Source organism: Girardinichthys multiradiatus, chromosome X (assembly GCF_021462225.1).
Source record: "Girardinichthys multiradiatus isolate DD_20200921_A chromosome X, DD_fGirMul_XY1, whole genome shotgun sequence".
In the NCBI taxonomy this organism is placed as follows: domain Eukaryota; kingdom Metazoa; phylum Chordata; class Actinopteri; order Cyprinodontiformes; family Goodeidae; genus Girardinichthys; species Girardinichthys multiradiatus.
Window position 1 is genome coordinate 29,032,303 of NC_061817.1, and position 60,948 is coordinate 29,093,250.

At 39.1% G+C, this 60,948-nt stretch overlaps 3 protein-coding genes across 9 annotated transcripts; all 3 read right to left on the reverse strand.

Moving 5' to 3' along the window:
* Positions 1-1,984: 1,984 nt before the first annotated feature.
* LOC124862336 (MICAL-like protein 2) lies at positions 1,985-14,802 on the reverse strand. Of its 4 annotated transcripts, none has more exons than XM_047356191.1 (18): positions 14,649-14,789; positions 14,331-14,518; positions 14,072-14,120; positions 12,877-13,018; positions 12,596-12,762; positions 12,397-12,524; positions 11,812-12,312; positions 11,552-11,736; positions 10,516-10,576; positions 9,906-10,018; positions 8,293-8,397; positions 8,063-8,127; positions 7,788-7,911; positions 4,029-4,131; positions 3,802-3,875; positions 3,310-3,424; positions 3,186-3,232; positions 1,985-3,105 (listed from the first exon to the last, which is right to left on the reverse strand). In XM_047356191.1, exons 2-18 carry the CDS (start codon positions 14,471-14,473, stop codon positions 3,026-3,028), a joined length of 2,202 nt encoding a protein of 733 aa, XP_047212147.1. In that variant the 5' UTR covers positions 14,474-14,518; positions 14,649-14,789; the 3' UTR covers positions 1,985-3,025. The 4 variants fall into 4 exon arrangements, with proteins under 4 accessions (XP_047212147.1, XP_047212145.1, XP_047212146.1 ...); XM_047356189.1 differs by having other exon boundaries at positions 9,906-10,105; XM_047356190.1 differs by lacking the exon at positions 14,649-14,789 and having other exon boundaries at positions 9,906-10,105; positions 14,331-14,640.
* Positions 14,803-19,284: 4,482 nt separating this feature from the next.
* LOC124863333 (visual system homeobox 2-like) lies at positions 19,285-21,386 on the reverse strand. Of its 3 annotated transcripts, none has more exons than XM_047357669.1 (4): positions 20,961-21,386; positions 20,516-20,673; positions 19,487-19,834; positions 19,285-19,393 (listed from the first exon to the last, which is right to left on the reverse strand). In XM_047357669.1, exons 1-4 carry the CDS (start codon positions 21,193-21,195, stop codon positions 19,355-19,357), a joined length of 780 nt encoding a protein of 259 aa, XP_047213625.1. In that variant the 5' UTR covers positions 21,196-21,386; the 3' UTR covers positions 19,285-19,354. The 3 variants fall into 3 exon arrangements, with proteins under 3 accessions (XP_047213625.1, XP_047213626.1, XP_047213624.1); XM_047357670.1 differs by having other exon boundaries at positions 19,479-19,834; positions 20,961-21,385; XM_047357668.1 differs by having other exon boundaries at positions 19,285-19,834; positions 20,961-21,384.
* A 6,347-nt stretch (positions 21,387-27,733) lies between these two features.
* Positions 27,734-55,276, reverse strand: LOC124863484 (integrator complex subunit 1-like). Of its 2 annotated transcripts, none has more exons than XM_047357871.1 (48): positions 55,155-55,276; positions 54,620-54,741; positions 54,251-54,541; positions 53,964-54,160; positions 53,523-53,660; positions 53,265-53,424; positions 53,068-53,173; positions 51,098-51,284; positions 50,565-50,710; positions 50,335-50,476; positions 49,727-49,903; positions 49,517-49,625; positions 49,322-49,442; positions 49,157-49,234; positions 48,921-49,078; positions 48,613-48,709; positions 48,436-48,527; positions 46,321-46,381; positions 46,051-46,248; positions 45,847-45,976; positions 45,481-45,660; positions 45,230-45,379; positions 44,958-45,137; positions 44,767-44,871; positions 44,502-44,669; positions 44,291-44,402; positions 44,058-44,216; positions 43,829-43,975; positions 43,642-43,740; positions 43,306-43,430; positions 42,930-43,184; positions 42,668-42,827; positions 42,454-42,585; positions 42,006-42,174; positions 40,473-40,599; positions 40,266-40,381; positions 40,086-40,173; positions 38,356-38,606; positions 32,135-32,264; positions 31,179-31,312; positions 29,675-29,867; positions 29,457-29,581; positions 29,252-29,361; positions 28,940-29,053; positions 28,766-28,836; positions 28,593-28,684; positions 28,373-28,482; positions 27,734-28,236 (listed from the first exon to the last, which is right to left on the reverse strand). In XM_047357871.1, the coding sequence occupies exons 2-48, from the start codon at positions 54,672-54,674 to the stop codon at positions 28,121-28,123; spliced, it is 6,561 nt and encodes a 2,186-aa protein (XP_047213827.1). In that variant the 5' UTR covers positions 54,675-54,741; positions 55,155-55,276; the 3' UTR covers positions 27,734-28,120. The 2 variants fall into 2 exon arrangements, with proteins under 2 accessions (XP_047213827.1, XP_047213826.1); XM_047357870.1 differs by having other exon boundaries at positions 55,076-55,205.
* Positions 55,277-60,948: the final 5,672 nt, after the last annotated feature.

Here is a 60,948-nt window from a genome sequence, read left to right on the forward strand (position 1 = left end):
ATCCCTTTACAGCCAACATAAATTCCAGACCACATTATACCGGCATGGAAGGGTCTGTCACTGAAATTTGAAATAGAGGACAAAGGGCCACTGAGCAAATAGGTTTTTTTAGCCACTATCCTCCAAGTTTCTGCCAGTGTGAATCAGAGGTAAAATACAGTGCATTAAGTCGACCTCTGAGGCAGCACAGAGGAGGGTAGAGTGAGACATTCCGCTACCTATTAAGAACTGCATTATGTATATATTGTGTTATGAAGGAATTTCACTGATCCACAAAACCAGCAGGGAGGGATAAGAGTGAGTCCCTAAGACCATGTGGTAAGAAACTGCAGAGCAGAATCTCTGGCAAGTTGAAAGTTGCTGTTCCGTTAAGGAGGAAAGTCTGGCAGGATCCTGCATGCCCGCTGATAACATGGTTGGATTAAGGATGTTTAAGGGAAGTGAAAATTATTCATTTGAGATGGATGAAAGCTGCACTTGTCAAGTCCTACCAGTCATGGACTTTATACATTTCATTTCCACTAGCCAGCATGCATAATTTCCCCTCAATGCAAATTTCTACACACACTGACTGAATTTTGTGGGCATATTTACCCCGCTCCCCTAACGGATTCTCCAACACAGTAAATGGATAATCTCCACTGAACAGGGAACCAAAGAAAAACAATGCAATTTTGTTTTCAGAGGTATGAGAAAACAATTTTTGTGCAGGAAGATAAACTAAAATAGAATTAAATACTGCCTGAGTCAAGAAGAGACTTGTTTTCAGGCTTGCTCATCACAATGACATCCATTAAAAAATAAAATGCACACATATTAACACAATATGACAATTATTCCAAGCCTTGATTTCAGTTTCGTCTAAGAGACGTGTAACTGACAGCTGTGTGCATCTCTTCCTCCCTTTCTCTCTATACAAATATTATGATCTCTCTGATGAGAATAAAACCTCCATCCTGAATGGCCAATAAATTAGGAGCACGCTTCTCGTTTACTCATCAGAACTAATGAGGCTGATAAAATTACCTCGAGGATCATAATTACAGGCTAGTGGCAGAGAATCTGGCAGGGGATGAAATAAGAGGAAACAAAATCTAGATCATATTGCGTTAGACGGTAAAATCATTACACTGACTAAATCTCAGTTTACACATCATTCAGAAAACCAAAGGCACTGTCAGTATATTAACATTCCTGAAAATGTACAGGATTTATATTATGAAAACAGTGCTGAATGGTTGCAGAGATTTCAGCTCAAACTGATTTTTACCACCTTTTCATAAAGATTAAGCACTTCATGGGTAATGGCATATTTTAATGAACAGTGGCAGCCTGGACACAAGAACTCACCTCAGAGGATTCCATTTCATCACACATTCACAGGATGAATTGTTTTACTTATGAATATTAATGTACCTCTAATTTGAGGCTGTTGTTAATGCTTGTCGCTAGGAGCTCGGCAAATCAGGTCCCCATTCCTGTTAAAACCGTGTATTAGACATCCCCACCACCCAAACCCCACCCGACACTAAGCCCTCGCCTTTGATTCTTAATTGCAGAAGTGCAAGCATTTGCAGTAGATGGGGCGCAAAGCTTTAATTAACTCTAATATCACACATTCAGTCTCGACTGTCACCCACATCATGCGTGGCGTTTTTGTACCAATATTCTCCCCAACTCTGCTCAGCTAGAAAGATTTTTGTTCCAAGTTTGTGATCACAGTTTCATGCATCTCAAAATGAGGGATGTGTTAAGAATTTCCCATCATTGGCATGTTGCATTCATTTTAACTATGTTTTCAAAAGGCTTTATTAAAAGCGTAATTTAATACAGTTTTTAAATCAGTGCTTAGCCTTGATGCATGGCATTTTGTTACCATAAGAGTGTCATCTTTGCAGTAAGACTCCAAACATTCCTGGAGGAAGGGATTGCCGCAATTTAATAATCTGGGTAAATTTGAAAAAAAAAAAAAAAAAGCTATGCATAGAAGTCTGTAAACGATTTTTATTCAATAAATTACAGGTTTTATTTTATATTAAATAGGAGAGTGTACACACAGTTTAAAAACACCTTTAGGATGTAAAATTAACATTCATCACAAATAGCAAAAAAGACATTTTCACAGATGAGTAACTTAACATGTCCTTTGAACATTTTAATAGCTCAGGTATGGAGCCATTCAGATGCAGATATCAGCAAAGAGTAATGTTTAATTAAACCTGGTTCTGAGATAAAATGCTTAATACAACCTATAGTTTGTAAGCCTTTCCTTAGCCATAAGCTAGAGCTCTGCCTAATCCTCTTTCACATAACGTTATTGCATCAGCACAGCTGAACATTCTTTGCAGCATTTATAAAATTAGCAAAGAAATTAACTGTCTGTACTGTGGCAAATTGGATTTCCCCAAGTTCTTGCCTTGTGATACAGCATACCCAGGCTGCCACCTACAGTATAGCAGAAGAGGAGCCACAGCCTGCAGCAGCTCAACATGTGGGGCTCCAAACACAAAGTTAATGAAGAATACCTTTAATATAATTTAGGCAAATTGTAAAATCCATTGCTAAACATTTACATTTTGGATCAAGACTGTTGAAGGATCATACAAATACAGCCAGACTTTTTCTGCACTTCAGATAGTAAATATTGGTCAAAACCTAAAATACAGGATATTGTTTGACTAAATACATTTAATATTGCTGAAACATTTCAAAAAAGAAATATCTAATTCTTGTTACAACAAGGGATATTATTAAATTCTGAAAGCTTTGGGTACAGCAGTGTTCTGGTAGATTTAAAGTTATAAAATTAGAAACCAAGAAACATTGTGAGAACACAAGAAAAAGGACAAAAAAAACAAACAAATCCATACCACTGAGTAACAAGAACTGAATGTGAAGTTTTACCAATATTTAACAACATTTTGTCAACCTCTTTGATTTTTTTAGCTTTTGTTTCAATTTTATAAACAGTTTAGACATTGGTTTAAAATAATGCAAGTTATTTTTTAAAACATTTCCTTTAGCATCATTCAACTCGCCTTTTACTTCTCCGTTTGAACATTTTTGAGATGGAGGATTTCCGCTTATTTTTGCTTTTCTTCACTCCTGTTCTCCCCCAGATAAACAAATAGCCATTATTAAAATGTCTTTAAGTTTTTTTTGTTTGTTTTTTTTTAAGTGCTTACCAAGATCTTGCATCATTTTATTCAACTGCTTGTCCTCTTCCACTTCCCTGAAACAAAATTAAACACTTCATGTGAATATGCAAGACACATTTGACACAGTACTCCTAAATATGGATTATGTTACCTCAGCCTGTCTCCATCAAGCACCTCCACAATTGCATTTCTGCCATCCACAATTTCCATCAGTTGCTGCAGCAGATTCTTTTCCCTGTGTTGCTCATCTCTGGACTTTAAGTGATCTGTGATTAGATTATATAAAAACAGTTGTGATTCTCATCTTTGAGACTACACACACACGCTCCAAGCCTTCAGTCTGTAGTGTTGCAAACTAAAAATATTTTCCTGAATCCAAACAGTTATCCACACTATGATAAGTTTCTCGTCTCTTAAGTCTGCAGTTATTGTACTCCTAATATCTGAAAATCCTCAGCCAGCTCATTCAAAATATATTGTATGGTAGATATTTAGTTCTGAACCAACACTTTCAAAAGCCAATTAAAATATCTGAGGAGTGTGCACAGAGCTTATAGAGGATGGCAATTAAAACCTCACACCAGTATAGACATTTCCATTAATCATGAGAAGTTAGGTTGAAAGTCTTAGATTGTGGCTCTACCTGGCTTTTCCAGCAGCCTGCGAAGTTCTTCTTCCACTCCTGGCTGCTGTTGCTCCAGCTCCTGAGTCTTTGCTCTGAAATAAACATTCTTTATACCATCAGAAGGGCAAAGCTAATCAAACTACAGTTTCTTTATGTTACCAAAAAGTGACGTATTTTTAGCTTTAAAGCAAGTTCACTCAACCAGACAAAAACATTGCAGTATGTCTCTTTAAAGTATTTCTTACAGATAAACGAGCTCCGATTCTTTCCTTATGTACATCTGCTTTTTGCGAATGAGGTTAAACCAGTCAACCATCAGTGGATCCATCAATATGTCCCCTTCTCCCTCTGCAAACAGGTCATTGACACAAGTATCCTATTAAATGAGATAATGTACATCAATATTCTGGAATTGGAAGTTGTGCAATTTACAGTCATGAATATGCACACATCAATTAGCAGCAATTCATTGAAAAGTACTGAAAGATATTTTAGTGGAGGCTTCCAGTGATTTTCTCTTTTTATTATGATTCATCTGTTCTAGGTGGCTGATACAAGTCAACAGATCTCATTTAAATGTGTCCAAGTGGAGTAAATGGAATCCTGTAGGGATAAATTAATCTCAACATGTTCAAACAGCAGCGTTTACGTGCATCTTCCGATCTGTGCTCTTCAGATGAACAATGACAGCGTGGAAGATGCACATGAATAAATTCAAAAATTAGCACTCAAAGCTCATTTCAATATTTATAAAGACAATCAGTTTGTTTTCTGTGAATTTCAGGTTTAGGACAGAAGTGCCTCTCCTTTTAGGAAATGGTCAACCAAGCTCCAATTTTAATTAACAGTTGGCAATTCTAGTATTAAACTTGATATGTTTTGTTCGCAATACAGAATAGAACACCAAATATTCCTATAAAGTTTATAACAAATAAGTGTTTAAAACATTCAGTTCTGGAAAACTGCAATTTTTCAAATAGTATAAAAAGTTATGCATCGTTTTATTCAAGCAGGAATACATGGAGATCAAGGGAGAAAGTTTCAAAACAAAGCTCAGATTTGACCATGGTCATCAACTTAGAATAAAAACTAAATATGAAACTGGTATGTTCAAATGACTGGGAGACAAAAGATTACAAGGGACATATGAATATCAACACAAGTTAAAGACTAAAACAGATCTCTCTATGAGGATTTTGAGAGGTAAACTACCTTTCAATAATAGCTTAATTTGGTCATGTACAGGTCCTTCTCAAAATATTAGCATATTGTGATAAAGTTCATTATTTTCCATAATGTCATGATGAAAATTTAACATTCATATATTTTAGATTCATTGCACACGAACTGAAATATTTTAGGTCTTTTATTGTCTTAATACGGATGATTGTGGCATACAGCTCATGAAAACCCAAAATTCCTATCTCACAAAATTAGCATATTTCATCCGACCAATAAAAGAAGTGTTTTTAATACAAAAAACGTCAACCTTCAAATAATCATGTACAGTTATGCACTCAATACTTGGTCGGGAATCCTTTTGCAGAAATGACTGCTTCAATGCGGCGTGGCATGGAGGCAATCAGCCTGTGGCACTGCTGAGGTCTTATGGAGGCCCAGGATGCTTCGATAGCAGCCTTTAGTTCATCCAGAGTGTTGGGTCTTGAGTCTCTCAACGTTCTCTTCACAATATCCCACAGATTCTCTATGGGGTTCAGGTCAGGAGAGTTGGCAGGCCAATTGAGCACAGTGATACCATGGTCAGTAAACCATTTACCAGTGGTTTTGGCACTGTGAGCAGGTGCCAGGTCGTGCTGAAAAATGAAATCTTCATCTCCATAAAGCTTTTCAGCAGATGGAAGCATGAAGTGCTCCAAAATCTCCTGATAGCTAGCTGCATTGACCCTGCCCTTGATAAAACACAGTGGACCAACACCAGCAGCTGACACGGCACCCCAGACCATCACTGACTGTGGGTACTTGACACTGGACTTCTGGCATTTTGGCATTTCCTTCTCACCAGTCTTCCTCCAGAATCTGGCACCTTGATTTCTGAATGACATGCAGAATTTGCTTTCATCCAAAAAAAGTACTTTGGACCACTGAGCAACAGTCCAGTGCTGCTTCTCTGTAGCCCAGGTCAGGCGCTTCTGCCACTGTTTCTGGTTCAAAAGTGGCTTGACCTGGGGAATGCGGCACCTGTAGCCCATTTCCTGCACACGCCTGTGCACGGTGGCTCTGGATGTTTCTACTCCAGACTCAGTCCACTGCTTCCGCAGGTCCCCCAAGGTCTGGAATCAGCCCTTCTCCACAATTTTCCTCAGGGTCCGGTCACCTCTTCTCGTTGTGCAGCGTTTTCTGCCACACTTTTTCCTTCCCACAGACTTCCCACTGAGGTGCCTTGATACAGCACTCTGGGAACAGCCTATTCGTTCAGAAATTTCTTTCTTTGTCTTACCCTCTTGCTTGAGGTTGTCAATAGTGGCCTTCTGGACAGCAGTCAGGTCGGCAGTCTTACCCATGATTGGGGTTTTGAGTGATGAACCAGGCTGGGAGTTTTAAAGGCCTCAGGAATCTTTTGCAGGTGTTTAGAGTTAACTCGTTGATTCAGATGATTAGGTTCATAGCTCGTTTAGAGACCCTTTTAATGATATGCTAATTTTGTGAGATAGGAATTTTGGGTTTTCATGAGCTGTATGCCAAAATCATCCTTATTAAGACAATAAAAGTCCTGAAATATTTCAGTTAGTGTGCAATGAATCTAAAATATATGAATGTTAAATTTTCATCATGACATTATGGAAAATAATGAACTTTATCACAATATGCTAATATTTTGAGAAGGACCTGTAGATAATGCAGTCATGGTCCATCTTTGGTCAGTGAAGAATGACATGGTAAAACCTGTGCTTTACACACCTGAGAAACTGTTTAACCGTTTTAAAATCTGTTCATATAGCCATATATTGCATTTACTTCAGTTGTTAGACTCTTGCTTTTTAGAGCAAGTTTTGAAAGTTACAATTAATTTCGATCCAAACAGTAATTAACGTACATATCTAAAGCTAAGCAGTGAACTGGTCAAAGATGAAAAAAATAATTAGCTTCCACTGTGCCATAATTAGAGCATACATGATTTTATTTTCCACTACTCAAAACTCACAATACAGTATAAATGATAAAGTGCTGTAACTAATGGTTATTTACACATTCTCTGCAAGTGCATGCATTTTGTAGCTTCCTGTGTAGTACACCAAAACAAAGTATGCAATTTTTGGTATTAAATACCAATATACATTATTAAGAGTTTATAGAACTAGAAAGTCTAAAATTTTAGCTTTTAATGTCACTACAACCCAGTCAGGTTGACCTTGAGGAAAGCAATCAGGTCCCCCACTCCCACCACCACAAAGGAGAGGCTATATCCCTGTGGGCTGGCTGTGCCTCTCACCTCATTTGACAGCAATAACTGTAATAGAAATGGCAGGTAATTTACCCTGCAGACAGTGAGTGAATGTGTGAGGCAGTCAGGTACCCCACAGGGATTCAGAAGTTTATACAAATATAGTAAAAATACATTTGGGTGTACATCTTCTGCTGCAAAGGAGCAAGTGGTGGCCATTGGGTGGATTGCATTTACTATAGATTTTTAACCTTCAGGACCAGTGCAGGGAACAGCAAACCCATGTCTGACCAGAAGGGGGCTTGAAAAGTAAAGCCAAACCTAAATGCCGTTTAAGAGGCAGCATAAAAATAAAAGATTGTGGGAAAACAATACACACACTAAAGAAAGAACAAATACAGACCCAACACTTTATCTCTTCTGTAATTATTGGATGCAATTTAATGTTTAAGTTTATGCACTTTTCTAAAAATCACAACCCTAAAACCCATCCTATGAAAGCAGCCAACACTGAAAAGGTCTGACAACATTAAGCTGGAATTATTCTTTTGTGAAAACAATGAAGTGCAAAACTGTTCATTTTTGGGAAAGACTAGCCAACCTTCTTCATAGCTGCGGAGCAGCTTTTCCAGCTCAACGCCTTCCTTCTCCAGCTGAACCAGGTTCATCTCAATATCATCCAGCTCCTTCTCAATCTGCTCCACCGGAATATGATGACACATCCACTGATTTGAAAAAACAAAAAAATTAAAATGTTTTAACAAAATTTTTACTCTTAACCTAAAGAACCCCACCATTTTTCACCAAGAATATAATGAAAGCATATTTGTGGAAGTGTTAATTAATCTCTTAAGAGACTTAATGGAGGGAACTTACAGAGGGTGACCTCATTTCAGTCCTGAAGGCGGCGGTGGGTGACAAATACTTTCCCATTTTAGCAGCTAAGAGGTAGATAAAACAGGATTAGATGGTCCTTTCATGGCAGCTTTTCAGAAAAAAAAAAAAAGCATTGTCAAAATTGACTTGTTTTTACAGATTTTCAGTTACAAAAAGTCAAGATCTACACATCTAGCTGTGATCATTTTTAAAAGCAGGTGGAAACCAACCTGAAGGATTTTTGAGAATGTCTAAAGCAGTCGTTGAATTAACAGATTCCACAGCTGGAGGTCTGAGTGGGGATTTCACAGGTGAGCAACTACCATGTTTTAAGCCTAAGAGGAGGAGATTTTACATATTTTTAGATCGGCAGTTTAGAAGTTCAACCTGTAAGATATGCAAGTAAGCAATCACAACATTTATATCTGCCTACATTCATTAACTCAATTATGCAACAAATTTTATGTTTTTATGCACCTCTGACATGGCTTATAACACACACTTTAATTCTATTATGAGGAGCTATGCAAGACACATATGCACTTATTTATGGTTTATACGACACTGTAATGCAATTTAAACAAATGTTGCGATTTTCTTTTTATTTGCATGTGATAACAGGATAAAATCCCTTAGATTGTGCACACAAGTTTATCCGACCTAAGACTTCTGGTGCTACATGGGATATTGAGTTGTATAAGATAACAGGATCCTGCACAGGATTTCAGGTTAAATCCATATTGTTATTTTATTAAAAAAAGGTTTTTCCTTCAAATTCCCTTTAAAAGACTAGAGGCCAATTGCATAAACTTTCCATTGGCTGCACAAAGTTCTCCCACTAGAGTAGCATGGACTCAAAGCAAATGACTGCATTAAATCAATTAAATCTGACTAATTTATTACAATTTGAACTGGACTGCATGTAAATAAATCTGACTGATTGCATCAGATTGGACAGATTTAATTTTGGCAGACAGACAGACATATCCATCTACCCATCCATCTTCATTGTGAATTGGTCCCATATTAACAAATTGAAATGAAATGTTGACAGCTGCCAGGCAGCTCAGGTTTTTGGACCTATTAATTTCATCTTCCAATGCATTCCAAACTCTAGAGCTGTAGGGAAATCTAGGTCTCTAAAATGCATGTATACTCAGGTGTTCTTATCTACTTACTGCATTTTGGATACCAGAATGTTTCAGTGTGGTGACCGAGAATGCACACATTTGAACATCGGCCATGGTTAGGAGTCATTTTGATAGCACTGAAGGAATTTACATGACTGAATGGAGCTAGGTCCGCCCTACTGTACACATGGGAAACTGATGATATTTAGGGTTGTTGTGCATTATTATGCACAGAACAGTTGGGTTAATTTCATTCTCTACAGTGTCTAACCAAAAAGACTCCAATGGCTGTTGGATGGCGACAGGTTCTTATGCAGCACTTCTAAAACTTGGAAGTGAAATGCGTTTTTTTTCCCCTTGTAAAATTCTTTACTCTCCCAGCAGAAATCACAAGACATGACAGAATTTTTTTAAGAAACGATACTACTTGCATCCACACTCTATTCATGTTGCAAATTGTGTGGGCAATGCCATTGAAACTAATAAGGGGAATGGTAGATAGACAAGTTTTGTCTAAGGATCAGTTTTTGATGATTGTCCCCCGGATTGCCAACTGGCAAGTATGTTTAATAAACCTTGCAGGTACTAATTCTTATTTCAATGCAACTTTCTGATTAAATCCCAAAGTATAAAAGGGTTCATTTTTCAACATTAAAAACACTCAAGATGTTATAACTGCTGGTTGTGATCATATTGCAAACAAAACATCTTACCAAGGCTTTCACAGCTAGGCAGGGGTTTCTGGGGATTGACTTCCTTAAAGCACGTGGATGCAGACGGACCAAAGCCAAATGCAGGTACAGCAGATGTTTGAGCCGAGGGAAGCCTTGTTGCACAAATGGAAACATTAAATGAAGTCGTGGGCGTGCAACAAGGTGAAGGCTGGTCAGTGAAGGCTTCAGGTTGACAGGCTCTACAGAAGAGAAACATTTTTAAAATGCAATGCAAAAACATTACCAAAGTGCTTTTAAATAGAAAACATTAGAAACTGTCTCACCTTGTACTTTGTAATGTTAAATTGATGTAAAAGGTGATTAAAGATTGAATAGAAAGAAAATTTAGCGTTAGACTAGAAAGTCAGGCCAGGCACTCCTTGGGACTTGTTAAGATGGGAGAGAGAACATGCTGCGGCATTCTGAGCCAGTCAACAACAAGAGGAATAGGAGAAACTCTGCGAGTCTGCATTCTGGAGAGTGGAAAAGCTGAGAGGTCAGACAGGTACATTCTTTCAAGTCTTTTAGTTCACCAACATGACCCCTCCACCTTAAGCAATGTATGAACTACTTAGCATTAGTAAATTTGTATTCATTTGCACAGACTTACTTTAATCCTTGCTCAGCTTTCACATGTTTGAGTTTAGTTTGCCACTCCTGGTAGATAGGAGCTGTAGAGGAGAAAAAAAAAAAAAAAAAACCACAAGCAAACTTTGCTTTAGAAAGTATTATCTGTATGATTAGGCAAAAGTAATTGCTTTTTAAATTAACGGTGTAACATTTAGAGTTCCACAGGTGGGGCTTACAACTAAGGGTATCTGCCACATATGCTGCCAAAAATGTGGAATAAACTACCAAAACAAAAAAATATATATTCTGGAGCCATTTTTGGGTCCTTCAACTCTAGGCTTCATAAAATAAAGAAATTCAACATGACTGCAAACAAATAGGATATCTTCTGCACCACCAGATCCCAAGTCTCACATGATGAAAAAAAGTGAAAATAGAATACAAATCTTGTTCTAGTGCATCATTTCACATATAGCTTTGTGTTTTAAACCAATTTAAAGTCTGAACATGACATTGTGATCAAAACATGAGAATTAATTGAGAACCCCATCATACTTGCAATGATTTCTTTTTCCAGTATCTAGTGTCTGCAAAATTAACTCAAGACACCAAAAACTTATCTTTGTGTATGCAACAAGTCCCAGTAAGGGATCCAAACCAAGGTTTGTAATTTGTGGGGTTTTCAAGGTGAATATAACTAAAGAAACAAAAAGGTCATTTTCTAGTGTGTAACACTCGCCGGTGCAAATATAAAAAATAAATACAGCAGCTCTGATAGCACTTACAATTAAATCCAATTATTATGTGCCCGTCTTCAAACCCACTGACAACCATTCAAATACAACCAGTCCAGCAGAATGACAGTTCAATAAAAGTTCATTAGTTTGAGACAGAAATGTCAGCCAAGAGCCTGCCAAATGCTCTGGCTGTGTAAAATGGGACAGAAATGACAAAAGAGCTTTGTTTTCTATAAATGTCTGAGGCAGACAAAAAGAATGGAGGTTGAGGTGGGGGGTGTTGGCAACATGTCAAATACTGGATAAAGAACAAGTATACTGAAATTGCATGGAACATACTTTTGGCCATTTTGTGTACCACTGTTGGCCTGGTGTTGTCCTTGTTGATAGTCTTCAGACATTGTGATTCCTCATTGTTTGTTTGGCTGGTACTGGCTCGTCCTTCCCAGTTTCCTGCTGTGTCTTGGCTGCCATTATTCTTCCTCAAACCAGGGACGTCTATAGAAACTGGGTCAATGCAAAATCTACAGGAGAAAGAGTCCTCACTATTAATTAAAGGGAATATCCGTACCAATACACCGTATAGCAATGATACTTACCGCTTTTCTGCTGATCTGATAGTAAACAGGTTCTTGTTGTTATTGTTACAGTTTTCCCCTCCTAGTTTGTTTCCAGTCATCTGCCTAACTCTGTTTGCATCACCTGAACTCAGAGGGACCTTTGGATCACCTGAGGGTACGATAGACTTCCCATTTCCAATTGAAGATTCTGAAACTTTTGGCACAGCCTGGAAAAACTTTTGCCGGGCTGCCTGGGTCTTCTGTGCTGAGGCTGTCCAGGACTGGGAATGTTGAGCAGGACTTAATGACTTTGGTGCAGCATTAATTGGGGCTGATAGCACAGAAGATAAAGTTGGCGGTGCCAGAACAGTCTTTGCAGCACAGTTTAGTGGCACAGCTGAATCACTGAATCCAGTTTTGACCTCTGCATTCAAGGGGTAGGTTTCAGAACTGCTCTGATGGGTGTTACAAACTAATGTGCCTGGATTCTTCCCAGGTTTGTAACTTCCTGTATGAAGTATGCAAGAGCACTCACTGCACCTGGGGAAAGTTTACATTTATGCAACTACTAATGGTAAGAGCTCATTGCAAAAAAAGTTCTTCCCAGTAATGAACATATCTTACTTGAAACAGCTTCTGTGGTAGAGTTTTCCTTCTACAAAGTGCCTCTGAACCAGATGGACATGGCTTCTACATGCGACACATTTGCTGTTAAGGGTCCCAGTCTTGTTTGCATCAGCCAAAACCACCCTCTGTGAAAGACACTAAATGAGGCAAAACTTAATAGTCTAATAATGCATAGTTGGATATCAACAATACTGACCTGAGCAGCAGCTTTATCCAGCTTTGGTGATTTGCGAGCAGTGACAGTGGAAGGTAAACTGTTCTCAATGCCAGATTTAGACTCCAAGATTTTGGCAAGCACTGGTTGATTTTTCTTTTCTGATGGCTCTTCTTTGGAGCCCTCTGCTGGCCTTTTCACTCCACCCACTAAAGGCAAAGTTACACTTTTATAAAGTAATTTACTCCACACTGAATGGTATATAGGACCAACGTTTGACATTTTTCCTATGGAACAAAAAATTTCCAAGGCAAAACACTCACTTGGAGGTCGTCCTTTGAAGTAGTTGTAGTACTGGGACACATAGGTTAGAATGCTCAGCCTGTCGGGGATCTTTAAAGCCACCATGTCTTCAGCATCTAACAAAGCTGGAATGCCCAACTTATCTTCTGCAACTTGAAAAGCCTTAAGAAAATTGTTGCTAATTAAAAAAGGGATAGTAGAACCAAAACCATGCAACAATACTAAAAAAGGCAGTGTAAGACTTTATCCTGGCAATGAAAACTATTTCAGAATGTGTAAAAATAGCAATGTGACATTAAATATGTTGGCAGTATTTAGTACTGAAGATCAGAAAGGTCAAGAAAAGGGTGAATAATAACAAAAAAAGGACTTCCTGCCAGCTTATGGGGGAATAATATTAGGGCATTGTTCAGCATCAATCTAGACAGACCCCTTCAATAAATGGCATTTAAAAAATGTCAGAATATGTGCTGCGCTAAAAGGAGGGAAGGCTAGCTAGATCACAGGCGACAATTTTTTTACTCAAAAAAAAAAAAAAGAAAAAGCACCAGTGAACAATGCGATACTGTTCATGAAATATAGAAGGGTGTGAATTACTACGCTCATGTTTCAGCACAGGGGGCATTAACAGAAGTTCAAAACTTAAACCTGATCAAACATGCAACTCCCTGGCCTCAAGGCTGTTTGTCTTGCAAGCACTGAGTAAGTGTACATCAGATAGATCCATCATGATGTGGATCGAATATCAGATGACAGCAAGCTTCATTCAAAATGAATAGGCTGGACAGCCATTCCCCTGAGATCAGGTTTTTTGCAGACATCACCAGGATCATTCAGACAACAAGGAAGTAATAAATAGAGTAGGACTCTGCAGGAGCCCCAACTCACACAGGAAGAGGATATGATGGCAGAGAACTAAATAAATAACCGTTATCCTTTTATCACCCAAAGGTTAGCCAAATAAATGAGTTTAAGTGGATAAAAGCAAGAGATTAAAGTGAGAAAGTAGACTTTGCTATTAAATTGTGCCAACAACTAAAAATTAAACTAGCAACATGAATACCAGGTACACAATAGATATTGCACAATGCTGCCAGTGCAGTCAGGTTAATAAAAAATAATAAAAAAATAAAAACAATTATGGAAAACATCTCAGGTTTGCAGTTTAAAAATCTACTCCTCCTTGTAAACTAAACGTTGTATAACTTTTCTTACCAGTCTATTGTTCTCAAACACATCCTCTTTTTTGAGCGAGTCATAATCTCTGAGAAAAAAAATCAAATCAAATTAATACAAAAAGAGGTCAGATATAGGTGTGAAAACTTCATCAAAACCAGTAATAAATGAATAAAGCTGTTTTTAATCAAAGTTTCATCAGCTAACCAGACAATCTAACCTAGGCAAAACATCCGTATAATTATTCAAGACTAAATAAATAAAATAATCCACAGTGGGACAGGAGTTAAATACTTACATGAGATCCGGTCTGTATTTGTGTAAAAGAGCACAAAACGCCAGTCCGTTCCTGAATGAAGTCGTCATGTTGGTGATGGAAACATCCCTGTAACCATCACACTGCATTTTACACCACTGCTCCAGCGCCTTGATGGCCGCCATGCTTCCACCGACTCAGAGCAGAAAACTGTGCGAAACAGAGGAGCTCTGTGCGGTCGTGGAGGAGGCAGAGGAAAGAGGAGTTACAAACAAAGTTTCCCTACTCGGGGGTTTTGACTGCGAACTGTGTCGCTGCAGCTGCGTCCTGTTTCCTTCTCTTTCTTTTTTTTTTTTTTACCTGACTGGCCACTGACTCTCCGGGAAGAGTTTCTATTGCTGCTGCAGCTGCTACTGTTTCTGCTGGTTGTGGTGTGGGTTTCTCAGCTCATTACACTAATTGGCACCGACTGATTGTCCGTCATTCACAACAGCTGATTAAAACTCGCCCTTAAATGGGCTTTAAAAAACAATGTGCTGTTCATGATTCATGTACTTTGCTGCCTAACTGTGGCCGAATGTTTTAATTTATTTGATTGACTATGTTCGAACTAAACCCAACACAGAGTGGAGTTACATACATTAATTGATGAAAATTTGCGCGGCATAGTTCATTGTCTTGGAATTACAACAATTAGGGGCTGATTACTGTTTCTGACAGCCTTATGTATGGTTAGAAACGTATTTTGTCTTCTGAGGCAAGACGATACGTTTATTTGTATATATTTAAGATAATTTAGAGTACTTTATAGGAAGGTAAAGGAACAACTGTAAAAAATACATTTAAAACAAAAAAAATCATTAAAAGAATCAGAACATTTTACCAACTCATAAAAGGAAAAAATGTTTAAACAAGTTGATAGCTTAAATATTATAAAATTGATTCATCTGTAATGTTTTCAGTCCTGTTTTAAAGAAGCCAGCAGTTTCTATACTCCAGAGTTTAGGAGAATATAACTCAATGCTGCCACCCTGGGACCACTGAGTGAGCATGTCTCTTATGACCTGAACAGAGGTTAGACAATGAAACTGAAACACCTGTCATTTTAGTGTGGGAGGTTTCATGGCTAAATTGGACCAGCCTGGTAGCCAGTCTTCATTGATTGCACGTTGCACCAGTAAGAGCAGAGTGTGAAGGTTCAATTAGCAGGGTAAGAGCACAGTTTTGCTCAAAATATTGAAACGCACACAACATTATGGGTGACATACCAGAGTTCAAAAGAGGACAAATTGTTGGTGCACGTCTTGCTGGCGCATCTGTGACCAAGACAGCAAGTCTTTGTGATGTATCAAGAGCCACGGTATCCAGGGTAATGTCAGCATACCACCAAGAAGGATGAACCACATCCAACAGGATTAACTGTGGACGCAAGAGGAAGTTGTCTAAAAGGGATGTTCGGGTGCTAACCCGGATTGTATCCAAAAAACATAAAACCATGGCTGCCCAAATCACGGCAGAATTAAATGTGCACCTCAACTCTCCTGTTTCCACCAGAACTGTCCGTCAGGAGCTCCACAGGGTCAATATACACGGCCGGGCTGCTATAGCCAAACCTTTGGTCACTCGTGCCAATGCCAAACGTCTGTTTCAATCGTGCAAGGAGCACAAATCTTGGGCTGTGGACAATGTGAAACATGTATTGTTCTCTGATGAGTCCACCTTTACTGTTTTCCCCACATCCGGGAGAGTTACGGTGTGGAGAAGCCCCAAAGAAGCGTACCACCCAGACTGTTTCATGCCCAGAGTGAAGCATGGGGGTGGATCAGTGATGGTTTGGGCTGCCATATCATGGCATTCTCTTGGCCCAATACTTGTGCTAGATGGGCGCGTCACTGCAATTGATGCTGTATTGGCCGCAAAAGGAGGCCCTACACCATACTAATAAATTATTGTGGTCTAAAACCAGGTGTTTCAGTTTCATTGTCCAACCCCTGTAGATGGCTCATATCTAACAAGCAACTCTGAAAGGTATTTAGGACTACATACCAATAGGTGGTCTTAATCCATACAATTTTTTCCAACATCCAAAAAGTCTAAGAATAAGATATGTTTAGGTTTAGAATCATTAACAAGATTTTAAAAACTATGGTTGGACAAACTGGTAGCCAGTGAAGCAAATTAAGGAGTTGTGGGATATGATCTCTTTTTCTAATGACCTATATTTAGTAATAGCTATTGTGTTGATGTTAAAATTTAGCTCTGGGTCTATAACTGCACCTAGGTTTCTTGCATGCATTGTGATCTTTAGCCTCATTAAGTCTAGTTTAATGCCGATTTCTAACCTTGGATTTATTCATTGTTTCACTAGGCTTATTATAATTCTGACCAATTCAGTATTTGATATTGTGGACACAATCAGTAAAGGAGTGTGTTCATGTGGTGTGGTGTGGTGTGTCATCAGCACATGTATCCTAAAAGATGTTGAAAAAACTTAGCTTGGGAAAACACATAAATATCCAATAAAAGTGATCCCCAGAATGGAGCCTTGAGGAACCCCAGATGTGATCTATGTTTTCACAATTTATAATTACCAAACGGCACAAAGCAGTTACAACCAAATTAGCATAAGTGGATTATATAAATCAAACATGAGGTAATCTAGATTTGTCTGACCACATATTGTATGGTCAATGACAATTTAGATTTAGTTGCAACCGGATCAGTCAATTAATGATTCTTATGACAGAGTGATCTGTTTGATTATCATCCTCAGAACAAAGGACATCGTTTTCAAAATGAATAAACCGTTTTTTGGGGGGGTTACATTTGCCGTTAATGTACAAAACAAATTGTTGTCAAGTAACATTTTACAGCTATCCCAGCAGTTTTTACACTCCACTTCTTCACATGTTATCATATCCTTAACAGCATAAATAAGAAGAAACTGTTATAATAATGGTTATGTTACATGTGTGACATACTACATAAAAGTTGTAGGAGGTATAAAAGATTCCAGAATAGCTTCAGATTCTTTCTACATTAACATAAAATGAAAATGCTGGGTTTGACCCATTTAGAAAAGTAGAATTTGAACAGTGAGAGTTCAAACCTCTGATTCATGGAATGTAATTTAACTAGAGCCTAATCTGAGTCTATGAAATGTGAGCAACCCACACTGACCTCATTCATTCAAACTGTCACAACTACTCTTGTTTTATCATTTATTGTCTACTGTCACAAGTTCAGACAATGGCTGCTCAAGGAAATAGTCTTAAATTACACATAAAAATGTTTGATTTAATAAGTTTACTTAAATAAATGTAGATTGCCCAGATTGACTCTCCAAACCATCCTTTTCTGTCTGTGGCAGCATTTTCATGCCCAGAAGGGGGCAGTGTCTCACTGAGAATTTTGCTTATAGACTCTTTAAGGGGAATTTGTACTGGAGTCAGTTGAGTAAATTTTTTATAGTGGCCAATTTTTTGTTTATACTATTATCCTATGTAGAGTACAATTTTCTAAAAGAGGTTTAATATTTTGTTGTACTTCTAATAATACAGGTGCAATCTGTGATTCTTAAAGACAGATAGGATGTAATTCTGGGTTTATTTGTGGCTAAAATCAGAATTATCCTCTGTGGATTTATATCTGTGTTTACTACTAAGTACCTAATCGCTTTGATGCTCCTGAAAATATCAACAGTTTTCCATGCAATGAATCTATACAGTAGGACCAGAATTTGTGATTTAATATTTTTAGCTGTTTCCACCATTTCCTGAGAGGAATGTGTTCATACATGCAGACATCCTGGCGGTGTGTTACTGTAACCTAAGAGGTTGTGGGTGTCATTAGTGAACTCATTTAGAAATTACTTGACTGTATCCCATTTTAGCTGTGCCCTGATGTCAACATTTGTCATTGTTATCTGATAGAGCCTCAGCATAGTGGAGCACTCCATGAACACACCATCAATCACATTTAGGATGTGCTGAAAACTGCATTCAGACACATAGGTGCGAATAAAATCACAGAATCTTAATTAAAGCTGAGAATTCTTAACCTCATCTTTATACAAACAAGAGGTGATGAATAACACAAGAAAGAACAAACTGATCAAATCAGTGGTCCCATAAAGGGGTGGCCGGTGGTGAGGCAGTGGCCACTCTTGTTACTGGCATGTTTACTCGACGCCAGTAACTTCCTAAAACTGAGAAGTTAAATTTTTTGAATTCTGTTAAGGCTTTTGGTTTTTCCTAGAGTTGCCCTCTTTAAAACTGAACAAATAAAATTTGGGCAACAATTTGCACTTTTTGTACTTGGTTGATTTTAGGTCATTTTACTGATTTTTAGCAGGCAGAACAAAAAACGACTTCTCAAAGATTAAGTGCTCAATACATGTAACAAATGAAAACAACCAAATCAGATCATCTTACCTGATATACTTCTTTTACTACATAATTATAATGTTAGTATTTAATTTTATTTATTTATTTGTCATGAGCAAACAGAAAATAGAGAGAATATTTTATCCTATATGCAGACCCCTTCACACTAATTGTAAGAGTAAAAGCTACACAATTAATTTCTATTATACTGGATTGCTTTGTTTTTAATGAAGGCTGGAAAACTAATCAGAACCTCCCACCTTAGCTGTTAAATGGAAAACAATTGAAAACTATCTGATCTGACACCTCATTTTAGGGAATTATAATTTACTTTTCATTTAGTATTATTTAATGTTTTTAGATTATGGGTGTAAAGGAAATAATTTTTACAAAAAAGAAACAATATTTATATTCAAATATGTTCAAGCATAAATGTGCTTATTTTAACCCTTTAAAGTTAAAAAGAAGTTATTTTTTAGCAGAAATGTATACAAAAAGTTAAAAGAGGTTAAAAGTGTTTAGTGTGAATTGAGAGAAAATCAACATTAAACATAATTTTGTATATGTAAAATATCTGATAAGTAATAATTTGGTAGAAATTATACAGTAAATATATTTATAGATTTATTTAGTCATTTGTCAGTTATTTAAAGCTAAGTGATGAAATGTTTCCCCCGAAGTTCAAACAGTGCCTGTACATTGAAGGTGTCCAGAGTTTATCTGTATAAACAGGAAGAAGGAACATGATTAGTCGCTGAGAATGGCGTCGGTTTCCTGCGTTTGTGCCCGTAAGTCGCTGCCTGACATGTTTACAGTGCTGTGGATCTCAGCTTCGTGCTCTCTGGCTTTGGCCCGCAGCTTGGCAATGCTGCAGGAGCGGAGCTCCTCGGAGCTGGGCCCCTCCTGCCTCTCCCACTTCCCCAACCTCAGGGTCGCAGGCTGCTTCCGCACACTTGGCACAGACGCCGGAGCTTTTGTCCATGGGTAGATCTCTCCTTCCTGTTGTCTCTCCCAGGCCTCGCTGTTGGAACTTTCTGTTTGTGTGAAATTTGTGCTCCTCTGCTCACATATTACATTGTCTCTTTTTATGAGTGGCTGAGCGAGCTGGCCCTGGATTTTCAACTGCCGCCTCATCTTGGCTCGACGGTTTTGAAACCAAACCTTAAAACAAATGAAAGAAAAATTAAAAAATAGGCAGTTGTAAATTGTGAGAAAAGACACTAAAATACAAAGTTTCACTGATTTAAAAAGAAATGCATAACCTCTAAAGTTCTCTACTTGAGTATTACTGTCATTAAAGAAATTTTATATAATTCTAAAAGTTAATTGTCTCGTTAATGATGTAGTAATTTGTTAAAAAGGACAAAGAATAATATATTAAAATCTGAAATGTAAATTTGAAAGAACATTTTTCACTAATATACAAGATGACAAGGTTCACAAGAAAAAAATTCGCAAATTCTATGAATCCAAGTTACACACGAATGAGCTTTGATTTTTACCTGAATTGCTTCATGTTACTAAGTTTTATTTTTAGAGAAAAATAAATGTTTAATGACCGATATGGGGATGCAGGACAAATGAAGTTGAGCATCATAGTGGTGAGTTTAGCTTGGAGAAAATGTGTCTCTGTTACATTATGTTTTGTCCCAGATACTCATTTGCAGGACTATTATGTCACACAAAACACATGTTTAAATGTTAAAAATCCAGAAAAATGCTTAAATAAAATCTGAAATAAGTTGACTGAATGAGGAGATTGAGGGGATAAAAGGTTTTCTTTGCAGCCTGACTGACAAATGTCCAGCAGCTATTTGACTGTAAAACAGGCCCTCAGGGTACCTGGACTCGGGCTTCGATCAGATCCAGTCTGAGGGCCAGGGCCTCCCTCATAAAGACATCAGGGTAGTGGGTCGTTTTGAAAGCCTTCTCCAACTCCTCCAGCTGCCAGCTGCTGTAGTTGGCTCGTGCACGCCGTTGCTTCACTGGCCTCTGTTCATCTGGAAAGCATAGGAGAAGCACCAATTAGACAACTGCCAACGGGTGACGGGGAACTAATGGCCCTATATTGGATAATTAGTGCAGCAATCACTAGACCCACATTAACACTGCTTGATAATTGATTGTTAGTTACGAGCTGTTAGACACTTTTTTGTAAACATTTACACTGATGCTCACACACTGTCTTAAAAGCTGTGGGTACCAGTTTGGCTGCACTCTGTTCCAGCAAGTCCAAAACCATAGCAGCAGAATTATTTTGGCCAAATTAGCTGGGATAAGAACTCACCTTCGCTCTCAGTTAGTGGCCCTATCCCAACTGCCTGTGTGGCCAGCAGCAAAGACTCTTTGAAAGGCTCTGGCTGAAGATAATTCCTCAGGGATTCGTAGCTAAAAAATGGCCCAGGAATCAGGAACTGAGGTGGAGCACTCAGTCTGGTTGGGAATCCAGGAAAAAAGTGAGCTGCAGAAGAATGAAAAACTGCAGGAAGGAGTGTGGACACCATTTGGCCAGGGCTAAACATGTCCTCTTGATTAAGAATCCAATATGTGGGGATGGTCCGCAGATAACGGCCAGGTTGGCTTCTAATGGGATACTATTTGAATGGCAACATGCATTCCAGCATCCACAGTAAAAAAGTGTATCCACTTTGCTGCAGGCGCTGCTGCTAAATGTGACTGAGGAACTGAGTGCAGGTAGAAGGTGTTGCTTAAAAAGTGAAGGTAGTACTAGAGTAGGAGGTGGTCTCACCTTGCCTTCCTCCTCCTACCTGGTCACATTAAGCCAAACACAAAGCAAGACTTAGTTAATGAGAACGGGGAAAAAAAGCCTTTATTTCATCTCTCAAATAACATTACTCCATCTGCATGTACTTTATCTGTCATATCCCTTTCAATAACATACATCCTACAGTCTTTTTCTGACATAAAACATATGCTCAGAACATCTCTCCTTTCTCAGACTTCATCTGGGACAAGTTGAAACGTCTTTGGCTTCTGAAATGTCGGTGAGTAAGACCAAAGGCAGCTTTATCAAGTGAGAAGCTATCTGAGCCATTACCTGACCAGTTTAAGGGTTCCCAAGAACCATAAAAACAAACGACTGCAGCAGAGAAGTCATGAAAACGGTTGCTCAGTTCTCTAGGATGAAAGCAAGCAGAAAAGCAGCAGACCCTGAAAAACAGGTCCCAAGATAAACAAACCAAGTAACAAACCTTTGGGTTTATTAGCTGTTTTCAATTCTTGCTGTTGTCCTGCATGTTTTGGACCTTTTCATATGGATCTGCATATATTTCTGGCACTATAGGCGATGTCCTCTTTTAAAATGATCAATTTATATATTAACTGTAAATATTAAAATTCTTGACACCACAGATTTATCATGCAAAGATGCAGGGGTGCTTCTTGCACAAATGAGGCCGTGGGGAAGCCCCACACAAAAATAAACAAACACTAACTCAAATAACAAAAATCATTCTTCAAAATGTAACATACCAGAAATATTGAGAACTAAAACACATTGATATGATATTAGAATATAAGATAGAATTCCATTAATATCACCTTTTCACATGTAGAGATTTAATGAATAACAAACTGCTTCAAAGCATCCATAATCAATGTAGAATAATTCACACCTGGTTTGATCAGTCTATATATTGTGCTTTTCACACTAGTCTCAATTTGTGGTAGTCCTAATGCCAATAAAAATGATCGTTTTGGTGTATTTTCACATTCAGAATAAAGGTTTCACTAATATAAAATCTATAAAATAGAATTTAGCCTAAATAAGCAAGGTTTTGAACTTGATGCTCTTATGCAGAAATGTTATCCAGGCTCCTTAGAAACAGAGACATGTCCCCCATATCAAAACACTATATGAAATACATATATCCTTAAAATTCCTCTAAGTGGTAGGTCATGATGATGTCCGGAAAACTCAGTGTTCCCCATGAAATGTTCATGTTATGGAATTTCCTTTGAAAGAAATGAAAATATTTGCAAAGAAAAACATGATTGTCAGTAAAAGATACATGCAAGCGGTTAAAATTCAAGCATGCAAAAATTGAAGCATGCAGAATTAACACGTGTGAAGAATGAATTTTCAAGATCTTGATAACAAAAAAAAAAAAAAAGTAAAACAGCGTCCATCCATCGTAGCAGCCATTGGGCGAGATGAGGGGTACACCCTCCACAGGTTGCCAGCCTATTGCAGGACAACACAAAGACAACACAACCATACTCATACCTAAGGACAATTTAGAGTGACCAGTTGACCTTTCATCATGTTTCTAGACTGTGAAGGGAACCCCCACATTTTTACGGGGAGAACATGCAATCACCTAGAAGGACCTTAGGCACGGATTCAAACCCTTGGCTTTCTTGCTGCAAGGCAATGTAAACAGCTGTGCAGCCGCAATAGAAAACAAAGAGTGGAAAATAACTTTTTCTTGTCAGTGTGCTTGTCATGATATTGGTCGCCTCTTATCGCATAAAAGTATTACATACTTTGTTACGAATATAAGCAATACAACATGTTTACAAAAGCCTTTTTACCTGCCTGAGTAGTTGTCGACACTCAGAGCTGGCGTACAAAAGCTTAAATTGATCAAAATCAGTGAAAGGAACAAAGCTGAGTTTTTATAATCACACAACAGTCATAAAGAAGTGATTTTTTGTAATACAGTGTTGCCTAACTCTTGAAGCATTCTTTCCATGTCAACATACACCTCAGCACAGTACCAATCAGGACAGGAAGATTATTAACACTTTTTTCATCTTTGAGCGAGACAGCTGCAGTTTAGCACTGACGGATCTCTGATGAGATGATGAGCTCTGTCGGTGTGAATTAAACCCAGGTGTGTCAATTAATCCAGAGACATAAATGGGCCAACAACACACCTCGCTGACCTCTCATCGGCTCAGATGATGGTGGAAACATCCAGCTGTCTGTGTTGTCACCAATAAAACAGGCAACTTAAGGTGGCTTTGATCAGAAAGGCAGCTGGTCAGAGCTCAGGTGAGTCACAGGATGGCCATTCCTCTGTGTGCAGCAACAGGCTTGAAACTCCATCACCTGTGTGGCCCTTTCATCTGCACCTGTTTAAACACTAAACGGATGCCTTTGTGGAGGAAATAAGCTGCAGAGCAATTTGCTATTTTTTGTCAGGTCTTCAGGTAAAGCTAAACGCTGAGCTGGGTGGAACTGAGAGGTCAATGGCTGACTGTGCTGGTATTTCTGCTCTCTGAAATGGCAATCATGAAGACACTTACAGTTACATGCAGAATGTGCATTATCCAGGTTTGGCCAGACCCAAATGGGATGCCCCTCGATCATTTCTACCTTAAAATGGACTGTGCTAAACTTATTGTCATGCATTTCAAACTTGAAAGAAGGTCTAAAATCTCATAATGTGTAATAGTTTGTCATTAGCACTACGGCATCATTTTCTGATTTGATTTGCATTAATGTATTACAATTATGCATTACAGGTAAGGAGGGGAGCAGCAAAATTTAAACTCGTAGCACATTAAGAGCCAAGAACCAATCACATAAACTTATAAATGAATTAAATGTTCTGTTGTATTTTAAGTCCTTATTTTAAGCAGCCTCTACTTTCTGTACATTTCAGGCCTGTCGGGGACTTTGTATTGCTTTGTTTACTGTTTATTCCTGACCAGAAAGTTTAGAAAGTATTTCTAGAACCATTTCACCGAGAACTGTTGTCAGCTGTATAAAAGTCCACCTCCTGGGTGTTAAGTGGAAACCAAAACAAAACCAATCATTTAAAGGTCTATAAAGTCAGGAGGTGCTGCATTTCACTGCAATAACATCATGTAGCTTAATTCTTGCAAGACAACCTCCATGTTGGCACTGAATATAAGAACACAAGAAAACAAGCAAAAGTTATTTTGCAAAAATTGTTCTATCTTTAAAAATGAAGGCAAAAATGAATTTTTAATTAAATTATGTGGGCTATTTGTTCTTTTTTTCCACACTGACAGGCATGGCTGAAGTGGATTAACTATCTGCCCTCAGTGTGATAAGATCTGATATAATAGTGATCGTGAACAATGCAGATTATTATTCTTTCTCATCTACAACTATGGCACTTCAGCTCATAAAACAAGCGTTCTGCCAAATGTCATGCAAAGATGGATGATTATCGTCAGCGCCGCTGTCATGGGAATTTATCTGTGTGGTGTAATTTTCAGGCTGGAGCAGCAATGAGCACATACTCAATATTTAATGAAAGTGTAAGTGAGGCTTGAGGGTTGTCACTTATGCCTCTGCTGTTAATGATGTGTCACATTATACTTAGCGGATTGGGTCAATCTCAACTGCAATCACTGCTATCGTTTCTTTTTTAATTTATTATAAATATTGGATCATTTTGTCCAACTCTCTGCAAACACATCTGCATTCCACTCTCTAGTTTCCTGAATCTGTTTTTGTGTTAAATGCTTGCACAAAGGAATCTATTAGTAGAAGCGTGAATTGGTATAATTCAATCAACACATCTCAAATGTGTTTGTAACTTGGACAAAAAGTGTATTTCATGGCTGAGAAGGCCCCTATGGCTGGTGCCTCACTCTCCCTGGTAATAGTATCCCAGAGTGAGCAGGTTGATTGTTTTAGTCCTGGATCACTGACCATGGGATAAACCTGAGAGCCCAGCCAGCTTTTCATGTCAAAACCTTCAAGGGAAAGCGGCCACAATCCAAGGGCAATCACACTTGAAACATCAAAGTGCCAGAGAGACGAGAGGCGAGAGCCGGTCTGCATTTTTTTCTCCATGTGATCCAACGCAACTCAAGCGTGGAGGAAGAGGAGATGATCTAAGGCGAGGGTGCCATTGAGAGGAAGACTGAGAGCAGACAGATGTGCATGGGCAGGTAGCAGCACATCAGGGCCCCTTCTGGAGAGGCAGAGAAGCCTCCGCTGGCCGCATTCCTGCTTGCTGCTTATTCACTGTCCATTCCTGCGGTTCAGGAAAATAGAGCAATGTAACCTAAGCTATGAAGCAGAAAAATCTCTTCCTGGAAAATTCAGGTTTTAGATGGTCCAAGAGGCTCAATTCCCTAAAAAGCTTTAAACTTTTGGAGTTTGGTAAAACCGCAAAAGCCTTGACATTAAACCTAAAACATTAGTATTTACTGCTGTAACATTTGCTTTTTGTGAGGAGTCCTTCCCTCAAGATGAAACTTTCATTGAAGACTTAAAATGTTGACCAACAGCCAGTTTAAACCCACTATCTCCCCTGCCTTCTAGTTGCTCGTTAATTGCTCTCACATTGAAATAATTTGTAATAGATTTTTGCAAAACAAAAAATAAAAAGAAATTGTAAGTATACTTTTTGGGGTCATAATTTTAATATTTCCTACTGTTTTACAGATTTAATAATTTCATAACACTAATCAACATGAAAACATGCAAGTCTGCCAATGAACACATTCAGTGTAGACAAATAAGCTGTTGCGTTTGAGGGCATTCGCCATATTGAGATAAATAAAGGCAGAGGTTGTTAACTTGTCAGTAGTCTGGACCCCCTGAACTCCCTCCCCACCACTTCCTTGTTAACTGTCACTCGTCTCTGTTCCGCCTCACTGCTGTCCAGCCAATGGGATGCTGGCGCCCCACCAAGGCCCCAAGTTGCTACGACTTGTGTAAGTTGGTTGATTGATAACCATAAACAGAGCTTTTGGCTGGTCACAGGACACCATACAGGTGCAATTGACACATCAAACAAAAGGGGCACTAACAGATGAGCAGATATGGCCGTGAAGGAAATGATTGGGTTTTTTATACACAGAGGTTAATTATAGGAAAGAATCTGAAAATGCATTTTTATTCAAATAAGATTTTGACATCATTCAGTTGGTGGAGAGTGTGTGTTTGCATCTTAAATGCTCATTTTAGAAGAAACTGCTTTAAAAGCATCCTAGTTTCAATCATCTGATACATGTACCAATCGTATATTTCTGAATGACATTTGGCACTGACCCACTAGTTTGGACAGGTCTTTTTCAACACTCAGGATCTTTTTGTTTCGTGCTTTAGCTTCATCTCCACGTTCTGCTACGGAACAAAACACCAGGATCACAGTGCTGGGAAACGATTCACTCTCCAAAAGCCATTTTGGTCTGTGTGATTGTCAGTAGTTATCACCATGGTTAGTTAACAGTCAGCGGAAAGAGATCCATTAGTTAGATTAGTCGATTAGGTAACTCATTCTTCTGACTCTTAACAAGTTTTCAGATGGAGTCACAGGGACTTGGAAAAGCAGCCCATACTTTCATGGCAAAGCGGTTTCCATCACAGTATGTGCATCTAGCCTTTAATTGTCAGGTTCTATCTGAAAAGTCGGGTCTACGTATGTGACAGCGGTCTCCCTTTTATCAGAATCAGAATGAAATTAAACCTTTACTCATTTCCTTCTTTTCTGCAGTCGCACGTGAGGGGCTGAATTATTATTCTGAAAAATTAATGGGTTTTTGTGAAATGTTTGTTTTTGCCGTTTCAATATTGAACTAATAGAAGTCTACCGAGTTTTCAAACAAAAAAGTACCTTCTGAAATGTAACAAATTCCCTGTCAGACAGTTAAAATGAGAAAAATCACATATAGTTGTTCAGATTGAGGCTAATTCACAATATTATTTTGAAAGATAACACCTTCCTATTTTGGCCTCTTAGTTTAATTGATGTCAAAGTTGTTTGGAAATGTGATGATTAATTATGGCAATGAAAAGTTTTCGTGCGACACATTCACATTATTCTTTTTATAATTCCACATTTTAAACACAAAAAAATAAAGTCATATTGCTTCATCATCCTGTATTCGTATAAAGAATACTGTAATGACAACAAAACAAACAAAAAAAACCAAGTCTTGACACTTTTACTGTGCAGTACAAGCAATATTTTATTTTCCACCTTTAAAAAAATATGAAGCTAAAACAGAGTTAACAGGTTTGGTGTGATGAAGAGTGGAAGTAACATAAAACTGTTTCTGCTTTTAATTTAATAAACTTCACAAATGCAAAAAAAATCCCTGTAAATGTACGCTTACAAAACCTGTTTTATTTACCTTTCACATGTAATTCTGAGGTACTTTTTCACAGATTATTAAATGGAAAGTCTTAAGCAACTAACTAATGAACCAAATTATACTTTCTATTTATTATAATTACATTAGAAATCAAATGCAATATATTGCCTAAAATATGCAACATGAAATGAATGTTTAGTGGTTACATTCGACACTTAAATTTCAAGATTTTCACTTCTTTAAAAGGGGCTTTTAATGCATTATGCAAAAAGTTATTAATTTATCCAGGAATTATTACTCTGCTTGCTTTAATGTTTTAGGGGAGAATCTTTCATCTGCAAGAGACTCTGGAATACTGAGAAAGAATGACATTATTTTAAGTCAGACAGGAAGATGCAGTTAAGTTGTTGCTTCCATATGAAGCACCTTCATGGATTCAGAGATTACTGAGCTGGTGTCAATTTGTCCATAGATGCCAACCAAAAAAGCCTTGTGGAGCAAAATATCTGCATGCTCTGTGAAGAAAACAGACAACATAGTTTATTGCAGTCACAATTTGCTTCAACGACTGGCTGCTTTGGGTTTTACCCCTTACATACAGAGAGGGGCGATCAGCAATACTTTACTGTAATATGACTTTTAACCTATTACCTTGACAGAGAAGAACGTATTCTGGAAGATTCCTTAGAGCAGTCTGTACCACGTCAAAGTTACCGCTCCCGATACAGTACATGAAAGTTGGCAGGAAGTCCGTCGCCAAGCTACAGTACAAAAAACAAACAAAAAAAAATTTACTCAAAGTAAACCTAAAAAACAGCAGCAATTGTGTTTTTATTTCATGCAATGCAAAACATTTATTGTTCAAACTGACCTGGGATTATTCTGAATGCAGCGCAGGGCCAGGCTGAAGGCCATGTTCCGACTCAAATCCTCAGACGAGGTCATGAGTCTCTGCAGGTCATTCTGCAAGCAGCCACACAAAGTTGTGATTGACAGGTTATATACAATGACATGTAATAAACTTGACTTTTTCTTGTGACTCACAGTGAAATACTGTATGATTTCTGGACTCCTCCTTGACTTCTCATCCACTTCTGTCAACACTTCCAGCACATCTGAGGCAGATGGTTAAAAAAAAAAAAAAAATCACCTTGTTAGTCATTACAGATGAAAACAGTTCATGTGCAGGTGAACCCGCTGCAGCAGTACGTTACCTACCCTCCACTGCTTCTCCTTTTGACATCTTTTTCAAGTACATTGTCATGTCTGCAGCGCTCAGTGTAAATGGAGCAGATATGTTGACCAGAGGCAGAGAGCCGGTAGATAAGTCATCTGCAATATAAGTAGAAAAAGATCATTCAGGAAAATGTACGAGCTTCTTTAAAAACTGCAGGCAAGTGGGAACAAAAAGAGCAGGAAAATCACTGTAAAGATGCTTAGAATGTTTAAAAATGTATAAATATTTAACTCTTTAGGGTTAAAAAATAAACTATCTGCACCGAGAAGGCTTACAAATCCAAAGGTACTCACCATCTCTATCTTCTGTTGTGACATCTGCAGAGGAGCTTTTCACTGGCAAAGTGAGTCCAGCTAGCAGAGATTTTAGCTGGACCAGATCTGGATTTTCTGCACACAGACTCCTAAAAAAGACAAGAAGCGGAACCTGTTTTCCTAAAGATCTCCAGCAGTTTGTGCAACAATCAACTTATATCTGTAAGAGACTCTTCGGACTTACTGTAAGATGTCAGAGTGCTTTTGTAAATAAGGAATGGCAGCTGCAGCATCATGTGTTATGTACTTCTGTGTAAACTGCAGAAACTTATTGATGAAGATCAGCGGAGAACGACTCCTCTGAAAGTTCTACAAAATAAAAAGGTAACATAAAATGTTCCCTTGTGCTTCATTGAAATAAGTTGTGTTTAAATTAATTTAAGAGGAAAATCCTTTGAGCACCTGAAGAACTTTCATAAAGGACAGAAGGCAGTCTTGAAGCGCCCTCTGGTGGTCACTGTGGAAAACAAGTGGTTGCAGGAGCTCCAGGATGGCCAGCACATTGCTAAAGAAGGTCATGTGGTTTTGCTGCCGGAACTCCTGCATGTTTAAGTGAATGCGACCATGTAGGAGTCCTGCAATCATGGGGAGGTGTCTGTAAGAAAAAGGGGACAGAAGTGATCAGTCACCATTTACAAAAGCTGCAACAGCAGTAAAAAAATCAAGAAGATTGCAAAACAAATAAAACAAAGACTAATTACCGTATTTTCCGCACTATAAGGCGCACTTAAAAACCTTTAATTTTTTCAAAAAATGACAGTGCGCCTTGTAATCCGGAGCACCTTATATATGGATCAATTGGTTAATTGGTTGATCCATACTGGTTGTACACGGCGCGCTGTCAAAATGTTTCAGTACGACTGGTAAACTACAAAGCCGCACCGCTTGCAGCATTACGGCTACCGTAGTCAGGGGTGTCGCCGAAGTAATAGCGGTAAACACCTGTACTGTGCTTACTCCTAGTACAACACCACTTGTGTGTGTATTTGAATGTACTGTTGCAGGAATTGCCTGAACTATATGTGATTAGAAGCTCAGTGTATGGGGTGTATGTTTCGTGTGTGTGTATGGAAGATGTTGACATTACTCCTCCGGACAGAGGTGGCGCTGTGTGCTGCCGTAGCTGAGAATCAAGAGTGAAGGAGTGACGTCGGTATTATTGTGTGTGTGGGGTGGGTAGAGACGGCGACCGGAGCAGCGGTGTATGAGTCTGTAAGCCCTGTGTTTTTACGTGCTGCAAAGTCATTAAAAAGAACCCCGAATCTCGTCAACAACTCAGTGTTTTGATGCTGTTTCTTCATGCTCAACTCAGCAACGTATGAGTGAGGGAGTTAACCCCGAGGAAACTAGTAACTTCGGCCCTGGAGAAAGCGTCTTCCCTGTGTCATCAGACTACGGTCAGGGGACAGAAACAGGAAAGGTTAACAGTACTAACGTTTGATTTAGTGCATCAAACTGTTTCTTTTACATGTTTACTGAATCAGGGAAAAGTTCCCTTTCACATTTAAACTAACGTTTGATTTCAACTTCAACTTCATAGACTCCAATGCATTCCTAACGTGCGGTTGGCTCTATTCAATAGAATTCTATGTAGAGGAGACCTTACCATGAGAGTGAATGGAGTTATCAGAACGCTGGTTTGTAGTGTATTAATAAAGTTTGACTGACTGACTTATCTGACTGTTTTGTTGACATTCTCTTTAGCACAGCTCCATCTAGTGGATGCATAACGCAACCCCAGTCAAACGTTTGACTGCAGTAGCTTCTATTCTATGCGCCTTATAATCCGGTGCGCCCTATATATGAAAAAAGTTCTAAAATAGGCCATTCATTGAAGGTGCGCCTTATAATCTGGTGCGCCTTATAGTGCGGAAAATACGGTACTGTTTTTTTTTTTTTTACTTACCTGAGTAAAAGAACAGGATGCGACACAGCCAGTCTCCTACAGGCTAGGTTGGCATCAGAGACACGACCCTCAACAGACTTTGAGTCTCCGACATCAGCGAGCAGTGTGACAAGGCGATGAACCAGTACATCCAGCTGAGAAACATAACATTGCAAAGCATTTCTGGTGCAGTACTGTGGTTAAAAATGGACACAAGAAGCATTCAACAAACAGAAGAACATAGAGTTACACCAACCAGTATTGTATATATTTTTAGAAGTACATATCTTGCCTTCTGCAGTGTATATTAGACTTAATGTATCATATCTCTATTTTAAGAGAAAACCTTAAAAGCCTTATTTTTTTTTTATCCTACTGTGGAGTATGGTAGCCCAGCACGAGCACCCTCAATTTCGTTGTACCCTCAGACTATTCTATTCTAACCAGGCTTCGACTGGTTGATTAAGATTCCTGATTTTCTTTAATGTCTGACCTGCTGATTCAGATGTTCTTTGTACCGACCACAACACATAATTCATTCCATTATTAGGGTTGTAATCTCGAATCAAGCAGAAGTTGAAGGGTTCTAAAAGTAATTGATGATGTTGACTATAATAACCCCATTGATGTGTATATTTGTAGGTAAAAACAAATTTTTATGATTTTTTCTATTTAGCGTGACTATTAAGCTGGTGAAAAAACAAACTAAAGTAAAATATCTTTCCAGGAAATGATGTTTAGGTTAATTGACCCATTAATAGCGGTTAAATTTAGGGGATTACCATAAGTATTTTTTTCACAAACCCTCTCTGATTTGCTCTATTCTCAACTGAGCAGAGGTGGAGGTTATGACTTCCAAGTTTTTGTGTCACAATGCATAATGCAAAGTCTTTTCTACTTAGGAAAACAAACATAGAACAAAACGGCCGAGAAAACTGTTGAATCTGTGGCATATGAGGCAGGAGTGATGTTTTTACCTTGCAGCTGCTACCGTCTGCAGCCCCGCCACTGCTGAACGTGTCTCCAGGCAGGGTTACGTGCTGGATGACCTCAGGGAAGTGTAGATAGATTTGCAGCAGCAGGTTCTGGCACCACTTACTCATTGCACTTCAAGAAAAAAAACAAAAAAATGTAGCTAAATACAGAAACCTGTCTGCTACATTTAAAAGACAAAAACAAACAACTTAGTACAAAAGTAACCAAAAATTGTAACCTTGACGTGGTTTAGTTTCGATGAACTGAAGTTGACAAACTATCAACGCCAAAGCTAGAAAATCTAAGTCAGATTTATGCTATTGATGTACTGACATCTCAAAACAGTAAAAAAAAAAAAAACATGTTCAATTTTCCTAAAGTTTTATTCAGGTTTAACTTTAAAATTAACTTTCATCAGATCTAAAGTCCCAGAGGTCAGGAAGCACTGCAAAGCTAACGTTTCGTTTCTGTCCGCTAACGATAATAATAAAAGCAACATTAATACAAGCTATGATCATAAATAGCATAATGTAATTCAAAGGTATTTACATTTAAGTCACTGCAGCGCCACCAAATCCTCTTACTGGATAAGGCTCTTCTCAGACTCGCACGATGCGGTCTCTGCTAACTGAGGAGTTTATTACGGTCGTGCTTTAAAGCAAACCACAGCGACCTTGAACAAGAGTAAAGGGTTTGCTGGTTGTCAACTGTTTGGGTGTAATTGGAATAAACACCAGCTTATCTGACAGAAAGCTCTCCCAATAAGAATGCCTTACATACCCTCAAATGCTGAGGCAACACAAGGCCAAAACCTCTTTACTTTCGGTGTATTTATACTGCCATGTTTTCACTCGCAAGTATTTTACCAAAAAGCTTAGTGCTACTTAAAATACTGTAATTCTGAAGCAAATTTTGCCTGACCTTGGCCAAAGTTTCCTCATTAAAGGGGTTTAATAAGCAGAGACATATTCATGAAAGAAGGGTTTGCCTCCACAAAGAGTTGCACCCTGATCTCTGACAGCTAAGTCAGAGCAGGAATTCACAACACAGGCAAGTTTAGAGCTTCAGCCTTAATCCTCTTGCCTTCATTATAATACACTGAGCTTTTAAAGAGATCACACTACAGACGACTTCTGCTGGTTTTAATTTCACACCAATAGACCTAATTATCGAGTTCTCCCTGGTCCAAAGCATTGTGCGTGACAGGGGGAGTCTAAGAAGTTCATCTCCACAGAAAAGGAAAATCGGGTGCAATTTAGCAAAAGTCTATCAGTGCAACATAGGAAAATAAAACATTCAGGGGCTGATCTATTAAAGGTTTGCATGTTTAAAAACACGTGCAAACTTGACAGCACGTGTACAAAGCTGATCTAGCCACCAGGTGCACCGAGCATTGCGTCTGTCAAATTTCCATTTAGTGTGTTTGCCCTCATGAACATGCAGAACATATGCCAATTATCAGAATGTGCTAAATACTAAATACTATGTCATCATTTACTCATCATGTGATTTATCAATCATGAAACTTATTGCGGTCAGTTTTTTTTTCTTTGTTTTTTGCGGATCTGAAAGGCAGGTGCGAACTGGCACAGCGTTTCGAACACATGTCTGCAGAAATAAAAATGAGTAGAGACATATCATCTATCCAGTGATTTGGAGCAAGTTGCAACTCTGCATGTTGTTGCGTCTGGATCATTCTAGCGCACCATCACTTTATGGCACAACACCGTTGTCTGGATTGCACTGCAGGAGCGCTTCTACAGGTCCTTCTCAAAATATTAGCATATTGTGATAAAGTTCATTATTTTCCATAATGTCATGATGAAAATTTAACATTCATATATTTTAGATTCATTGCACACTAACTGAAATATTTCAGGTCTTTTATTGTCTTAATACGGATGATTTTGGCATACAGCTCATGAAAACCCAAAATTCCTATCTCACAAAATTAGCATATTTCATCCGACCAATAAAAGAAAAGTGTTTTTAATACAAAAAACGTCAACCTTCAAATAATCATGTACAGTTATGCACTCAATACTTGGTCGGGAATCCTTTGGCAGAAATGACTGCTTCAATGCGGCGTGGCATGGAGGCAATCAGCCTGTGGCACTGCTGAGGTCTTATGGAGGCCCAGGATGCTTCGATAGCGGCCTTTAGCTCATCCAGAGTGTTGGGTCTTGAGTCTCTCAACGTTCTCTTCACAATATCCCACAGATTCTCTATGGGGTTCAGGTCAGGAGAGTTGGCAGGCCAATTGAGCACAGTGATACCATGGTCAGTAAACCATTTACCAGTGGTTTTGGCACTGTGAGCAGGTGCCAGGTCGTGCTGAAAAATGAAATCTTCATCTCCATAAAGCTTTTCAGCAGATGGAAGCATGAAGTGCTCCAAAATCTCCTGATAGCTAGCTGCATTGACCCTGCCCTTGATAAAACACAGTGGACCAACACCAGCAGCTGACACGGCACCCCAGACCATCACTGACTGTGGGTACTTGACACTGGACTTCTGGCATTTTGGCATTTCCTTCTCCCCAGTCTTCCTCCAGAATCTGGCACCTTGATTTCTGAATGACATGCAGAATTTGCTTTCATCCGAAAAAAGTACTTTGGACCACTGAGCAACAGTCCAGTGCTGCTTCTCTGTAGCCCAGGTCTGGCGCTTCTGCCGCTGTTTCTGGTTCAAAAGTGGCTTGACCTGGGGAATGCGGCACCTGTAGCCCATTTCCTGCACACGCCTGTGCACGGTGGCTCTGGATGTTTCTACTCCAGACTCAGTCCACTGCTTCCGCAGGTCCCCCAAGGTCTGGAATCGGCCCTTCTCCACAATCTTCCTCAGGGTCCGGTCACCTCTTCTCGTTGTGCAGCGTTTTCTGCCACACTTTTTCCTTCCCACAGACTTCCCACTGAGGTGCCTTGATACAGCACTCTGGGAACAGCCTATTCGTTCAGAAATGTCTTTCTGTGTCTTACCCTCTTGCTTGAGGGTGTCAATAGTGGCCTTCTGGACAGCAGTCAGGTCGGCAGTCTTACCCATGATTGGGGTTTTGAGTGATGAACCAGGCTGGGAGTTTTAAAGGCCTCAGGAATCTTTTGCAGGTGTTTAGAGTTAACTCGTTGATTCAGATGATTAGGTTCATAGCTCGTTTAGAGACCCTTTTAATGATATGCTAATTTTGTGAGATAGGAATTTTGGGTTTTCATGAGCTGTATGCCAAAATCATCCGTATTAAGACAATAAAAGACCTGAAATATTTCAGTTAGTGTGCAATGAATCTAAAATATATGAATGTTAAATTTTCATCATGACATTATGGAAAATAATGAACTTTATCACAATATGCTAATATTTTGAGAAGGACCTGTATATAGCCCAGAAAAGGTGTCCCAGATTATAGTGGTCTGCAGCATGTTCCACAACATATTCACATTAAAAAACGGTCTCACACACACCTGAAAGAATCGGGTGCGTGCCTGAGAGATTTTTTTTATGTTTTATTTCCTTCAGTCTCCCTTCTGGGATTCCAGAAACACTGATCCTGTCTGTCTCATGCTAGTCAGAGGAGAAGCGTGGCAGCTGCAGTCGTTCGGTCCTGCGCTCAACACTGGGGCCAGTTCAGGCCCAGTGCACTCAAAGAAATGCCCAATAAATGTCAAAACACTTTTAGCTGGAATTGATGGCAAAGAGGACCATTTTCTCATCCAGGGCAAAAGGGCAGGTGCTTGAACACCATTAGGGGTATATCTGTACACATGCCTAAATGTGTCCAAACTCTCCACGGTGACAGCCAGTAGCACACCCAAAATCCTAATTTAAATAGGACTGTCCACACTACTTTTCATCTGTTATCTACTGTGCACGGAATCTTAGATCCCCCACAACACGTCCATTAATGGCACATGCATTTTTTTGTTTGCGCAATAAATTAAGAGCTCCTTATTTGGGATCTTCGTAGATTAGGCCCTTAGTATTTTTTGTGGATATTTTGAGGAAATGATATGACGTGAATGAATGATCAAGCACTGATAAACATAATCAGTGAAGCAAAGCCACTATTCTGTAAACAGTCTAACAATCTTCACCACTACACCAGTATGCAAGGCATGAGTTTGTATGCATGGTTGTCCTGTGTCTCTGTGTTGCCCTGTGATGGACAGGAGATCTGTCCAGGGTGTACCCCGCCTCCCGCCCAGTGTCTGCTGGAGATCGGCACCAGCTCCCCGCGACCCTGCAAGGACATTCGGGTATAGATAATGGATGGATGGACTGTTTATTGGAGCTAAAGCAACTGGATTATTAAGATAAAATGAAAAAAAACATTCCAAACTGAATTACATTTAACCATAAAGCGTTTGAGCTGGTATGGGACTGCAGTAGAGCTGCATATCTTGGTCAATCTCATGATTCCCCTTCAATTCTGTTCAATTGAAGCATTTAGACGTGGTAAAGACAACTTGATGTTCAAACTGTGCATTAGGTGACTTAAGTGACTGAGGTGGTATGGTAGTTGATACAGACAGGCTGGTCTGTGTATTTCAGAAACTCTATTCCTCTGGTATTTTCACGCACAACCCTCTCTCAGAATTACAGAGATTGGTCTGAAAAAATAAAAAATATTCAGTGAGCAGATGCTGAGGACGTTAATGCCTGGTTGATGTCAGGCTGGTTCGTGATGACACAAAAGTAGCAGTATCTCAAATAATCACTTGTTAAAACTCAAGAGTAGTAAATTCCATCTCTGTACGTACAACATGGTACACTTTGAAGCAGATGCGCTACAGGATCAGAAAACCCCACCTTGGACAACTCCTTTCAGCTAAGAATGAAGAACAGAGGCTACAACTAGCGCAGGCTCAGTGAAATTGGACGACTATACTTTAGAAACATTTCCTGGTTCGTTGAAAATTGATTTCAGCTACAACATTGCGGTGGTAGGATCAGATTTTAGAGTAAACATTAAAGCATTGATCCATCCCGCCTTGTATCAGTGGTTTAGCGTGGGTGGTGTAATGTGTGGGGGATGTTTTCTTGGCCCACTCTAGGCTCCTCAACACCACAGTCCATCCTTTTATCACCAAGTGTACCCACTTTTAAAGACTACATCCAGCAGGATGATGCACCATGTCACAAAACTCAAATAATTTCAAACTGATTGCTTAAACATGACAATGAGTTCACTGAACTCCAAGGGCCTCCACAGTCACCAGATCTGAATCCGTTAGAGAACTTTCGGGATGTGGTGGATGTTGCGTCATGGATCGGAACTATGTGATGCTACTATGTCCATATGGACCAAAACATTGTGAAATTACCTTACAGCTGTGCTTCTCCAGGCCATATTACCCTCCATTTACATTTTTAATCAATGTTAAATTATTTAGTGAATATTAGTAAGTAATTACTTTTTCAGTTTATTTTTGACACCAAATCACCTTCTTCTTTCATTATTTAATGGCAGTTGGATACTATGTTGCTGAGCTAGTCGTGCAGCTTCATTTTTGCGATTGAAAAGACCAATTGATGATGCACATTAAGAATGTTTAACATTCACATTGCGATGTATTTAAGAATTGGGAAAATGCCATAGGTTTTGTCTTCAACCTCAATTGCAGAAATGATTTGCAATGGAGCTCCCAGTGGATGTAAACACCCCAGAAATCGGAGTACGGCCATCGTCTTTAAATCCTTTAACTGTAATCATCAAACCCAAAGTGAATAAACTCTGGAGCAGTTTGTGGTGTGAATGTGAGCCGCCATCAGTCCGACACAGCTAACAGGTGGACGCTGCAAGCTTGAGTTAAATGTCTTCCTGTAACCATGTATGCAATGCATTGTGGGATGCGGTAGAATCAAAACAAACTAATAAAAAAGGCTCTGCATCTTTTTCTTAAAGCATAAAGCCTATGCAACTTTTCAAGATCTATTCTCACACTAATGAGTACATTAAATTCTCAGTGGCTCAGAACACAGCATCTGCTTCCTGTATTTACATTCGGTACTCCCACCCCAGACACATCTGACCAATAAACAACCTGAATATTTTCACATGGTTTTTAGTGAAAGGTTTTGGATTTCTCTGTGTATAAAGGAACTGAACCACAACAAAAGGTTACAAGGTAACAAACTCATCAACTGATTCGGACCAAAGTAAATTAAAGTAAAGTAAAAACTGGAGTGAAAACGCCTTTAATAAACAGGTAAGGAAATAAAAATCTACCTGTCATCCCACTTCATTGTGCAGTTAATGAGGTATTCTGATACTTTCTTGATGTTTTCAAGGGATCCATCACAGTAGGAGTGAAGGAGGGGGAGTCTGGATTGGATAAGGGAACAGGAGGCCTGGTCCAGGACACTTTTATCATCACTGGGTGAGTTGACACTACTGAGCTTTGACTCTGACAAGATGAGGTCCACTAGGCTGATGAGCTCCTCAGAGCTCAGTCGCAGTACAAACTTCTCGGTTTTCTTCTGTAAAAGCAAATAGAAAAGCATTAGAGTTGTCAACCTCACAAGATCTAAATTTATCTCAGAATCGGAATCAGCTTTATTGCCAAGTTTGTACAGACAAACAAGGAATTTGACTCCAGTACACGTTGCTTTCATTAAAAAATATATTTTAAAATGTACATATATACACAATTGACTTTACAACAGAATATATGAGATCAGTCTAAGTATGCATGGTGTTGTTCTGGACTGTCAAGTGTTCATCAGAGAAACAGCCTGGGGAAAGAAACAGTCTCTGTGGTGGCTGGTTTTAGCAGACAGCGCTCTGTACCGCCAACCGGAAGGTAAAAGCCTAAACAGTTTGTGTGCATGGTGTGTGGGGTCTGCAGAGATTTTAGCTGCCCTTTTCCGGACCCTAGACCTGTATAAGTCCTGGGTGGAGGGAAGGACAACCCTGGTGATTCTCTCTGCAGCCCTGATTGTTTGTTGCAGTCTGGACCTGTCCTGTTTAGTGGATGAGCGAAACCACAGACAGGACAGACTGAATTATTCAATTCAATTCAAAAATACTTTATTAATCCCAAAGGGAAATTAAATGTTGTTATAGCTCATATTATGAAGGTTTCCTCAAAGAGCCGTTGTAGATGCTGATTGCTGTGGGCAGGAAGGATCTCCTGTAGCGCTCCGTCTTACAGCAGATCTGAAGAAGCCTCTGACTGAAGACACTCTGTTGTTGTAGGACAGTCTCATGAAGAGGATGCTCAGGGTTTTCCTTAATGTTCTTCATTTTATGAAGAATCCGTCTTTCCACAATGATCTCCAGAGGTTCCAGAGGAGTCCCCAGAACAGAGCCAGCCTTTTTTATCAGCTTGTTGAGCTTTTTTAAGTCCCTGGTTCTGATGCTGCTTCCCCAGGAGCTGATGGTAGAAGAGATCACACTTTCCACAACAGACTTATAGAAGATATGCAGCATCTTGCTGCAAACACCAAAGGACCTAAGCTTCCTCAAGAAGTACAGTCTGCTCTGTCCCTTCTTGTAGATGGCTTCACAGTTGCATCTCCACTCTAGTCTGTTGTCCAGGTGAACACCAAGGTATTTATACTCCTCCACCACCTCCACTTCTTCTCCCATGATGGAAATAGTTTTTTACTTATTTCTGTTTCTCTTAAAATCTACAATCATCTCCTTTGTTTTAGTCACGTTCAAAATGAGATGATTGTTTCCACACCATGCCAAATTATGACAGTGTAGAAGATGACTAGCAGCTCCTGTGGAAGGTTGTACTTTTGGAATTGCCTTAGGAAGTACAGGTTCTGCTGGGCATTCTTACGAACAATGTCTATGTGTGAGGACCATCTCAGGTTTCGAGAAATGGTGGTTCCTAGGAACCCGCAGTGGTCCACAGCAGACACAGTGTTGTTGATCTCATATTATCTCACTTTTCAGTAGAAACTATAAGATGTCAACAGGGCAGTGTGAATATAATACTTTAATGTTACCTGAGGGATCTTCTGGTCACGTCCTTGCCAGATGCGTGGAATGTGACTACATGCCCAGAGGAAGTCGAGGGCTGATGATGGATCCAGTCTGACAAAAACAAACAAAACAAAACAAAAACAGTTATTTTGTAATGTAGTATAAATTATTAAACTGCAAATAATATTGCAGATAAAATGTACTTGTAGTCTCTGTGCTTGCTGAGCAGAGCACTGATGCACGGCAGCAAGGTGGACCAGTTGGACTGGTGAGTAAGCAAGGCCAAAAGATAAGGTCTGTAGGCCGGGGTGCCCCGTGCCTAAGACAAACGAAAAAGGGATCATTAATGCAGCAAATGTTTCTCTCATTTCACCAAAGGAGGAAAAGTTCCTGCAGAAATTTTATTTTACCTTGTTGAGGGCAAAAAGCAGTTTCTGCTGCATGTCCGGGCACACCGAGGTAACTTCAGGGTCAAGATGCTCCAGCCAATCAACCAGCAGCCCGGAGTTCAGTCCTGACTTTGTTACCTCAGAATCGCTGTGGAAGGGTCAAACAGAAGAGTTAGACCCTAAACTTTGCTTGCCTTCAAATTTGGGCTCAGAGACTTACTTGCAGCTTGAAATATATATTACAATAAATTAAATACATTTTGTTTGCAACAACCAAAGAATATAAACTAATAATCCTAGATGGTCTTGGTTGCCTTCAATTTGGAATTCAGCCCAAAAAATAAAAAAGATGAACCAAAATGAATGTGTCTAAAGATTATTCTATTCATCCAATGACTATAACCTTTTGTTTGTAACTTTTCAAATCTACCACTGCTTAATAAGGTCAAGCTATTTCTCAGTTTGCACCTGCCTTCACTGAATCGACTGATAGAAATTGGAGATTTGTGTTCATATGAGTATCCGCATGGCTAAACGCACTGAGAGAACATCCTGCAAAGCTTCAAAATGACATCCTGAATTACAAGTTTAAAATAGCTTCCTGTATCCTCTCTGCTTGTAAAAACAACCGTTGCTCAGTGGTCCAAAGTACTTTTTTCGGATGAAAGCAAATTCTGCATGTCATTCGGAAATCAAGGTGCCAGAGTCTGGAGGAAGACTGGGGAGAAGGAAATGCCAAAATGCCAGAGGTCCAGTGTCAAGTACCCACAGTCAGTGATGGTCTGGGGTGCCGTGTCAGCTGCTGGTGTTGGTCCACTGTGTTTTATCAAGGGCAGGGTCAATGCAGCTAGCTATCAGGAGATTTTGGAGCACTTCATGCTTCCATCTGCTGAAAAGCTTTATGGAGATGAAGATTTCATTTTTCAGCACGACCTGGCACCTGCTCACAGTGCCAAAACCACTGGTAAATGGTTTACTGACCATGGTATCACTGTGCTCAATTGGCCTGCCAACTCTCCTGACCTGAACCCCATAGAGAATCTGTGGGATATTGTGAAGAGAACGTTGAGAGACTCAAGACCCAACACTCTGGATGAGCTAAAGGCCGCTATCGAAGCATCCTGGGCCTCCATAAGACCTCAGCAGTGCCACAGGCTGATTGCCTCCATGCCACGCCGCATTGAAGCAGTCATTTCTGCAAAAGGATTCCCGACCAAGTATTGAGTGCATAACTGTACATGATTATTTGAAGGTTGACGTTTTTTGTATTAAAAACACTTTTCTTTTATTGGTCGGATGAAATATGCTAATTTTGTGAGATAGGAATTTTGGGTTTTCATGAGCTGTATGCCAAAATCATCCATATTAAGACAATAAAAGACCTGAAATATTTCAGTTAGTGTGCAATGAATCTAAAATATATGAATGTTACATTTTAATCATGACATTATGGAAAATAATGAACTTTATCACAATATGTTAATTTTTTGAGAAGGACCTGTACATAAACTTTTCTCAAACAAAGTTAAAGGGTTAAATAATTAAAGTACTCACCTCTTTGTATCCAATTCCTTTTTCACTGTTCGCTCCTCACTTTCCTGAAGGAGCAGGGATATCACCATGGCAACAGGCCCAGCAGCCCCATTCTGAGTACCGACGGTCATCAGCAGAGACAGTAGCTCCTCCAAATATGGCGACTTAAACTCCATCAATCCTTGTAACACTGGCGTAAAAAGAACATATTTGTTAAATCTGACAAAAGCTTCAGTTTCTAAGCCTAAACAAACACTGTTTAAGCTTAGAAACTGAAGCAGTCTGAGACCCAATCAGGCTGCAGCTTTGCTTTCTTCTATTAATTATCATTATTATTATTATAATGATAACTTTTCCTTGAAAATATTAGCAGGCCTCACATATTTGAGCATTATTTTTGCACAGTGACCAGTTGTAGGAATTATCCACAGACCCCAGTAACTCTTTTGTTCCTCAGCTCCAGTGTTACCTTTGCCAATGAGCTCAGCTTCAGCATTGCATCTTTCTCCAGCCTTCAGCATTGTCATGACAGCTCTTAGTGGCACCTCAGGGTCTCTGCGAAACGCCAAAGCCTCGGCCAAATGTATGAAAGCTGTACGCACTGCAAACCATTGGCACACCCATCAAGTCATTCGCGCAAACATTAATCCACAAGCATATGACAAACAGTTAAAGATTCTCACCGTCACTGTGTCGTTGTATGTGAGTGCTCTGACCGGCGAAGGACTTGAGAAGGGACTTCAGAGGTCCGGCCTCCACAGTTGGGTTGTCTAACCACATTGACATCTCATCGACGACTTTTAGGAATAGCGAGGAGAAAGCAAGGTCCTGGGATACAAGACGCTGCAACGATACGAGATAAAACACAATCAGACAGAAACAATATATCCAAATACATAACAAAACAGGGAAAACAGTTAAGCGCCACCTGCTTGTGACTTTCACCTGATACAGATGAAGCTGGCGCATTAGAGGACAAGAGAGAACATGGCTGCGGTGCATTGAAATGACAATAAGCCCTGCATGGGTGGAAGTGAGCAGGGTTGCGATAGCCTGCAGGAGACGAAAGGCCATGCCCCCCTGCTGAATCTGCCCTTGCCTGGCCCGCATCAGTTCCTTAGCCAAGGCCTGCTGCAGGGCGAGAGAGAGCTGACTGGGAGGAGGCCCATGCCAACGAGGGTCCACCTTTATGGGGAAAATCTGGGATGGAAGAAAAAAAAACAGGTCAGATTTATAAACATGCTTAAGTACTACATAAGCAACAAACAAGAAATAAAAAGTAGCTAAAAAGGTTGTTTAGAAAACCAAAAGAAATAAGGACCTGAAGCAACATGCCAGTGAGATCATCCTCAGGCCCGACTGATGGAAGTTGAGTGGTTGCTCTCATTTTTACGGAGCTGTGAGGTGTTTCCAAGGTAACCTTTGCCTTACTAGTTTCCAATGAATCTGCCATAAACAAAAGTATTCAAGTATCAGGAAACCTACACATTTGTTTTCTAATTTTTAACTCGTGATTTATAAATCACTGTATTAAATTATGTACAAGTATAATGACATAATAATGTTTCGCTTATAAAACTTAAAGCATTATGGATATTCTGTTCAGTATTAGTAGAAACCGTACATCAGCAAGAATCTGGAAGATGAAGTAACTGACCTCTTTGTGAAGGAAGGGAAGAGCTAAGCAGAGAATGGAAAGTGTGCCCCCCAGTGGCACCTCGCTCATGCTGCACCTCAACCAAATGAGCCATGTAATCTGTTGATGAGGAAATAAGAAATTATGATGATTTTAAACATAGGCTTAGATAATGTTTCAAAAGACGAATATCTGCAGAAAAGCCTACGTTTGTCCATGATGTTTTGCTCCAGACTTTCTGGATCATGAGAGACAGCCTGATCCAGGTACTGCAGGAGTTTACTCATGCTTGAGACGGGAATGCCAAAAGACTGAACAAACAGCAGCAGCTGCTGAGGCTCCAAGTCCTGTAAAGCTAAGGAATACAAGTTGTTTGGTTCATTTAAAAAAAGACTTACTCATAGAAGGTATTTTTTAGGTATAGTAGGACTTTGTACCTGCATCTACTAATTGAGAGACCTCTGAACGGATCATCCTCAGCTTCAACCAGTCCGGCAGCAGTAGAGCCTCCTCTGAGGTGTCAACCAGGAAAGCAGTAGGCAGAGGTTTCTTTTCAGGAAACCAGATGCTCAAGAGAGCAAAAAAATCACTCTCTCCTATAGAAAAAACAAAGGATATTCATGTTCTTCAAGCTTCTTCAACAAAGCAACCCTAAAGTAAACAGGACTACCTTTGGGTGGTCCCAGTGTCAGCAAGATGACCATTGCATGGACCACAAGAATGTGCATCGTAGCCGTCTCCCCTGTGGTCCAGCGGAGGAACACTTGGTCCTGAGACTCTGACTGGGATGGAAAATAAAAATAAAAAAACAAACCTTGAGATCTTTTACAAAGCTTAAACCAAAGTAAGGAGGTTCACTTAGTGGTAATTGTTCATCTCACCCAGCTGTACAGATCCTCGCCCTCCTTAGTCTTCCTCATCCTTTTGATGTAGGTAGAAAAAATAGTGAGGAAAGCAGATAGCACTGCATTAGATTCAGGTCTGCTAGAGTGTTTGGAAAACAAATTGTTCATGATGGTGGATCGCTCCACGATCAGACGGGCAATGTCCTGTATGAAGAAAGACAGCGAGAAAAAAAATCGTTTAGCACCGATTTGGGCAAAAAACTGGAAGTAAGATAAGATCTAAGCAACTTGCTTTGATTACCAGTGCAAGGTCGTTATGAGCTGCCTGCTCCTCAATGGGAGCATGCTGGGAAAGGTAGATGAGGTATGCACTGATGGTCTGTGGATCTGTTTCCATGTGAATGGCCTTTAAGCAGAAACATTTTTAACTCTTACAAAAAGGTTTCACACATGATTCAAGTGTGTGATGGCTCACTGCTGAGACAGACTGACCTGCTGCAAGGCGGTTGAAGTCATGCCCCGGACGCTGTCAAATAAGGGGAGCTTTGGGAGGTCCTGCAGCAGCCACTGGTAACCAGGGAGAAGCTCAGCATCTGCAGAGTCTTCCTCCATGGGCTGCTCTCGCTCCTCTCCATCTTTTAAGCCTCCTTCACTCAGCACCAAAGATAAACCCTGCATATACATAAGTACATTATATAAACTCACTGTGTTCTCATGACACAATGTGACTAGCAGAAGGTTTTTATTGGCTTTAAGTATGGTACCTTCATGGCTAGGACTCTAGAAGCAGCTTGGGAAGAGCTGAGACGGCGCAGGAAGTAATCCAGAACTTCACAGGTTGTCTGTTCGTCAGCTTTAGAGCCCAAGAGAAGATCCTGGAGTCGCCCAAGTAACTGCCTCTGCTTTTGTTGTCGCTAAGAGAACAAAGTCAAGAGCACTTAAGAGTCTGTATTTGGTGTAATCCAGCATGCATTAACTTTAATTCAGGATAGTCATTAAATAAAAGAAAACATACTTGTCTCTTTTTAGCTTTCTGCTCTTTGCTCTCTGCATCTTCATCATCCTCCACTGGCAGGCCGTCATCTGCAGCATCGTGCAAGAGAAATTCACACAGACACTGTACTGGAAGCACATCCAGGGACCCCTCACTGGACTGGACCAAGTCGGCTAACCAGGGCATGGACTGAGAGGATGCCTTTAAAAGATTAAAATACAGTTAAAGGACTTACACAAAGAACTTCAACATGTAGATAAAACACATTTTCCCCTATCTAATCCTTAGAATAGCAGCTGAACATCTATGATCACAATGACAAGAACAGAAGGTTTTGATTTGAGTGGTATCAAGGTAATATTGAACAGTTGTGTTCATGACCGTCACCTGTCTCTGGATGATGTTGAGCAGGAAGTCAGGGCTGCGGCTGCGACAGAGGAGATGACCGAGACGGAGAGACTGGTTGAGGCTTTTCACCTGCTCCTGGACCTGAGGAGGAGGCCGACGCGGAGGACCCCTGAACACAAAAACGCACACATTACGGATTTCATAAGAAAAAAGTTTTAAAATCAGGATCTCTTAACATCTTACTGTGGGTCCAGGCTGGTAAGCTGAGACAGCAGCAAGCTGTTGCTCTCTGTGATGGTCTGTTTAGTAGAGGCAGCCGCCAAATGGCTCTCAAAGGCCAAAATCTCCTGCTTCTCTCGTTGGGAGATTTGCAACTCCCTGTTGATCATTTCTGTCTTTGTGTCCTCGTCAGCAATGGTACATGGCGGGTACGTGTAGTTACTGTGAAATAAAAGAGTTTTAGCTGTTGTTCACATGAAAATGGTGTTATTACCATTCACAAGCGTTACTTACTTTGTCATTACCATCTCCATAAGCATTTTTAGTGTAGGATAACCATCCCAGGCAGCCGAGCCTGAGGAGAAAAAATGTTGGAACATAATATTTACAAAAACATAACTTCAATGTGTGATAAATCAAACTAGTGCTTGACTGTAAAGAAGAAGGAAAAAGAAACATAGTTTAAAATTCCTTACAAATAAAAATCTAAACAGTGTGGTGTATTCAGCAGAGTTGAGAGCAAGTCATTGTATTTCAAGTCACAATTAAGTCTCAAGTCTTTCCACAGAAGTCTCGAGTTAAGTCCCCTAGAAAAGGCGTGAAAGTCCAAAGTTGAATCCAAAGTCAGGGCATGCAAGTCTCGGTTCAAGTCGAAGTCCTACATTTTTAATTTCCGGTCGTAAACAAGTCATTTGACCAAATATGTAATTTGATCAGAGTAATAATAATAATAATAAAGGGTGCCAGAACAACCAGAAAGAGGAAGTGAACTTCAACATTATCTCAAACTCAGTGCTGATATTGCTTTTTACAGTAAATATTAACTGAAACAAAAATAAATCCAGTAAACTAAGCAATCTCTTCCATATTGACAAATAACAATTTCTTCACAACTTAAAAATACTTTCATGTTAACCACCTGCAACAGTAAAAAACCGCTTCTACAATATTATATGAGTAACATCAGCTGTGCTGCTGCCTGCTAGCTTGGATGCCCTGACTGTGTTTGTGGTTCAGGCTCAAAGCACAGAGGCCTTAGATGTTAAGCTAACATTAAGCATACATTTATATATTAGCACGAATTCAGTTTTTGGCCCACACGTTTTCTTCACTCAAATGTATCTCTTGATTAAATTATATTCTGTGCAAGCAAATAAAATGATATATACATTTTCTCTGTTGTGTAAATTGGGATTCTCAGAATTGACTAAAACCTGGCTGGAAATAATAAATCCAACAAAAGAACAAGAACTCAAGAAGAACATAAGTGACAGTAAAATACAGAGGATCATTTGAATAAAAATATTTTATGTTTCTTCTAAAAAACAAACAAAAAAAAACACTCCCATTATAACTTTAAGGAAGACATCTCAGTTGCTCTCTGTCTTAAAACATTTGGCACTGGGTCTCTCATCCAAAACAATGCACACAGATTTAGGGCAGCTCTGGCCTCCCGTAAGGCATGTTGATACAGCCGCTGGCAGTAGTTGTGTCACTTAAAGGCCTTAACATTATGGTGCAGAGATATGCTGCATAGTAGCATACTTGTTGTTTGGGTGATGCGTAGCTTTTTTACACCTCCCTGATAGCCCGGGATGTCAGGACCTCTCCATCCCCATCAGGGTCTTCGCTGTCACCATAGGACCCAGAAGAAAAACGTGTAAACAGCACGGTAGATGCAGCGTGCAGGATGTTGGTGTACTGGGCTCAATCGCATGTCTGTTGCAGTTCCACAGTTGCATGCCAGGAGCTTTTCCATAGTAATGCACAAATCTGTTTATTGTAAGATATCAAGTCTTTTCAGCTTACAAGGTTCAATTTATAAGTCATTGGTCTGACTCGATTCTAAGTCACACCACTGGTATTCACCGTCCTTTACTGTGATACCCTAAATCAAATCAACTGCACCAGTATAATTTAATTTAAGTATAAATGCAGCTGTTCTTTGAAGGTCTCTGAGAAGCTGCAGAGATAAATAGCAAAGGTGGGAGAATTTGTTGATAGAACAGATATATTAGCCATGCACTCCATAAATCTGGCCTTTATGGAAAAATGCCGAAGTTATTGTTGAAGTGAAGCCATAAGAAACACTGTAGCGGACGCAACAAAAACATAGGTGAATGTGTTCTGGTCAGATGAGACAAAAAATGAACTTTCGGGCCTACGGTGTTATTTGCAAAGGAAATCCAACATTTCATGTCAACCTGAAAACAGCATCCCCATAGTGACACATGGTGGCGGCAGCATCATGCTGTGGGGATATTTTTCATGGAAAGCTGGTCTGAGATGATGGGAAGATTGATGGAACAAAATACTGCAATACCAGAACAAAACCTGTACAGGCTGTGAAAGGTTTAAAGTTCAAGGATGAATACTTTGCGTGGCACTATATGTATGTCATTACTTTACCTATTTTTTGAGGATTAAAGGCAGCCACCACAAGTAACAGGAGCCATGCCTTCCAATAGAGCGTCGATATTGCCAAATTAGGCGGTTGGTACCTTAAGCAATAAGAGTCACGAGTTATTTTTAGATTGTATGACCCAGTGTTTGTCTTTAAAAGCCATTAGAAGACCATTGTCTTACCCTGCTGGCAGCTGAATGTTCTCTGGGTGGTGGTATGTGCACAGATTCAGCACAGCATCAATTAGCTGGATTCTCTCCACTCTCAGGACCTCTAGATCTATTCAATAGAAAACCAGATAAACACTACTTAACTAACTTCTAAAGATAAAACATGAATGAAGGAGTTCCCTCTTGGAAGAAGTCGGGCAGTGCATTAAGATGAGGTACAAGTGTTTAAAGAAATGTCCAAACATTTTGCCATAGCGTAAAATAAACAAATCTGTGACTGTGATTGTAAACCGCGACAGCTGGAGCAGATCCTCACACACCATCAGATTGAACTGCAGCCGCTCTCTTGACCAGGTGATCTGCGAGCTCCATGGCGTCGGCTGGCCCCAGGGGCAAATCACGGGACAGCCCGATGACCAGGATGCGCATCAGAGTGTCCTCGAGCAGCGGCACCTCAGAGCAAAGGCGAAGGAAGAAACTGAGGAACAGGAAAAAAACAAAACATTAAAGCCATTGAAGACAGTTTGAAAACAAAATAGGTTTAACGTAACCTCACTTTCTGTCACTTTCTGGAGGCCAGTTGTCCCACTTGTAATAGGTCTCAGGCTGCTCGGTGAAAAGCACTTTGTGAAGGCTGCACGCGAGGAGATAAAGTAATAGAAACATAACTAACGTGCAGAGCTAGTTTGACAGTAAACATGTCAGACAGCTTTATACTCACCAGTGAACATAGTCTTTGGCACCCACTTTGCTGATCGTAGGGACCACAGTGTGAAGCCACCACACGGCGTCTCTCTGGATGGAAGCAATCTGATTCTGGAAAGACCTCAGAACTTCTAGATCTGAAAAAACAATTTTTGGTTCAACAAAAAGCTAATTACATATTATCAATCCATCACTATAACACTTCTCATACTTTTTTTCTCCCCTTTGTCCCACGCAATGCCAGCTTCCTTAACTTGAGCAGTGATGCCCAACATCATGGAGACTGTGAGTAAATCCGTCACCTGGATCACAAAGCGCTCCTACAGAGAGGGATTAAAACGAACAGCTCTATATCAAGTTTAAAGAAATAAAGCAAACAGCTGAAGTGAAGCAAAGCGGGGTAACCTTCATGTCTGCTTACTTTGAACTCCATGTCTACATAGGTCGCCTCTTTTCTCTCCTGCATCAAACCGAAACAAAACGACTGGAAATTGATCTCATGCTTTGTCTGTTTGATGATCTCTCTGAGCAAAGCTCTAGAGGCTCGCAAGTAATCGTCCTTATTGGTTAGCAAGTCCTGGAACACCATCGCCAAGAACTGTAGATGCAACAACAAGAAAGTAAAATCACTTAGAGAAACAACACTTAAACTGATAGGAAAAAATGTGGAGGAGAGGAAATCTCCAGGGTCTCTGCTCCAGTTTGCATTTTTATTACATTTTAAAGCAATGCATTTATGGCAGACATTTCTATATACTGGCCAGGTTTAAGATAGACATGGAAACTGAAAACAACAGGAAGTGAGTAGATAAAAAACATTGATATGTGGATGAATGGATAGAAGCCTATGTTTGCTTTAGAGTATTAGGCATAGAAAAATGTCTAGAAATACAAATGTTTTTCTGTACTTTATTTTTTTCCATACTTCTCCAGACCTACAAAATAATTAAATAAAATTCTACAGATTTTCTGGCCTCGTAGGAACCCTGAATGTATGTTCACATTAAATATAAATGAGTCCAACTTCACCTTTGGTGCTTGCTCTGGGCTGTGCTGCAGCACTGTGTGCAGAACCTGCATATTGTTGGGATTCCTGGCATTAGAAAGCTCGTTGAAAATCACCAGCTTCACCATCGTGCCCAAATTGTCTCTATGTGCATTTAGCAGCTCTCTGGAAAGGAGCATCCAAAGCACATGTTAACAAACGCAGAAATGTTCTATAACAGGACCGATGTATGACAGCATTTAGTTACACACACCTGACACACAGCATGTAGTGGTTCAGAAGGACTTTAGGCTTCAGCCTGATCTTGATGAGGCTAGAGATCACCTCCATGTCGTCTGCTCCGTGTGTGCTGCAGTTCATGCACAATGACATGAGGAGATCCTGAGCGGGTCGAGTCAGCTGTGCACACAAAATAAAAAAGTTCTGCAGTCAGCCGTCATGCATGAACATGGGGAGTCTTGATTATGTTGGCACTATACATACAGAGATGGTTTTAGCCTTTATATTCCTCTTTTATCATTACGGACATTACAGTAAAACTTTCTACTTTACCAATAATAATAGATCATATAATATTTACATATATATAGCATATATAGAGCAAATTAAATGGCCGTAGCACTATTTTAAAGTGATCAAAATAACAGCACCACAAATTAAATCTTCAAAGCAAATAATGATCACATTTAAACCTGGGAGATTTTATGCCATTAGGCTTATTTTTAAAAAAAAAATCAAAACTCATTTTGCATAAGACAATATCCAGCATTTGTGTGAACTTCTCACCTTTGGGTTCTGGAGCCACATCTCCAACCTCTGCACAGCCAGAAGACGTGCCTCTTTGTAGCCACATGTTGCTGTGAGCAGACGCAACAGATTTCGGGAGACATTGTCCATTGGTTGCCTGCGGTTCAGCTGATCCCTTAAGACGTCAAGCACATAGTCCTCCACACTCTCTGCCAATTCCTCATACCTATAAAATGACAAATGACCAGAAAAAAAATCCACAGGAATTAAAGAGATTTTTGAAAGATTTTTTTTCAGTTCATTTCAATTGCAAATATCTAAATAAAACAAACAAAAACAGGCATCTACCATTTAAATCCAGCTACACACGTGGACAAAATTGTTGGTACCCCTCGGTTAATGAAAGAAAAACCCACAATGGTCACAGAAAAAACTTGAATCTCGCAAAGGTAATAATGAATAAAAAATCTATGAAAATGAACAAATGAAAGTCTGATATTGCTTTTCAAACATGCTTCAACAGAATTATTTGAAAAAATAAACTCATGAAACCGGCTTGGACAAAAATAATGGTACCCCTGAAAATAATGTGGCCAAAGGGGCATGTTAAATTAAGGTGTGTCCATTAATTAACATCACAGGTGTCTACATTCTTGTAATCAGTCAGTGGGCCTATATATAGGGCTACAGGTCATCACTGTGTTGTTTGGTGACATGGTACCACACTCAACATGGACCAGAGGAAGCGAAGGAAAGAGTTGTCTCAAGAGATTAGAAAGAAAATTATAAACAAGCGTGTTAAAGGTAAAGGTTATAAGACCATCTCCAAGCAGCTTCATGTTTCTGTGACCACAGTTGCACATATTATTCAGAAAGTTAAGATCCATGGGACTGTAGCCAACCTCCCTGGACGTGGCCGCAGGAGGAAAACTGATGACAAAACAAAGAGATGGATAATACGAACGGAAACAAAAGAGCCCAGAAAAACTTCTAAAGAGATTAAAGGTGAACTTCAAGCTCCAGGAACATCAGTGTCAGATCGCACCATCCGATGTTGTTTGAGGCAAAGTGGACTTAATGGGAGACAACCAAGGAGACCATTGTTGAAAATAAATCATAAAAAAAAGCCAGACTGGGATTTGCCAATTTACATGTTGACAAGCCACAAAGCTTCTGGGACAATGTCTTATGGACAAATGAGACAAAAATTGAACTTTTTGGCACATCAGCTCTATTTTCACAGATGGAAAAATGAAGCATATGAAGAGAAGAACACCATCCCTACTGTGAAACATGGAGGAGGCTCTGTTATGTTCTGGGGCTGCTTTGCTACATCTGGCACAGGGTCTCTTGAATCTGTGCAGGGTATAATGAAATCTCAAGACTATCAAGGGATTCTAGAGAGAAATGTGCTGCCTAGTGTCAGAAAGCTTGGTCTCAGTTGTAGGTCATGGGTCTTGCAACAGGATAATGACCCAAAACACGCAGCTAAAAACACCCAAGAACGGTAAGAGGAAAACATTGGACTATTCTGAAGTGGCCTTCTATGACACCTGACCTGAATCCTATTGAGCATCTTTGGAAGGAGCTGAAACATGCCGTCTGAAAAAGGCATCCTTCAAACCTGAGACAACTGGAGCAGTTCGCTCATGAGGAGTGGGCCAGAATACCTGCTGAGAGGTGCAGAAGTCTCATAGACAGTTATAGGAATCATTTGATTGCAGTGATTGCCTCAAAAGGTTGTGCAACAAAACATCAAGTTAAATGTACCATCATTTTTGTCCAGGCCTGTTTCATGAGTTTATTTTTTTAAATAATTCTGTTGAAGCATGTTTGAAAAACAATGTCTGACTTTCATTTGTTCATTTCCATAGAATTTTTATTCATTATTACCTTTGTCAGATTCAAGTTATTTCTGTGACCGTTGTGTGTTTTTCTTTCATTAACCAAGGGGTACCAACAATGTTGTCCACGTGTGTAAATGAGATCAGTACTGGAAGAAATCATACCTTGGGCTAATTTGGCCTTCATCCTCGGGACTAAGTTTCTCTTCTGCTATCAGTAGTTCAGTCTGACTGTCATCTTCATCTGGTGTTGATGGATGAGGGCTGTCACCTAGTAAATCCAAAAGCAAAAGACAAGATCAGCACTCAGGTAAAAAGCCACAGCTGTGCCTAAATCAGGGCATATTTACAGCATACTCCACCTGCACTGAGATCCCCAGCAGTGCGACCACTGTCGGCCTGCAGCAGCATACTCTTGGGTGGCATCTTTGTAGCAAAAGCCGTCTGGATGTTATCAACAAAAGTCTTACAGTGGGAGCTGTCAACCCATATCCTTTCTCCAAGCGAGTCTTCAATGTAAACCTAAAAAAATGCAATCAATATGATCACGTGCAATCACACTTCATGCAAGATAGAAATTACTTATATTTTGCCTATTTTAATTTTCCAAATGTTCTTACTTTGACAAAGATCTCTGGCCAGTTCTCATCCTCCTCATAGGCTGCCATGAGCAAATTGCACGCCAGAACTGACACCAGGCTGTTGCCTTTTGCCTTAAAGTTGATGGAAGCGTCCCGACGCAGGAGGCTACACAATGCCTGGTGACGACATAGACAGGTCAATAGTAACCAAGATTTAGTCCAAATTTAACAATTGTAAGATTAATTTACTGAAAAAGAATTTATCTTTATAATTAGATTACTTTGCAAGTCTAACTCTGGATTAATTGAATGTGTTTGCTATGTTGGTGACAATGTTATATTACATTAAAGGGAATTGTGTAATTTTAACATGTCAACAAATCTCAAATTTGATTCATTTAATCTCAGTTGAATTTGAAAATCGCATATGATTTTATTACTACTACTTTAGAATCAGTGGTTCTCTGGACAATGCCTCACCTCAATAATTCCCTGGGTAGCAAAGACATTGGGCTTGATTTTGGCCAGAAACATAAGGCTGAGGTACAGAGTGATATCCGGTTTGGCTCTGTTCATCTTCAGTTGTCTCACTGCTCCACACAGCAATCCCTCCACACGATCATCATTTCCCTCTGACTCTGCAGCTTCAATCTCATCCAGCAGGACAGCTGGAGACACTGCACACACATGGAGCAATCTATTATTAACAGAAGGATTTTAGCAGTTTAATTGTCAGATTATGTAGTGACACAAGACAGGTGGTGTACCTTCAATTGGTACCACTGAAGGCTCCTTTATTGAGGGTGATATAGCCCTCTTATCTACTGCTGCAACATCTGCAAGGCGTCCCAGAGCACTGACAGGAGGTGTAGTGGCTAATTTGGGTCTCTTGGTTAGGGTAGACAAACCAGATGAGGAGGGTAGAGTGGAGGAAGTCTCTCTCTTACGGTCAGCAGGTAAACCTGTTGATGCTGGCTTTAGGAGGACAGGAGGTGCTTTGGGCTCTCCTGTCTGGCTCTTTGAGCCCAGAGCGATGAAATCCCCTGGTGGAGGATGGCCTGAGAAAGAATGATAGCACATTTATTGTTTATAATTTACATGAATAAGACTGAGGCTGGCTTTTTAGATTTTCCTACCTGATGGTTTTGCAGCACTAGGGCGCCTCAGTGTTGTAGGTTTTGGACGATTCATCTTTATGGACAGGTGCAAGAACTCAAACAGCAGGATGAGATAATGACATTATTTAGCTTTGAGGAGCCTGCAAATGATCAAACAATAATGACAAAAACGCAAACGATTGTGTTACAGATTAAAAATTACAAGCCATTTATTTCAGTCTCATTATGCACCCTTCATACTCCGTATAACATCAATACTACACACATTAGTAACAAAGTAACAAAACATGGCTAAAGCTAGTTAGTTTAGCAACTTAAGCTAACGTAACGGGCTAACGTTTTAGCATCAACGACAATTACAGTTAGTTTTTCTCTACCCTGAAACCAGAAAGACATTCAGAAAATATACACGCTAAATAAAAATGATTAACAGTGACACGAAAACAATATGTCTTCATAAAACATACAAATTACCGTCTCAACAAAGATACCCAGAGGTGTGAGCAATGATGGCTTCTTCTGTTATTGTTTTGCAAACAATAAAATTACTTACACCGCCATCATCCGTCAGGTGGTGTCACGACAGCAAAGTGGGGCTGAACTGAATTTGGCTTCTCTTTTAATAATCTTTACTGTTAGAAATATTTATTATGATATGATAATGATAATAGCTGCTTTACGTTTACGCTGAAATACTTAACGCAAAACGTAAAGGCTAGAACCGCTAAAAGTGTGCTGTTGAATACTTGTAGTTACTCAATATGGGCAATAGGGGGCAGTATTACACTTCTCCATTCTCACGCTCAGTGACTCAGAAAGATTTCAGATTGCTCATAACATGAACCTACATGTACTTATGCATGATGAACACAAGAGGGGAGTAAAGAGACTTATTATTTTCCAAGACTGTGCATTATCCACATTAATGTTTAAACATAAAAATGCTGCGGACAAAACTTTGTACGTTTTTTGTTTTAAATGATTATATATTTAGTACTAGTAAATAAGATTTTTTAGGGTTGTAAAATATGTACTTATTAAACATCCAGATTAAGTAAAAAAACAAACACAAAATAAAATAAAGAGGGATGGATGGATGGGTAGACTGTTTTTGTTGTTTTTTTTCTTTCTAATTTGTATATAGTGTAGCTGTAAACTGAAGGAGTGAGTCATCTTTCATTTAGAAATTATTTTAGTTTTCATGTTGATTTTTTTAATGAAGTCAAGATTTGCAAGAGCAAATATGAGTAAATTATAAACATTTTACAAACACATACAAAAAAACATTCAGAAACGTTAAAAAAAGCAATGTTCCAAACAACACAAGTGAAAGGAAAGAAGAAAAAGATTTGCAGATTTTAGCACATCCCTCTATAGAGCATAGAGTAATGCAATGTCCCTGAAAAATAAGAGAATAAGACATCTTTCAATGGCTAAAGGTCAGTCAGTTCCCTTAGTGTGCACTGCCAAACAACTATTTTCTGATTGTATTTGTATCTGATAAAATCATATGAACAGGGTTTACAGTGGGAAACATGTGAAGTTAGATTTCTTTTCTGTCCCAACATTTCAGTATTTTTGTTTACATAAGATGAAATATAGATACATTATTATAAAAAAGGTTTTATGAACTTGAAATATCTTTGTTTCATGTGTCATAAAATAAATAAGTGGAAAAAAGCCAAATAAATGAAGGTTAAGGTTAAAAAGAGAAAACACCCTTTTACCATTTTCATCTCCATACAGACTACAGGGAAAATAATAATAATTATAATTATAATAATCCCATTCCTGTTTTGACTTGGAACTTATTGACGAAGTTCTTCCAGTAATCTGTGTGGGCCCTTCATCACTTTAGCTACATCAGTCGTCCTAAAATATGAATCATGCAGTTACTTCAATGATTGAGTCAGAGCTTGGAAAATCTTTTCACTCATCACTTTTCAAAATTTCTGTTGAATTCAATTCAATTCAACTTCAAAATTGAATTGAATTGGGCTGCACGGTGGCACAGTTTGTAGTTAGGGGTCTTTCTGCGTGGAGTTTGCATGTTTTCCCTGTGCATCCGTGGGTTCTCACCAGGTGCTCTGACTTCCTCCCACAGTCCAAAAACATGACTGTTAGGTTAATTGGTCTCTGAATTGCCCTTAGGTGTGAATGAATGCGTGCGTGGTTGTTTGTCCTGTATCTCTCTGTGTTACCCTGCGATGGGCTGGCGACCTGTCCAGTGTGTACCCTGCCTCTTGCCAGTAGACTGCTGGAGATAGGCACCATCTCCCTCATGACCCACCATGGAATAAGCGGTATAAAAGATGAATGAATGAATGAATCAATTCCAAATACTTTATTAATCCCAAAAGGATATAAAATATTGTTGTTGGTCATATTAATACTGTCATTTCTCTAAATAATGTTTTTATGCTTGGTGTCATGGTTGTCTCTCTCTCTGACACTCTCTGCATCCCTTTAGGAAACGCACCTGATCCACTGATATCTGAAAGATAACAATGCAAACATCAAACGTATCTCTGACACAGTGACTCACAAATGTCCTGATAATACTTGCATTTTTTTCACATTTTGTCAGTTTATAACCACAAAATTGAATACATTTCATGAGAATGTTATGTAATAAATCAATAAAGCAGTATACAAACATTTTTGACAAATAGAGTTTTTAAAGTGTACTCTGAATTGTCATTGAGCCCCTTTTACTTTGATGCTTCTAAATAACAGACTTTGTCCACTCGTATGTAATTTAACTTCAGTATAAATGCAGCTGTTTTGTAAAGGCCTCATATTTAAGCTGCAAACTGTTTCTTAAATAGCATTCATAACTTTATGGGAGAACAATAGTGCACACAGTGAACCTTCATATCTGTAAAAGCACCCTCATATTGAATGACAAACATTGCAGAGCAGCAGATTGTTTTTATCTGAATGGCTTCTTTCAGCAAGGAAGGTCAGATATTATTGTAAAATGAAGCAAATCCACATTTGGCACAAAAAGCAATCACATAGTAAAAAAAGTCCAGCTAGTGTTGGTATGTTGCAGTCTAGCCAGACACCTGCAGATCCTTCATAGCATGTATTTGAAAACGTTTTTAATAAATGTCTGTTGATGGAGAAACATTTTATGGTGAATATCAAAGCTGTTATTGTCTTACAGAAAAGAAGACAATAAATTATTGCTAAAAATACATGATATCAAGGTATCTTACTGAAATATTAGCAATTTTACTTCACAGGTCAGTCTGTTAAAGTTATGTTTGACTGTCTTACCATGTTCTCGCCATGTTTTGAGAATGACCCCAACTTTGTGCATTATATTAACACCAATGAGATACAAATCAAACTAGATCTAAAAGATCCTAAAACATGGTAAATATAGTCCATGATTTTAAAATAGATCAATATTCTTTCAACCAAGTTTTCAATGTGGAAAACATACAACGTCTACAAAAAATGTCAGTGCTGCCACCCTTTTTGCATCATTCACAAAAGCTCATGTTTTGGGAAAACAAAACTGAAGCATCCAAGCTCTTTCTTTCCTTAATTTTATTTTTATTCCCACCCTTAGTCAGTGGTGATGATCTGTTCATTCCTCAGGCATTACTCAACTATGACAAGATGGTTGAGTATGGAAATATTTTAACATCTTCCCACTGAAGTGCGTAAATAGAGATTCCAATAACACAATCTTTCATTTTGCTTACTAAATACATATTGGTGAAGCTGTAGAACCTTGTGGAACTGAAACCAGTGCACAAAGGCATTCTCCAGTTGCTGCTGCTGCCACCACTGCTACTGTAACCCCACCATGTTCCTTTCCACGCTGCTCTTTGCTGCCAGCTGGTTACGTAAAGTATTTTTATTAGAAGCACATTTTGGTGAAGTCAGTGGAATGTCCAGTAAGTACTCCAGTTAAATCTTGTGTCACTATGGGAGTCTACAAGTGTGCAAAAAAACAGTCCTTTATCTTTTAGGGTGATGTACAACTCACAGAGTGCCAGAGGTAGCCTTCTGATGTGTCAGGCATTTTTTAGCAAGCTATTTCTGAGAAATCTTGTATTTTTACACGATGTATTTCATTTTTAATGCTTTAATCAGTCTAAATAATCTTGTAAGTTCAACATTTGCCTTTTGCTTAAAATCAAGTGGCCTTGAAAGACAAAAAATGAGCTCCTTACAACAGAGGGCCTCTTTCTACCATATCAGATTTCTGCCTTCAACATTCTGAGTCAAAAAAGGTTAGTGAGTCAGTGTTACTTCCTGTAATCCAAAACTGCCGGCAAGAAGACAGACCCCACAGATAGAGCAATCGAAAGAAAAAAAAGCATAAAGACTCTGGAGCCTATAATTTAATGTACCGGTACATGTGTTGAACACATTTGGTTTATTTTAGTTCATCTTTGTGTTTACTACAGCCAGCTAGATACTAATTAGGCGCTGTTAAATTGAATGAGCAGCTGGATATCTGACTGATGCAGAATTTCAATAATGTTCCCGCAGATGCTCGGTCTTATCTTTTTCTTTGTCTACCTAACTCTGCAGGTTTCTTTGATTTTAGTCTTAATGTTTCTCAGATTTGCTCATTTTTCCCCTCTATGTTACATTTTAACAGTATTTCAGTCTGGCTCGAATACATCAGTCTCAAACCTATTTTCAGTTTATATAAACTCATCTTTAGCCTTGGCTATCACTCATCTAATCCATCTGAATCTTATCTATCATCAATGTTAAATATGACTTATTTTTCACTTTTGTCCAATTTTGCTTATGTCATGGAATTATATAATTCCCTCTTATCCCTGATCAAATCTTTTATGTTCCAGTTTTGTCTTCTCACCAGATTTAGTGTATTTTATAATAAATTGTCATGTCAGATAACCTATAACTGAATATCATCCTATTGTTTGCTTGATTTAATGTCATCTAATCTAGACTATATCAGTATGTGAAAATAATACAATCTTATCACCTCTTTGTTTCATCCAAACCGATACAATGCTTCTTTGTTTGATCTCTTTTCTCCATCCCTCTATATATCTACTCTCTTCTACTTATCTGAGATGTAGTTCTGAAAGTAACAGGCAATTTCAAACCCCAGCCATCAATCTCCCAAACAACACTATAGCTTTTACCTGGAAAACCTTCAAAGGTAGGCGTTCATAAAACCTTGATTTTCAAACCATTTCAAAATGATTCATTTTGATGAAGATGAGCAGCAGCAGAACTACTATAACCATGACTACTTTGTGTCATTGGCAATCATAACACTGAATACACAAAGGTTTCCATGTGGAGTTCCTTAAGGCTTCATTCTCAGGCCACTTTTATTTAAAGTCTATGATCTCCCTACCTTAAATTATGTAGTACTGCAACATCTCTTTCAATCGATAGGCTGAAGTGTTGATATGTATTACGGCGTAAATTTTAACATCCACATAAAGTCTACTACTGAATCTGAATATTCCCACCTCCAAACATTGCTAGAAAAACTGGTTTCTAGTCAAAAAAGGACACAGAAAACGTATGTATTTTACTTTGAGTATTATTGCAATGATGTCTTTGCATATCTCTATAAAAAAAAAAAAACTAGGGAGTTGCAGGTGATCCAAGATGTGTCTGCAAGAATCCTAACATACACCAGTAAAGTGGTTAGTATCACACTGATCCTTTAATTACTCCACTGGCACCCTGTTTGTAAATGCATAGATTTAAAAAAAATTTAATTTAATTCAATATAATTCAAAAATACTTTAATAATCCGAAAGGGAAATTAAATGTTGTTGTAGTTCATATTATGCAGGTTTCTTCAAAGAGCCTTTGTAGATGTTGATGGCTGTGGGCAGGAAAAATCTCTTGTAGCCGTCTGTCTTACAGCAGATCTGAAGAAGCCTTTGACTGAAGACACTGTTGTTGTACAACATTCTCATACTGGTCTATAAGGAATGAGTGGTCTTGGGGTTAAATACATTCCATAGTTGCTGGTCAGGTATAAAACATCTAAACCCATCATGTTAATAGAACCAGGTTCACTCAGTGTTCCCAGGACCAGAACTAAACAAGTAGACGCAACATTTGGTTTATATTCTCCTCAGCTCTGGAACAAACTCCCTGAAAACCCAAGATGCACAGAAATGGTTGGCTCCTTTTAATCAGAACTAAAACCAATATTTATTGCAGCTCTCCGATATGGGTAGAAAATTATTGTTTTTTTCATGACTTTACTTTTTTGTTTTCAGTTTACATATTAATGGTTGTTTTTAGCTAATGCTTAAACTTCATTGTTGTTCTTTTATTTTTTAATGTATATTTTTCCTTTATTCCTCTGTTCTCCTGTA

Excerpts from the sequence above, each read along its gene's own strand:
- LOC124862336 (XM_047356189.1), bottom strand. The coding sequence starts at position 14,473 with ATGGCGGCCATCAAGGCGCTGGAGCAGTGGTGTAAAATGCAGTGTGAT. Across the intron at positions 12,313-12,396 it reads TACCACAGAAGCTGTTTCAA|GTGCAGTGAGTGCTCTTGCA; the intron begins GTAAGATATGTT and ends AACTTTCCCCAG. Across the intron at positions 3,106-3,185 it reads TAAAATGATGCAAGATCTTG|GAGTGAAGAAAAGCAAAAAT; the intron begins GTAAGCACTTAA and ends GGGGGAGAACAG.
- LOC124863333 (XM_047357668.1), bottom strand. The coding sequence starts at position 21,195 with ATGTTTAGCCCTGGCCAAATGGTGTCCACACTCCTTCCTGCAGTTTTT. Across the intron at positions 20,674-20,960 it reads GCCACTAACTGAGAGCGAAG|ATGAACAGAGGCCAGTGAAG; the intron begins GTGAGTTCTTAT and ends TATGCTTTCCAG. Across the intron at positions 19,835-20,515 it reads TGATCGAAGCCCGAGTCCAG|GTTTGGTTTCAAAACCGTCG; the intron begins GTACCCTGAGGG and ends ATTTGTTTTAAG.
- LOC124863484 (XM_047357871.1), bottom strand. The coding sequence starts at position 54,674 with ATGAATCGTCCAAAACCTACAACACTGAGGCGCCCTAGTGCTGCAAAA. Across the intron at positions 44,670-44,766 it reads CTCATAACGACCTTGCACTG|GACATTGCCCGTCTGATCGT; the intron begins GTAATCAAAGCA and ends TTCTTCATACAG. Across the intron at positions 28,685-28,765 it reads AAATCATACAGTATTTCACT|AATGACCTGCAGAGACTCAT; the intron begins GTGAGTCACAAG and ends GGCTGCTTGCAG.